Genomic DNA, 72,089 nt, shown 5'->3' on the forward strand with positions numbered 1-72,089 from the left:
GTGACCATTAATGTGCACCCATAATTCCAAGGTTTATATGCACAGGTAAACTCCTCCTGGGTAATTGCCTAACCAATTATGTGTAAGCAACAGTGCAAATATGGGAAAAATGCACATATAGGAAAAATTGGGTGCACATTAGGGGGATTGTGAGAAATAACACGCTCAGTATGCTACAGTCCCTAAAATAAAAATAGTCAAAAATGACTGCATGTATATATATATTACTTAATATCTATAATATGCTGAAAATATTTGGGATCTGTGCAGTATTAGCATGTATATAATTATTTGCAAAAAAACAACAATTAAAGACACATTTCATTAAATGCAGAATGTGATGAAAAATTTAAAGGTACAGCAATGAACAATTAAATTTGAAAAGTTGAAAACGGTTTTGAAAAAATAAAAATAATAAAAATAAAAAGATATACATAAATAAAGATTCAAATCAGGCTTAATATTGATCCACATACAGCTTAACATCCCACTCTGAGTTAAGACCAATTGGCATTCGAGTATCCAAATGAAAAATCCAAAAAACCTCTCTTTTACTGAGGGTTATCCCTCTATTACCCCCTCTGGGGTGTCTCGGGATACATTGGATACCCTGGAATGTCAAGAGGGAAATGTCAGAGTTATGACATTTTTTGAAATGCAAAGATATTGGGGTAGTGGACTCAGGGTCCTCTATAGAGCGTAAATGCTCAAGAAAGCGATCTTTCAAGGCTCGTGTAGTTTGACCTACGTATTGCCTTGAACAACCCTTGCATGTCAAAAGATAGATGACATAACAAGAATTACAAGTCATGTGTTCCCGAATTTGAAAACTCTTGTCATTAGCAGAAGATACAAAGCTTGTCCCAAAAGAGGCATGAGAACAAGATTTGCACCTCCCGCTCTTACATTTGAAAAACCCTGGCTTAATTGAAAGCCAATTTTGTGTATGTGGTACTCGTGGCAACATGGAGGGAGAGAGAAGATTCCCTAAAGTTGGTAATTTGCGTGACACAAAGCATGTGCCATCTCTTATAATGCTTTTAAGGCTCTCATCGGTATCTAAAATTGGTAAAGCTCTCCTTACTATATCACAGATTTGCCCAAATTCAACACTATACGTAGTGATGAACTTGAGTTTATTGAATCCACTCATTTTGGTAGATTTTTCTGATTGAAAAAAAGTTTTCCTGTCAAACTGATCCACTTCCTGTTTGGTCCGTTCAAGAAGGTCCTTAGAATAACCTCTCTCAATAAGTCTGGCTGTTAGTTCTGCAGAAAATTTTGAATAAGTCTGTGGATTGCTACAATTACGTTTGACCCTGATATATTGGGACTTGGGTATGGAATTTATGGTATGTCTGGGATGACATGACCGGGCATTCAAAATAGTATTTCCAGCACTGGATTTGCGAAACAATTGTGTTTCTATAGTGGAGGTATGTAGATTAGCACATAGTTCGATGTCAAGAAATGAAATCGAAGATGCATTTACCTCCATAGTGAATTTAAGATTCAACAAATTGTCCTGGAGATAGATTTGAAACTGTTCAAGAAGATCCATTGGGCCCTTCCAGATAAGAAGGATGTCGTCAATGTACCGACCATAATATTGAATAAAATGTCTGAAGGGGTTTCTATCTCCATAGACGTGGGACAGCTCCCACCAACCCATATAAAGGTTGGCATAGGAGGGGGCAAATTTGGCCCCCATAGCCGTCCCACGCCTCTGGAGATAGAACTCCCCCTCAAACAAGAAAAAATTTCGTGTCAACAAATATTCCACAGCAGTCTTGATGAACAGCTTCAAAGCCTCATCATAGTTTGAAAAAATATTCAGAAAAAATTCAATTGCTTGTATGCCCTGTTGATGTGGTATACAAGTATACAGTGAGGACACGTCAATGGTAACAAAGGTAAATTCTTTATGCCATTGAATGCTTTCAACCTGGCTAATAACATCTGACGTGTCCTTAATGTAACTTGTAAGATTCAATACAAATAGTGCCATTGAAGTTTTTCAAAAAACAGTTGAACAAGAGTTAAAGAAATTGTCTGGTAGGGCACTTAACCCCTATAAAGACAATTTGTCTAAGGCACAACATTCTGCCATTAAGCAACTACAGGCTAACTGTGAGTTAGTCATACGTAACTCTGATAAAGGGGGTAAGGTTGTTGTTTTGGATCGGCAGGCATACCTAACTGAGGCATATAGACAATTGTTGGACACTACAGTGTATGAAAAGCTCAAATTTAATCCCATTTTCTTTTATAAATCTGAGTTACGTAACATATTGGTTACAGCATTGAATGAGGGAATTATCAAACAATCTAACTTTGACTTTCTATACACTGAGCATCCGGTTATGGCCATTTTTCACTATTTGCCAAAGGTCCATAAGCAAGGTACCAACCCCCCAGGGAGACCCATAGTGGCAGGGATTGGATCCCTCAATGAACCACTTTCGGAACTCATTGATGGCTATCTTCAACCATTTGTATTGAATCTTACAAGTTACATTAAGGACACGTCAGATGTTATTAGCCAGGTTGAAAGCATTCAATGGCATAAAGAATTTACCTTTGTTACCATTGACGTGTCCTCACTGTATACTTGTATACCACATCAACAGGGCATACAAGCAATTGAATTTTTTCTGAATACTTTTTCAAACTATGATAAGGCTTTGAAGCTGTTCATCAAGACTGCTGTGGAATATTTGTTGACACACAATTTTTTCTTGTTTGAGGGGGAGTTCTATCTCCAGAGGCGTGGGACGGCTATGGGGGCCAAATTTGCCCCCTCCTATGCCAACCTTTATATGGGTTGGTGGGAGCTGTCCCACGTCTATGGAGATAGAAACCCCTTCAGACATTTTATTCAATATTATGGTCGGTACATTGACGACATCCTTCTTATCTGGAAGGGCCCAATGGATCTTCTTGAACAGTTTCAAATCTATCTCCAGGACAATTTGTTGAATCTTAAATTCACTATGGAGGTAAATGCATCTTCGATTTCATTTCTTGACATCGAACTATGTGCTAATCTACATACCTCCACTATAGAAACACAATTGTTTCGCAAATCCAGTGCTGGAAATACTATTTTGAATGCCCGGTCATGTCATCCCAGACATACCATAAATTCCATACCCAAGTCCCAATATATCAGGGTCAAACGTAATTGTAGCAATCCACAGACTTATTCAAAATTTTCTGCAGAACTAACAGCCAGACTTATTGAGAGAGGTTATTCTAAGGACCTTCTTGAACGGACCAAACAGGAAGTGGATCAGTTTGACAAGAAAACTTTTTTTCAATCAGAAAAATCTACCAAAATGAGTGGATTCAATAAACTCAAGTTCATCACTACGTATAGTGTTGAATTTGGGCAAATCTGTGATATAGTAAGGAGAGCTTTACCAATTTTAGATACCGATGAGAGCCTTAAAAGCATTATAAGAGATGGCACATGCTTTGTGTCACGCAAATTACCAACTTTAGGGAATCTTCTCTCTCCCTCCATGTTGCCACGAGTACCACATACACAAAATTGGCTTTCAATTAAGCCAGGGTTTTTCAAATGTGGGAGCGGGAGGTGCAAATCTTGTTCTCATGCCTCTTTTGGGACAAGCTTTGTATCTTCTGCTAATGACAAGAGTTTTCAAATTCGGGAACACATGACTTGTAATTCTTGTTATGTCATCTATCTTTTGACATGCAAGGGTTGTTCAAGGCAATACGTAGGTCAAACTACACGAGCCTTGAAAGATCGCTTTCTTGAGCATTTACGCTCTATAGAGGACCCTGAGTCCACTACCCCAATATCTTTGCATTTCAAAAAATGTCATAACTCTGACATTTCCCTCTTGACATTCCAGGGTATCCAATGTATCCCGAGACACCCCAGAGGGGGTAATAGAGAGATAACCCTCAGTAAAAGAGAGGTTTTTTGGATTTTTCATTTGGATACTCGAATGCCAATTGGTCTTAACTCAGAGTGGGATGTTAAGCTGTATGTGGATCAATATTAAGCCTGATTTGAATCTTTATTTATGTATATCTTTTTATTTTTATTATTTTTATTTTTTCAAAACTGTTTTCAACTTTTCAAATTTAATTGTTCATTGCTGTACCTTTAAATTTTTCATCACATTCTGCATCTAATGAAATGTGTCTTTAACCCCTTAATGACAGAGGACGTGCCAGGTACGTCATAGAAAAAACTTCCCTTAATGACAGCTGACGTACCTGGTACGTCCTCTGTTGTTTGTAGTGCTGGAAGCGATCTAGATCGCTTCCAGCTGCTTACAAGGTATTGTAGTGATGCCTCAATATTGAGGCATCACTACAATCCCCCATTTTACATACCGATGCAGAAAGGGCCACTCTGTGGCCCCATCTGCATCGGCTCTGTATGTTTTACAATTACTGCCTTAGTCGGTGCTGTTTTCAACTTGTATGCCATCACACTTTACAATACTAACCGATCTTGTATGTTTCCTGTTTGTTCCCGGTGTGGCGGTTGCGGCGGGGACGGGGTGTGTGCGCGTGTGCGCGCGTGTGCGCGCGCACACAAAATTTACAACAGCCCACACAAAAAAAAAAAAAGATCGATCTAGATGCAGTGGCATCTTTGTTCTGTAATAAGGGATCTGGGAGGGGGAGGGTTGAATATTATTTAGGGGGGCCAGCTACACTACAGCAAACATATATTTTTTATTAAAAAAGTTAAAAAAAAACTATTTTGGGGGGCAAATTGGGTACTGGCAGACAGCTGCCAGTACCCAAGATGGCGGCATATAGACAGAGGGGGAGGGTTAGAAAGATGTAAGGGGGGGATCAGGGAGGTTGTGGGGTAAGGGGGGATCTATCACTGCAGACTTTATGCCAAAAAATAAAAAAAATTAAAAAAAATATTTTTTATTTCAGTACTGGCAGACTTTCTGCCAGTACATAAGATGGCGGTGACAATTGTGAGGTGGGGAGGGAAGAGAGCTGTTTGAGGGGGGTCAGGGGGGGATCAGGGGGTGGGATGTGTCAGGTGGGAGGCTGATCTCTACACTAAAGCTAAAAATTAACCCCACAAGCTACCTAATTAACCCCTTAACTGCTGGGCATATTACAAGTGTGGTGCGCAGCAGTATTTAACGGCCTTATTATTACCAAAAAGCAACACCAAAGCCATATATGTCTGCTATTTCTGAACAAAGGGGATCCCAGAGAAGCATTTACAACCATTTGTGCCATAATGGCACAAGCTGTTTGTAAATAATTTCAGTGAGAAACCTAAAATTGTGAAAAATTTAAGTTTTTTTTTTTATTTGATCGTATTTGGCGGTGAAATGGTGGCATGAAATATACCAAAATGGGCCTATATCAATAATTTGGGTTGTCTACTACACTACACTAAAGCTAAAATTAAACCTAAAAGCTCCCTAATTAACCCCTTCACGGCTGGGCATAATACACGTGTGGTGTGCAGCGGCATTTAGCGGCCTTCTAATTACCAAAAAGCAACGCCAAATCCATATAGGTCTGCTAATTCTGAACAAAGGGGATCCCAGAGAAGTATTTACAACCATTTATGCCATAATTGCACAAGATGTTTGTAAATAAATTCAGCGAGAAACCTAATGTTAGTGAAAAAAATTGTGAAAAAGTCAACAATTTTTTTTATTTGATCGCATTTGGCGGTGAAATGGTGGCATGAAATATACCAAAATGGGTCTAGATCAATGCTTTGGGATGTCTTCTAAATATAAATATATACATGTCAAGGGATATTCAGGGATTCCTGAAAGATATCAGTGTTCCAATGTAACTAGCGCTAATTTTGAAAAAAAGTGGTTTGGAAATAGCAAAGTGCTACTTGTATTTATTGCCCTATAACTTGCAAAAAAAGCAAAGAACATGTAAACATTGGGTATTTCTAAACTCAGGACAAAATGTAGAAACTATTTAGAATGGGTGTATTTTGGTGGTTGTAGATATGTAACAGATTTTGGGGGTAAAAGTTAGAAAAAGTGTGTTTTTTTCAATTTTTTCCTCATATTTTATATTTTTTTTATAGTAAATTATAAGATATGATGAAAATAATGGTACCTTTAGAAAGTCCATTTAATGGCGAGAAAAACAGTATATAATATGTGTGGGTACAGTAAATGAGTAAGCTAAACACAAACACTGCAGAAATGTAAAAATAGCCATTGTCATTAAGGGTAAGAAAATTGAAAAATGGTCCGGTCATTAAGGGGTTAATTGTTGTTTTTTTTGCAAATAATTATATACATGCTAATACTGCACAGATCCCAAATATTTTCAGCATATTATAGATATTAAGTAATACATATATACATGCAGTCATTTTTGACTATTTTTATTTTAGGGACTGTAGCATACTGAGCGTGTTATTTCTCACAATCCCCCTAATGTGCACCCAATTTTTCCTATATTTGCACTGTTGCTTACACATAATTGGTTAGGAAATTACCCAGGAGGAGTTTACCTGTGCATATAAACCTTGGAATTATGGGTGCACATTAATGGTCACTGAGGAGCTAAGGAGCTAATGCTGATAACGTGCTTAATGCACTAGGAAACGCGTCTGACCTTTTTTGTTTTTCCTAACCTGACCTGAGCTGCCAGCCGTATTATTTTTGATGCCTATACACTTGTAATGTGACTCGTTACAAATAAAAGAGTTGAATCAAATACTATTTCTCTACGTATTTCTTTACCTACCTGGGTGCGCTGACTACTAATATTGCTGATTGAATTTGGAGCGCAGGTGGAACGTTCCTGTCCTCGCACCAGTCGGGTGAAGCTGTGACGTCATGATGACGCATTGGAGGGGGTGTGACTCTCTACGTGAAGGCCACTGCAGGGTTCCTGGTAACCTTTTGCCGCATCGAGTGCAGTGTCTGAGCGCTCCCTGGAACTTTTGACTTCTCTAAAACAGGAAGGAAAGGAACTTACATTTAAGGGGTGGTGTGCTGCCTGAAAGACAGGTGCGACAAACTTTTCTTCACACGCCTTACCAATTCTATATGCATCAGATATATTGCTATATTCTCTACTTCTGAAGTAGCATTTCAACGCTTCAAAATCTATATGACCACGTGCAGAAAGAAGGCAGAGATTATCATCCCTTATGAAAGTTGACAAATATTTCAAGGTCTCAGCTTCACAGGCTATACCAATCATGGCTGGTAGACAGAAAGCAGCAGACAAAACTAAGAAACATGTCGTGGAAATTCACCAGGACCCCCCCTCCCCTGTCCAAAGAGACATTGGCCCTGAACCACCTCCTGATCTGCTCCAAGATCTCAAAGCCTTTTTTCTGCCTAAAATGGAGACATTGCAGGCAGGAATGGATACCCTTACCACTGAGATCCGACAATATGCCAACAGACTACAGCATGCAGAGCAAAGGATATCTGATGTGGAAGACACCCAACAAACATCTACTTTGGCTATACAACGCCTAGAGCGTCACAATTCCTCACTACAGGACAAGTTGGACGATCTCGAAAATAGATCTCGTCGCAACAACCTGAGAATTGTGGGAGTCCCTGAGTCAATTAAAAACAAAGACTTACTGGAATTCACAGCCTATACCTTACCTAAATTATTGAAAATGGACCAGGAGACTATGACGCTTGACATCGAGAGGGCTCACAGAATAGGCCCTGACTCCCTACCATCTAAGCCTAGCCAGAGGCCACGTCAGGTCATCTTTAAACTGCTTAGATACCAAGAAAAATTGGCAGTCCTAAAGGCATACCGCTCCAAACCTGACCTCCTCTACGAAGGCCACAAGCTCCTCATCTTTCAAGACTTCTCTGCTAAAGTGGCGAGAAAGCGGAAAAGAGTTTGCACCCCTCTGCTCCAAGCTACACTCCATGGGGCGGCAAGCCTCACTACTCTATCCGGCCAAACTGAAGCTGATGACATCTGGAGGCCCCAAGCTCTTCTTGACCCCGCAACAACTACAGGAGTTCTTAGACGCTGAAATACGCAATGGCGAGGGTTAAAGAGACATTCTGCATACATCCACCCTCCAGCCCTCCCAACTTGCAGAATGGATGACCTATCCCAGAGTCTCCTATTACTACCTATCTCAAGGACTAAGTATTTGTACTTGTTTATTTATGTTCATGCCCACATACACCTCCTGTCCCTCATGGTGACCCTGGCAATGTATATGTCTACACCCCCTAGGGGTATACTGATCAGTCCCTCACCTCTTTCCCTCCCTTGTGTGTCTTTCCCTTCTTCCCCTGCCCTTGGCCCTTATATGTCTCTCTTGCCCCCTTCTATTCTCTCCATGTCTTGAAAACCAGGCTGTTAATCTTTTACTTATATGAATGTCTTTTTCCTCAGGCTGCGGGAGGAGCACCCGGATTCCATCCAGTTTGATACCCACGGACACTTCAGACCGTAAGTCGCTAAAGCTTCAGACACACCCCTCTGAACACAACCCTCTTATCTCTCAGTCCCCTAGCAGATCTATTACACAACCCACCACTCTATACAAAATCAAGCGAAGACAATATACACTTATAACTTATACATCTATTGTAAGGCACCCATCAAGTACATCTCCCCCTCCCCAACATTATGGCGCGTCCCCTTAAAATTGTATCCTGGAATGTGGGAGGGATTACCTCCCCAGCCAAGCGCAGCATCATTCTGCAGCACCTAGGGCGACTACAAACTGACATTGCTCTCCTACAGGAGACACGACTCAGGGGCGGAACATGAGAAACTAAAAAGCAGATGGGTTGACCGAGTTTACTACACCCCTACAGAAGGGCGTAAGAGAGGAGTTGCTATACTTGTTAGAAAAGGACTATCAGTACAAATCAACCCCACCACCATAGATCCTAGAGGCAGGTATATCATAGCTAGTCTGCAGATAGATAATCGTACATACACCATATATAACATCTATGGCCCTAACCAACTCAGACCATCGTTCTGGCGCTCCATTCAGACTCACTTGGCTGCTCTTGCTGACTCTCCAATCCTAATGGGGGGAGACTTTAACCTGGCCCAGGAACTGCCACTAGACCGCAGAACTGACACACACACTAAGAGACAGGAAAAGACTCTAGCTAAGAAACGGAAAAAAGAAACAGATACCATAGCAACCTTTAAAAACTCACTGGACCTCATTGACGTGTGGTGCTCTCGTAATCCGACCAGGAGAGACTTTACGTGTGCCTCTAAAACGCACAGCACTCTCTCGCGTATTGATTACTTCCTGTGTTCCGGTCAGCTACATTCACAAATCCCACAGACAGACATCTCAGATATTATAATCTCAGACCATGCGCCCATATGGCTACTACTTGGCCCCAAACCCAGCTCTCCTACTCAAAAGTCTTGGAGATTCCCTACTTACCTATACCACAACATTGAGTTCAGTAAACACCTAAAAACTCAGTGGAAGGAGTACTATACCTTTAACGCCCAACACCTGCATACCCCAGGGATTTTTTGGGGAGCATCTAAGGCAGTCATGAGGGGACAAATCACCAGTTTTACCACCCACTACAATGCAAAACGGAAAAAGATAGAAACTGTCACCACGGCAGAAGTCACAGCTGCATACAATCAATACTTAGCTCATCCCTCCCCCCAATGCAGAAATAGATTTTACGAGAAAAAGAGACTTAGGGAGGATGCCCTGGCTCAGCAGGACCATTTGTTCCAGACGTATAGAAAGGGCCGGTTCTATAGGTTTGGAGATAAGACTGGAAAGCTACTGGCTAATGTAGTAAAACTGGCCAACCCTAAATCCATAATTCCCTCAATTCAAGCACAAGGGGTGATACACTCAGACACTAAATCCATAATGTCAGAATTCCTAAACTTCTACTCTGCACTTTACACCGCGCAGCCATGCACACAGAATGATAAGGAGGAATTCTGGAAGCAGATTGCTCCTCCCTCTCTTAGCCCAGACAGCCTAGACCTCCTCAATGCCCCAATCCATGCGTCGGAGGTACTGAAAGCCATTAAAACAGCTAAGCTGGGCAAGACCCCGGGACCCGACAAAATACCCATTGAGTACTATAAGCTATTACAAGTGGAACTTAGCCCACTGCTGGCCCAAACATTTACAGCCTATCTGAAGGGCACAGCAACCCCCCCAATTGACTTCGCAGACGCACTTATGTGTTTAATCTTGAAACCAGGTCGAGACCCGACATCCCCTGCCTCCTACAGACCAATAGCGCTTTTGAACAGCGAATGCAAACTCTTTACGGCCATACTTGCAAATAGGTTAGCTGCTGTACTAGGGTCAGTCATCCATAAAGATCAGACAGGATTCATGAAGCACCGCTCCTCAGTCACCAACATACGTAAGACCTTGACGGTGATAGAGTATTACTGGCAAAGAAAAGACCGTAACAAAACTGAATCTGTCGCACTCCCAGAGGCCTGCCTTCTCTCTGTCGACGCGGAAAAGGCGTTCGACAGAGTAGAATGGGATCACCTCTTGACTACCCTGGGAAAATTCGGTATAGTTGGGGATTTTCAAAGGCTCATACAAACGTTATACCACAGCCCCCGCTCTTCTGTGATAGTGAATGGAGAGGTATCCCAGCCTTTTTTCCTCAGAAGAGGTACTAGGCAGGGATGTCCTCTATCGCCCTTGCTATTTAACCTGGCTATAGAACCCCTAGCTATATATATATCAGAAACAAGCTGCCGGCATTACAAGTGGGGTCTCATTCAATGCATCTATCACTGTATGCTGATGACCTACTCTTATATGTAACCAAGCCCTATGATAACATACCCAAACTCATCTCCATATTTCAACAATTTGGCACCATTTCGGGTTACAAGGTAAACCTGGACAAATCGGAAATGACATACCTGACTAGCAGGCACCCCCCCCACACCCATACAAACTGCGCTTAAAACCACGGATGACTCCTTCAAGTACCTGGGCATCCTCCTAGATGTTAACCCGCATTCAATATACAAACTGAACATCCCCCCAGTGGTCAAACAAATTTGCTCGCTATTGGCGAGCTGGTCTAAATTACCCATACCCTTGTCGGGGCGAGTGAGTTTAATTAAAATGTTGGCAATACCCAAGTTATTATACCCATTGCAGTTGCTTCCCTTCCTATTGACACAGAAGGACCTGAAGAGCATATCTAGTGCCTTCAGTGACTTTGCGTGGAATTCAAAGAAACATAGAATCAGCAGAACAAAACTAGCGTTACCTACTGACAAAGGTGTACTAAAGCTCCCAAACGTTGAATGGTACAATTGGGCGACGCTGACAAAATTAGTTTTTGAATGGTTAGCACGAACATCAGTCTTTAATGATGAAAACCTCGAAAAATCCCTTGTCCATCCACTTCACTTAGCCTTCCTCCCGCATGCTCCCATACACACTCTTCCTGCCCAAATCAAAAATAGCATTCTTTTCAGAGATCCACTACGTGCCTGGGCAAAATTATGCAAGTGGTGGAAGCTCTCCAGCGCAACTACTAAGCATCTCCCACTGAGGGGCAACCCTAACTTCCTCCCAGGCATGACTACGCGAATATTCGCCCAGTAGGAAGAGAAGGGGCTAAGTGTAATCTCACATCTAATAAACCCGCTTACCAACACAATATTCCCTTTGGCGCATCTACAAGATAAATTTGACCTCCCCAGACACAGTACATTTGCATACCTCCAAGTCACTCACTACGCACGTAAACTCCTCACTGAGGGTCTTGACGTCACGACGAGCTCCCCAATAGACACCATTTGCTCTCTGACTAAGCAGGGATCACACTCTATTTCCTACATCTATAGCTTAATTATTGAAGGCAAATCTACTGAGATCATGCAACAGCTGAGTGCCAAATGGTCCTGCTGCACAGGCCTCGACATTAGTGAAGACACTATATCAAACAGCTTTAAGCTGCTTACCACTAGCACATTAGCAATGAGATATAGAGAGATGCATCTTAAATTCATTCATTTCAGCTACATCACCCCCCACCTTAGAGCCAAGTGGGTTCCGGGCGCAGTGGATTCATGTCCTAAATGCTCCCTACCTGGTCCGGATATTACTCATCTGTTTTGGGGTTGCCCTAAAATAACTCAATACTGGAATAAGATACAATACTGGTTGAATAGGATACATAGCGAGACATTAGTCTTAACAATGCACGACGTCTTCTTTTTCAAAGGACACACACGGAGCACCCCACAGGACCGCTTCATAAACACCGCCATCCTAATAGCTAGGAAACTGATCCTACGACATTGGGTTTCTAGTAAACCGACACATATCACACATTTTACTAGCCTCTTGCATGCACAGCTTTTAATTGAACAGGCAGACTTCAAGGGAGACCTAGAGAGGAGAATTAAGACCTTTTACAGAAAATGGGAACCCTATCTATTGACCTTACCCGTCAGCATCTACACACAGATAATATCACCTTTTGCCAATAGTACATTTATGATGACAGAGAGACTGAGAAGTCAGGACATATAGGAAGGCTAAATGACTCCTAAAAACACTAACCTCCCTCTCCCCCCTCCTCTTCTTTCTTTCCTCTCCCCTGCTCCTTCCTTCCTTTCTTACTCCGTTCACTTTTCCAACTATCCTTACCTTTCCCATGAGACCCTGATGCATTGGGGCTAATCTGTGCAGGAAACCGCGATAAATCACGCGGGGCGGACCGGGTGCCTCCTCCCCAGCAAAGCCCAGCGAATTTGGGGCTTTCTCTGCCTCCTACGGATCACAAAATTAAACCCTGCCGCTCAGGTGGAGGACTCTGTTGTTGTTGCTGTTTTTGACTATTTATGTTAACTGGAAATGTTTTGTCCCCCCCTCCCCGGAGACCACCTGTGTTAGCACTAACCATCCCGGGAACACATCTAACTTGCACTGGCCATGGGATGTAAATGTAAATCTCCTCATATATATATCTAACTTTTTATTATGTAAATTGGATTGTCGCCCCGCCAGGGTTACCGCTTTTCCCCATGATGCCATTCGATCCAGGTCTTGTTACTTGCATAGGAAACTTTGTTGTTGTTATTGTTGGTTTCCCTATCCCCTTCCCCTCTTCTTTCCCTTCCCCCTTCCAATAGGTTTAACCCCTTTCCCCTCTCCCCTTTGATGCTACCCCTTTCCCACCCCCCCTTCCCCCCTTTTTCTTCCCGGTTTTAGTCAAAATTTTAAAATGCCCGTTTGGGTGACAGTTACTTCAAGACTGTATCAGACTAATACATATACCATGAAGTGAAGTGTCTGCTATGATGCCATTTTTGTGAATAATTGAGTTTCGCTTCTTCATGTATTTTATTACTTCTTGTTGTATTGTGCCCCCCTGGGGTTTTTTCACTAAATAAAGAAATAATAAAAAAAAAATAAAAAAAACAGAATTTATGCTTACCTGATAAATTACTTTCTCCAACGGTGTGTCCGGTCCACGGCGTCATCCTTACTTGTGGGATATTCTCCTCCCCAACAGGAAATGGCAAAGAGCCCAGCAAAGCTGGCCATATAGTCCCTCCCAGGCTCCGCCTACCCCAGTCATTCGACCGACGGACAGGAGGAAATATATATAGGAGAAACCATATGGAAACGTGGTGACTGTAGTTAAAGAAAATAATTCCTCAGACCTGATTAAAAAACCAGGGCGGGCCGTGGGCCGGACACACCGTTGGAGAAAGTAATTTATCAGGTAAGCATAAATTCTGTTTTCTCCAACATAGGTGTGTCCGGTCCACGGCGTCATCCTTACTTGTGGGAACCAATACCAAAGCTTTAGGACACGGATGAGGGGAGGGAGCAAATCAGGTCACCTAAACGGAAGGCACCACGGCTTGCAAAACCTTTCTCCCAAAAATAGCCTCCGAAGAAGCAAAAGTATCAAATTTGTAAAATTTGGCAAAAGAGTGCAGTGAAGACCAAGTCGCTGCCTTACATATCTGGTCAACAGGAGCCTCGTTCTTGAAGGCCCATGTGGAAGCCACAGCCCTAGTGGAGTGAGCTGTGATACTTTCAGGAGGCTGCCGTCCAGCAGTCTCAAAAGCCAATCTGATAATGCTTTTAAGCCAAAAGGAAAGAGAGGTAGAAGTTGCTTTTTTACCTCTCCTTTTACCAGAATAAACAACAAACAAGGAAGATGTTTGTCTGAAATCTTTTGTAGCCTCTAAATAGAATTTTAGAGCACGGACTACGCCCAAATTGTGTAACAAACGTTCCTTCTTTGAAACTGGATTCGGTCATACAGAAGGTACAACTATCTCCTGGTTAATATTTTTGTTGGAAACAACCTTCGGAAGAAAACCAGGCTCAGTACGCAAAACCACCTTATCTGCATGGACCAGATAGGGCGGAGAACACTGCAGAGCAGATAACTCAGAAACTCTTCTAGCAGAAGAAATTGCAACCAAAAACAAAACTTTCCACGATAATAACTTAATATCTACGGAATGTAAGGGTTCAAACGGAACCCCTTGAAGAACTGAAAGAACTAGAATAAGACTCCAGGGAGGAGTCAAAGGTCTGTAAACAGGCTTGATTCTAACCAGAGCCTGAACAAACGCTTAAACGTCTGGCACAGCTGCCAGCCTTTTGTGAAGTAAAACAGATAAAGCAGAGATCTGTCCCTTCAGAGAACTTGCAAAAAATCCTTTCTCCAAACCTTCTTGTAGAAAGGAAAGAATCTTAGGAATTTTTATCTTGTTCCATGGGAATCCTTTAGATTCACACCAACAGATATATATTTTCCATATTTTATGGTAAATTTTTCTAGTTACAGGCTTTCTAGCCTGAATAAGAGAATCTATTACAGAATCTGAAAACCCACGCTTTGAAAGAATCAAGCGTTCAATCTCCAAGCAGTCAGTTGGAGGGAAACCAGATTCGTATGTTCGAATGGACCCTGAACAAGAAGGTCCTGTCTCAAAGGTAGCTTCCATGGTGGAGCCGATGACATATTCACCAGGTCTGCATACCAAGTCCTGCGTGGCCACGCAGGAACTATCAAGATCACTGAAGCCCTCTCCTGATTGATCCTGGCTACCAGCCTGGGAATGAGAGGAAACGGTGGGAATACATAAGCTAGGTTGAAGATCCAAGGTGCTACTATTGTATCCACTAGAGTCGCCTTGGGATCCCTGGATTTGGACCCGTAACAAGGGACCTTGAAGTTCTGACGAGAGGCCATCAGATCCATGTCTGGAATGCCCCATAATTGAGTTATTTGGGCAAAGATTTCCGGATGGAGTTCCCACTCCCCCGGATGCTCCTCCATCACCAGGGAACTCCTTGTTCCCCCCTGATGGTTGATATATGCAACAGTCGTCATGTTGTCTGATTGACACCTTATGAATTTGGCCTTTGCTAGTCGAGGCCAAGCCTTGAGAGCATTGAATATCGCTCTCAGTTCCAGAATGTTTATCGGGAGAAGAGAGTCTTCCCGAGACCATAGACCCTGAGCTTTCAGGGGTTCCCAGACCGCGCCCCAGCCCACCAGACTGGCGTCGGTCGTGACAATGACCCACTCTGGTCTGCGGAAGCTCATTCCCTGTGACAGGTTGTCCAGGGTCAGCCACCAACGGAGTGAATCTCTGGTCCTTTGATCTACTTGGATCGTCGGAGACAAGTCTGTATAATCCCCATTCCACTGTCTGAGCAAGCACAGTTGTAATGGTCTTAGATGAATTCGTGCAAAAGGAACTATGTCCATTGCCGCAACCATCAAACCTATTACTTCCATGCACTGCACTATGGAAGGAAGAAGAACAGAATGAAGTACCTGACAAGAGCTTAGAAGTTTGATTTTCTGGCCTCTGTCAGAAAAATCTTCATTTCTAAGGAAACTATTATTGTTCCCAAGAAGGGAACTCTTGTTGACGGGGACAGAGAACTTTTTTTCTATGTTCACTTTCCACCTGTGAGATCTGAGAAAGGCTAGGACAATGTCCGTATGAGCCCTTGCTTTTGACAGAGACGACACTTGAATCAGGATGTCGTCCAAGTAAGGTACTACTGCAATGCCCCTTGGTCTTAGCACCGCTAGAAGGGACCCTAGTACCTTTGTGAAAATCCTTGGAGCAGTGGCTAATCCGAATGGAAGTGCCACAAACTGGTAATGCTTGTCCAGAAAGGCGAACCTTAGGAACCAAAGATGTTCCTTGTGGATAGGAATATGTAGGTACGCATCCTTTAAATCCACCGTGGTCATGAATTGACCTTCCTGGATGGTAGGAAGGATCGTTCGAATGGTTTCCATTTTGAACGATGAAACCCTTAGAAACTTGTTTAGAATCTTGAGATCTAAAATTGGTCTGAATGTTCCCTCTTTTTTGGGAACTATGAACAGGTTGGAGTAAAACCTCATCCCTTGTTCTCCTAATGGAACAGGATGAATCACTCCCATTCTTGACAGGTCTTCTACACAATGTAAGAATGCCTGTCTTTTTATTTGGGTCGAAGATAATTGAGACCTGTGGAACCTTCCCCTTGGGGGTAGTTCCCTGAATTCCAGGAGATAACCTTGAGAAACTATTTCTAGCGCCCAAGGATCCTGAATATCTCTTGCCCAAGCCTGAGCAAAGAGAGAAAGTCTGCCCCCCACCAGATCCGGTCCCGGATCGGGGGCCAACACTTCATGCTGTTTTGGTAGCAGTGGCAGGTTTCTTGGCCTGCTTACCCTTGTTCCAGCCTTGCATCGGTCTCCAGGCTGGCTTGGTTTAAGAAGTATTACCCTCTTACTTAGAGGGTGTAGAATTTGAGGCTGGTCCGTTTCTGCGAAAGGGACGAAAATTTGGCTTATTTTTAGCCTTAAAAGACCTATCCTGAGGAAGGGCGTGGCCCTTTCCCCCAGTGATGTCTGAAATAATCTCTTTCAAGTCAGGGCCAAACAGTGTTTTACCCTAGAAAGGGATGTTAAGCAATTTGGTCTTGGAGGACACATCCGCTGACCAAGACTTTAGCCAAAGCGCTCTGCGCGCCACGATAGCAAACCCTGAATTATTCGCCGCTAATCTAGCTAATTGCAAAGCGGCATCTAAAATAAAAGAGTTAGCCAATTTAAGTGCTTTAACTCTGTCCATAACCTCCTCATACGAAGATTCTTTATTGAGCGACTTTTCTAGTTCTTCGAACCAGAAACACGCAGCTGTAGTGACAGGAACAATGCATGAAATTGGTTGTAGAAGGTAACCTTGCTGAACAAACATCTTTTTAAGCAAACCCTCTAACTTTTTATCCATAGGATCTTGAAAACACAACTATCTTCTATAGGAATAGTAGTGCGTTTGTTTAGAGTAGAAACCGCCCCCTCGACCTTGGGGACTGTCTGCCATAAGTCCTTTCTGGGGTCGACTATAGGAAATAATTTCTTAAATATAGGGGGAGGAACAAAAGGTATGCCGGGCCTTTCCCACTCCTTATTTACTATGTCCGCCACCCGCTTGGGTATAGGAAAAGCATCAGGGGACACCGGAACCTCTAGGATGTCCATCTTACATAATTTCTTTGGAATGACCAAATTGTCACAATCATCCAGAGTAGATAATACCTCCTTAAGTAGTGCGTGGAGATGTTCTAATTTAAATTTAAATGTTACAACATCAGGTTCAGCTTGTTGAGAAATTTTCCCTGAATCTGAAATTTCTCCCTCAGACAAAACCTCCCTCCTGGCCCCTTCAGATTGGTGTGAGGGCATGCCAGAACAGTTATCATCAGCGTCCTCTTGCTCTTCAGTGTTTAAAACAGAGCAATCGCGCTTTCTCTGATAAGTAGGCATTTTGGATAAAATGTTTGCAATAGAATTATCCATTACAGCCGTTAATTGTTGCATGGTAATAAGTATTGGCGCACTAGATGTACTAGGGGCCTCTTGTGTGGGCAAAACTGGTGTAGACACAGAAGGGGATGATGCAGTACCATGCTTACTCCCCTCATTTGAGGAATCATCATGGGCAATATCATTATCTATGGCATTATTGTCCCTACTTTGTTTGGACACTATGACAAAATTATCACATATATTTAAATGGGGAGAAACCTTGGCTTTCATACATATAGAACATCGTTATCTGATGGTTCAGACATGTTAAACAGGCTTAAACTTGTCAACAAAGCACAAAAAACGTTTTACAATAAAACCGTTACTGTCACTTTAAATTTTAAACTGAACACACTTTATTACTGAATATGTGAAAAAGTATGAAGGAATTGTTCAAAATTCACCAAAATTTCACCACAGTATCTTAAAGCCTTAAAAGTATTGCACACCAAATTTGAAAGCTTTAACCCTTAAAATAACGGAACCGGAGCCGTTTTTACATTTAACCCCTATACAGTCCCAGGTATCTGCTTTGCTGAGACCCAAACAAGCCCAGAGGGGAATACGATACCAAATGATGCCTTCTATAAGCTTTTTCAGTGGTTCTTAGCTCCTCACACATGCATCTGCATGCCTTGCTTTCCAAAAACAACTGCGCATTAGTGGCGCGAAAATGAGGCTCTGTCTATGACTAGAAAAGGCCCCCAGTGAAAAAGGTGTCCAATACAGTGCCTGCCGTTTTTTTAAAACAATCCCCAAGATTATAATAACTATTAATAGTTATAATCTGCCAAATATGCTTAGTAAAGTAATCGTTTTAGCCCAGAAAAATGTCTACCAGTTTTTTAAGCCCTAATGAAGCCCTTTATTCTTATACTAAACTAAGAAAATGGCTTACCGGTTCCCATAGGGAAAATGACAGCTTCCAGCATTACCAAGTCTTGTTAGAAATGTGTCATACCTCAAGCAGCAAAAGTCTGCTCACTGTTTCCCCCAACTGAAGTTAATTAATCTCAACAGTCCTGTGTGGAAACAGCCATCGATTTTAGTAACGGTTGCTAAAATCATTTTCCTCTTACAAACAGAAATCTTCATCTCTTTTCTGTTTCAGAGTAAATAGTACATACCAGCACTATTTTAAAATAACAAACTCTTGATTGAAGAATAATACTACATTTAAACACCAAAAAAACTCTTAGCCATCTCCGTGGAGATGTTGCCTGTGCAACGGCAAAGAGAATGACTGGGGTAGGCGGAGCCTGGGAGGGACTATATGGCCAGCTTTGCTAGGCTCTTTGCCATTTCCTGTTGGGGAGGAGAATATCCCACAAGTAAGGATGACGCCGTGGACCGGACACACCTATGTTGGAGAAAAGTTATGCGTAAAGAAAAATAACGTAATATACTTTTGTCATTTATTTTGCACCCTTACATGTAATTTAGCTCTGAAAATTGAAGATTTTCTGATTTTCATAACTTTAAATGCCCCTGCTGAGTTACCAAGGCTAACCCTGCTACATATATTTTTGGGACTTCTGTTTACTGTAAAAACCTGTACAAAAGATCTTTGTTGCCAATAAACAAGACACAATGACAAACTTAAATCCTGATTTCAAAAAAAGTAATTACTTATAGAAATCCCATTTAAGAAGTCAAAATTACTGTTACTGACAATCACGAAAATACAAGTAAGAAATAAAAACAAACATTTTAAGAGCATAATTGTTCGATTTTCGTTTTCTTGCATTTCCTGCAGGTCTCGTTAGCTGTACACAATTTCAGGTATCTGTCCATTAAATACATATACATATATAAAAGCCTGTTCTGACTATTACAGAGGGACTATTCAATAGTACTGAATATAGGTTTAATAAATCTAGACCATTGTTTCTCAACCGCGGTCCTCAAGTACCCCAACAGGCCAGGTTTTCAATAGCTGAACCAGGGCACAGGTGAAATAATCAGCTGATGGATGAGAGCAGGTTATTAGTAACCATGGTTACTGATCAGCTGATTATTTCACCTGTGCACTGGTTCAGCTATAATGAAAACCTGGCCTGTTGGCAGTACTTGAGGACCGCGGTTGAGAAACACTAATCTAGACCATATATTCATATTATAAATCTAAAATATAATCTGGAATGTATTACACATGTGCAAAATAACAATTATTCCATATCATATTGGAACACTCACAAACATGTCAGAAAGTCCAGTTCTGCACTTTATCAAAACCTTTTGTATGTTTAATTCGATGTGTCCATTGTATTGTCAAAATATTGTAAATTCTGATGTCAATAGTGTCCATGTATCATATAGAACATTTTTTCTCTATATGCTAAAATCCGATATAGGAATGGTTTTATGATTTGCATTGTAATCACTCAAAACTTGAAAAACACGTATTAGGAGCCGATAAACAGCATAGGTAAAATTAGAATTGAGTGTTAAACCAAGTAAAGAACAGTAATGTACAATATGTGCAAAGTTATGCATTTAGAAACGAAAAGTCCAAAAGGTTATTTACAGACGCAATCACTTTTATATATAAAGAAAAGAAATGGAGTTGGGAATTATTATTTCAGATTATTTGAAACATGGTAAACAATGCAGTATTGTCGTAAGGCCAACAGAATTCTTGGCTGCATAGACTGAGGTATTTGCAGTATGGATATTAAAGTTCTTAGGCCATATTATATATCACTAGTTAGACCTCATCTTGACTATTGTGTGCAGTTCTGCAGACCTTATCTCCACAATATAAATAAACTGCAATCTGGAGGGCAACTAAAACAATATAAAGCTTGCAAAGAAAAGCTCAATGACATATGTATATCTTAGTCTAGGGAGAGAGGCAAATATAGAAACTTTGAAGCATTTTAAGGGGCTAAATAAAGCTGACACTGTATTTTTCACACAAAATGAGCAACAACAGAACAAGGGGTCATGATCTGAACTGTGTTATTGCTCCTGTATGTCCTTTTTACAAACTCACAATACCGGACAGATTTAATCCAAAATGTTAAATGTTTGTAGTGACTGACAGCATAAGGTAATGTGCAAAATGTAACATTTGTTCTACCAGTCAACCGTTATTAAATTATTTGACAAATACAATTTAAACACCACATAATGTTTTTTCGTTCAAGTAAAAACTACACACAAACACAATATTTTGAATGAAAAACGGCTCACTAAAAGTTAAAACTAGTTGGAAATGTAGGTTTGTGTACAAGTTATACCGTTGCTTTATTAGCGGTTATTGATTGATAGCAAAACAAACAACCAAAAGATGTGAAGAAAAACTCTAGAACAATCAACACAGCAACCTTTATGTAAATAATATTCTCTACTGTTTTTCCGACATTCTATAAAAAAAGAAAGTGTATGTTATTTGCTTTATGCAGTTTCATGGATTTTTGCAGAAGTGTTCTTGCGACCAGGGATTCTCGGCATCTACGGTTCATGAAATATTCTCTCTTAAGTCTCATAATATAAATATTTAACCATGGAATCAGGAATGTTCAGTTGCCCAATAACTTGTTTCTTTCCTGGGTGCATCAGCTGTTTCCTTATGGTCAAACGACACTGTGACATCAGAGGTCGAGGATGAGCTGTAGGAGAGCAAAAAGTAGCACTTATAATGAACTTACAGATTAAACTATTTTAAATACACAGAATGTAGCAGACATGTGCACGTGTCTATTTTGAGAAGATCCGAATGCCAAATAAGGCAGCCTCAAGCCACATTCGGCAATTTTCTGAGCCAGATTTATTTCTGTGAAAATGCAACACACTAATATCTGTGCAATCCAGAAACAGGCAATTGCAAGTCTAGAATGGAAGATATCTGTTTGTATAGAATCAAATTCAATTATGTGATTTAGAAATGCAATTCTAAACAACTTTCTTATTTACTTCTATTATCTAAACTGCTTTGTTCTCTTGGTATCTTCTGCTGAAAAGTATATCTAAGTAGGCTGAGGAGCAGCAATGTACTACTACAGGGCTCAACAAACCCAGGAGCCACTGGCTCCTAGAATTTTACCCCTGGCTCCAAAGTTTTTGGGTTATTTGCCATATATCTAAATACAAATCCATCTGGCTTGCTCCTAAATATTCTTACTGGCTACTAATGTTTAAACAGATTTGTCAAGCACTGTACTGGAAGCTAACTGCTGATTGGTGGCTGCACCTATACACCTCGTCATTGGCTCATCCAATGTATTCTGCTAGCTCTCAGTTGGGCATTGCTGCTTCTTCAACAAAAGATACCAAGAAAAAAAATTATATCTATCTGTCTCAAAATTAAACTGGAAAGTTGCTAAAAAAAAAAATACCATTGAATCTAAAAGCTTATACTTGAAACCCAATATTTTTCTTTCATGATTCAGATAAAGCATGCAATTTTAAACAATTTTCTAATTTACTTATATTATCAAATTGTCTTCATTCACTTGGTATCATTGGATAAAATGGAGGGAGGTATGCTCAGGAGTGTGCACATAGCTGGAGCACTATATGGCAGAAGTTTTGCAAGAATGTTACCCATTTGTAAGAGCACTAGATGGCAGCACTACTTCCTGCCATGGGAACAAAGCAAAGTTAATGAGCTTTGTTTTTTTTTAATTGTATGCTCTACCTGAATTGAATATAACTATCGGTTCAGGTTAGACTATTTGAAGCCGGTCTTCATGGCAGAATTGTTGTGAGAAAACTACTACTGAAGGTGGCAAATAAAGCAGTTGGCCAACTTTTTTAGCCCAAGCAAATCTCTATCTTGAGATGAAGAAACAGTGATTGGATGATGTCTGGATGTGTAGTTCCCATTGTGTAGTTGGTAATTTAGTTATAGTTGAAGGCACACTTAAAGGGACGTCGTACCCAAAAAAATATTTATTTCCTGATTCAGACAAAGCATACTTTTAAACAACTTTCAAATGTACTTGTTATATCTAATTTGCTTTGTTTTCTAGGTATCCTTTGTTAAAAGCATAAAATTGATTGGTGGCTGCACATATAAGCCTTTTGTCATTAGCTTACCATTGTGTTCAGCTAGCTCCCAGTAATTGTTGCTCCTTAACCTCTTAAGGACATATGACGGAATTTTTCCGTCATAAAACAATTGAGCAAACTGAAAGCTGTGTCCTTAAAGGGTTAAATAAAGAATACCAAGAGAATTAAACAAAATTGATAATAGAAGTAAATTGGAAAGTTTTGGTTTCATGTTACTTTAACAAGCACGGCTACCACAGTATTCAGCAGTAATTCATGTGGGTTGTGCTTATGGTGCCATCATTTGTTTTTGAAAAGCCAAAACTCATCTCCATGTTGTGCTATTTGACAAAAGAGGAGACTAAGGTACTGGATGACATTGTCTGGCCTTCACAGTCACATGACCTAAACTCAATAGATCACAGTGTGATGGGAAAGCAAGCAACTAATACATCCAGGGACAGAATTTATTTCCCCACTTTCTACAATAATTTTTAGTAAAAAATAAATAAATCTACAGATCATTTTGAAATTAAATTCATTTTTAAAATTAGTCGGTTACACTAAAAGTACTAGCTCAAATGTTAATGTGCTGATTAACTGAAGAATAAAGCAATTTTTATAATATATCACAGCAGCTGAAAATGTTACTGCAGAAAATCTGCAAAGAAAAAAATATATTTTTTGTTAAGGTTTTAAAATGTCTCTTGAATACATTTCTTTCCTTTGCTCTTGGTCTAACATCACATAATTATAAGGTAAAAATATAGTAAAAGAAATGGTACATTGCTCTCAAGAACATTTTACCTTCAGGAAACCAGGAAAGGCTAGAAAAAGTTACTAAGAGCCAGTCATCAATCAATGCACTGCTGCTTTCTAGTACTGCTCCGTATTTGACTGTTCTCTTCAAACAGCACACTGCTCTGGCTGCGCTATGTTATGGGAAACTTACACAGTGCAGCCAAAGCATAGCTCTGTTTGAAGAGAACAGCTGGATGTGGAACAGCACTACAAAGCAAAAGTGCTAACATTTCTTGCATGTGTCCTTTTCTTTCTGCAATAACATTTCAGATCACATCATGTTCTGCCTTGTTTTCATATACTGAAACTCATTCAGGCACCACAGGCTGTTAACTCATGAAGGGCTAGATTACAAATGGAGCACTATTTATTACTCCCGCTCAAAAGAAATAATACGCTAGAAGCGAGCTTTTTGTACAATATACAAGTGCTAACTCAACATGCGCAAAAAGCCGAAATGTTAATATCATTGTGTTAACATATTCCCCCATAGACTTCAATGGAGTGAAAAGTGTGTGTGAGGGGGTAAATGACACCCTTTCCCGATCGCATTTTCTCAAGTGCGCTAACCCAACATGAAATATTAATATTTGTTCTTCATATAGCAGAATATATTCTATTTAGCGACGTTAAAACCCTTTTGCATTCCTTTTTTTAAAACACCTGAGACCCTTATATCTTTGAGCCCTTATAACTTTTTATTTAATTTAAAAAAAAAATATTATTTATTAGATTGTGTTGAATGTAACTGCACGCTTTAAATGTATTTCTTTCCTAAGACATGGAAAGTCCACAACGTAATTCCAATTACTAGTGGGAATATCACTCCTGGCCAGCAGGAGGCGGCAAAGAGCACCACAGCAAAGCTGTTAAGTGTCACTCCCCTACCCATAATCCCCAGTCATTCTCTTTGCCTCTGTCAATGGAGGAGGTGAAGTTTTGGTGTCTGAAGAAATTAATTCCTTTTCTCTTGTAAGGTGTATCTAGTCCACGGTTCATCCATTACTTGTGGGATATTCTCCTTCCCAACAGGAAGCTGCAAGAGGACACCCACAGCAGAGCTGTCTATATAGCTCCTCCCCTAACTGCCACCCCCATTCTCTTGCAGCTCTCGACAAGATAGGAAGTATCAAGAGAGTGTAGTTTTACCTTCAATCAAAAGTTTGTTATTTTTAAACGGTACCGGCGTTGTACTATTTTACTCTCAGGCAGAAATTTGAAGAAGAATCTGCCTGGAGGTTGATGATCTTAGCGGTTTGTAACTAAGGTCCATTGCTGTTCTCACGCATAGCTGAAGAGTATGGGAAAGACTTCAGTTGGGGGAACGGTTTGCAGATTACCTGCTTTGAGGTATGTTCAGTATATTTATTTCTAGAGAGATGATAAGATCTAGAAAATGCTGACAGAGCCTTGTATAATTGAGGTAAGCCTGATGCAGTGATTTAACAACGACTGGGATCATGCTTACAAAAAAGGGTAATATTCATGTTAATACTCATATTTCTTAGTGACAAAACGTTTACATGTTATATAGAAAGAACGTTTTTTCTCTGAGGGTGATAAATCGTTTTTTGGGGCCTAGTTTCCACATGGCTAGTCAGATACTCCTAGGAGTATTTTCTTAAGGCCTTCTGACATCGAGTGCATGGTGGGAGGGGCCTATTTTCGCGCTCTAGATGCGCAGTTCATATTCAGACTGAGACATCCAGCTTCCCTAAAGGAGTCCTCTGGCATCTGAGGACCACGATAGAGGGCTTATTTCTTTCCTAAATCGTATTTGAGGGCAGTTATGAGCCACAGCAGAGCTGTGGCAAGGTGTTTAACTGTTTATTAACGTTTTCCAAATCCGGTTTGGGGCATAAAGGGTTAATCATCCATTTGCAAGTGGGTGCAATGCTGCTTTAGTCCCTTATACACACTGTAAAAATTTCGAAGAGTTTACTACTTTTTAACACTGTTTTGCCGTTTATGTGATAGTTTTTTTTGTCTTAAAGGCACAATACCGTTTTTATTTAATTACTGTTTCACATTTATTAGTGTTTTCCAAGCTTGCTGGTCTCATTACTAGTCTGTTAAACATGTCTGACATAGAGGAAACTCCTTGTTCAATATGTTTAGAAGCCATTGTGGAACCCCATCTTAGAATGTGTACCAAATGTACTGAAATTTCTATAACTTATCATCAGAGGTTTCTCCGACTGACAAAAGGGAGGTTATGCCATCTAGCTCTCCCCACGTGTCAGAACCTATAACTCCCGCTCAAGTGACCCCAAGTACATCTAGCGCGTCCAATGCGTTTACTTTACAAAACATGGCGGCAGTTACGACTAATACCCTCACAGAGGTATTGTCCAAACTGCCAGGGTTACAAGGAAAGCGAGACAGCTCTGGCGCTAGAACAAATACAGAGCTTTCTGATGCTTTAGTAGCTATGTCCGATATACCCTCACAATGCTCCGAAGCCGTGGCAAGGGATTTGCTATCTGAGGGTGAGATTTCAGAGAAGACGTTACTTCAGTCCGATTCTGAAATGACAGCCTTTAAATTTAAGCTTGAACACCTCTGCTTATTGCTCAGGGAGGTTTTAGCGACTCTGGATGACTGTGACCCCATTGTAGTTCCAGAGAAATTGTGTAAAATGGACAAATACTTTGCAGTGTCTGTTTACACTGATGTTTTTCCAGTCCCTAAGAGGTTTTCGGAAATTATTACTAAGGAATGGGATAGACCAGATGTGCCGTTCTCTCCCCCTCCTGCTTTTAAAAAGATGTTTCCCATAGATGCCACCATACGGGACTCGTGGCAGAAGGTCCCTAAGGTGGAGGGAGCAGTCTCTACCCTAGCTAAGCGTACAACTATCCCCGTCGAGGACAGTTGTGCTTTCTTAGATCCTATGGATAAAAAATTGGAGGGTCTCCTTAATAAATTTTTTATCCATCAAGGTTTTATTCTCCAGCCTCTTGCATGCATCGCCCCAGTTACTGCTGCAGCGGCTTTTTGGTTTGAGTCTCTCGAGGAGGCTCTACAGGTGGAGACCCCGTTAGATGATATTTTAGACAGGATTAAAGCTCTCAAGTTAGCTAATTCCTTTATTTCTGACGCCGTTTTTCATCTAACCAAACTAACGGCTAAGAATTCAGGTTTTCCCATTCTGGCGCCTAGGGCCAGAATGGTCAGCAGACGTTACTTCAAAGTCTAAGCTTCTTAACTTCCCCTTCAAAGGACAGACCCTATTCGGGCCGGGCCTGAAGGAGATCATTTCTGATATTACTGGAGGAAAAGGTCATGCCCTTCCTCAGGATAGGTCCAATAAATTAAGGACCAAACAGAATAATTTTCGTTCATTTCGAAACTTCAAGAGTGGCGCAGCTTCAGCTTCCTCTAATGCAAAACAAGAGGGAAATTTCGCAAAGTCCAAACCAGTCTGGAGACCGAACCAGGCTTGGAACAAGGGGAAGCAGGCCAAAAAACCTGCTGCCGCCTCTAAGACAGCAAGGAGTAGCCCCCGATCCGGGACCGGATCTAGTAGGGGGCAGACTTTCTCTCTTCGCCCAGGCTTGTAGGGGGTAGACTTTCTCTCTTCGCCCAGGTTTGGGCAAGAGACGTCCAGGATCCCTGCTCATTAGAGATTGTTTCCCAGGGATATCTTCTGGACTTCAAAGCTTCATCTCCAAAGGGGAGATTTCATCTCTCACAATTATCTGTAAACCAGATAAAGAGAGAGGCATTCTTACGTTGTGTTCAAGACCTACTGGTTATGGGAGTGATCCACCCAGTTCCAAGGGAGGAACAGGGGCAGGGCTTTTATTCAAATCTGTTTATAGTTCCCAAAAAAGAGGGAACTTTCAGACCAATCTTGGATCTCAAGATCCTAAACAAATTTCTCAGAGTCCCATCCTTCAAGATGGAGACTATCCGAACCATCCTCCCTATGATCCAGGAGGGTCAATTTATGACTACCGTGGACTTAAAGGATGCTTATCTCCACATTCCGATTCACAGAGATCATCATCAGTTCCTCAGGTTCGCCTTCCTAGACAGGCATTACCAGCTTGTGGCTCTTCCCTTCGGGCTAGCCACGGCACCAAAAAGCTTTACGAAGGTTCTAGGGTCCCTACTGGCGGTTCTAAGGCCACGAGGCATAGCGGTGGCTCCTTACCTAGACGACATTCTGACACAGGCATCGACTTTTCAAATCGCCAAGTCCCATACGGACATTGTTCTGGCCTTTCTGAGGTCTCACGGGTGGAAGGTGAACGAAGAAAAGAGTTCTCTCTCCCCTCTGACTGCTTGGAGATTGAACGCTTGATTTTATCAAAATGTGGTTTCTTCGAGTCGGTCATTGATACCTTGATTCAGGCTTGAAAGCCTGTCACCAGGAAAATCTATCATAAGATATGGTGTAAATATCTTCATTGGTGTGACTCCAAGGGTTACTCATGGAGTAAGTTCAGAATTCCTAGGATATTATCCTTTCTCCAAGAAGGATTGGAGAAGGGATTGTCAGCTAGTTCCTTAAAGGGACAGATTTCTGCTCTACCTATTCTTCTGCACAAGCGTCTGGCAGATGTTCCAGACGTTCAGGCGTTTTGTCAGGCTTTAGTTAGAATCAATAAATAAAAAGAGAGAAGCGCTCAACCTGGGAACGAACAATAGCATAATAGCTTGTTCTATGGCTAGTTACCACCCTAGAAGCAGCCTCTTTTTGCTCAATATGTGCCTTTCACAGAGAAGAACTTTCCTGTAGCATATCAGTCTGATCCCGACTTCACAGTACAGTCCAGCACCGAAATACCAGGCAATCCTTCTCTGAACGAGAGAAACAGCAAAACCCCAGACATACGTTTACTGTGAAGTCAGGATCAGACTGATATGCTTCAGGAAAGTTCTTCTCTGTGAAAGGCACATTTTGAGCAAAAAGAGGCTGCTTCTTGGGTGGTAACTAGCCATAGAGCAAGCTATTATGCCATTGTTCGTTCCCAGGTTGAAAACTTCTCTCTTTTTATTTATGCAAATTATGACATTTTGGGAAGTCTCCCTAAGTGTGATGCGGGAATCCAGACGTGGACCTGTTGCTCAGTGTGCCTAGAGGGATATGGCTGCACCTCACTGACGAGGCCCACAATAGGCCGAAATGTACGTCTGGGGTTTTGCTGTTTCTCTCGTTCAGAGAGGGATTGCCTGGTATTTCGGGGCTGGACTGTACTGTGAAGTCAGGATCAGGCTGATATGCTTCAGGAAAGTTCTTCTCTGTGAAAGGCACATTTTGAACAAAAAGAGGCTGCTTCTTGGGTGGTAACTAGCCATAGAGCAAGCTATTATGCTATTGCTCGTTCCCAGGTTGAGCGCTTCTCTCTTTTTATTTATGCAAATTATGACATTTTGGGAAGTCTCCCTAAGTGTGATGCGGGAATCTAGACGTGGACCCGTTGCTCAGTGTGCCTAGAGGGATATGGCTGCACCTCACTGACGAGGCCCACAATAGGCCGAAACGTACGTCTGGGGTTTTGCTGTTTCTCTCGTTCAGAGAGGGATTGCCTGGTATTTCGGGGCTGGACTGTACTGTGAAGTCAGGATCAGACTGATATGCTTCAGGAAAGTTCTTCTCTGTGAAAGGCACATTTTGAGCAAAAAGAGGCTGCTTCTTGGGTGGTAACTAGCCATAGAGCAAGCTATTATGCTATTGTTCGTTCCCAGGTTGAGCGCTTCTCTCTTTTTATTTATGCAAATTATGACATTTTGGGAAGTCTCCCTAAGTGTGATGCGGGAATCCAGACGTGGACCCGTTGCTCAGTGTGCCTAGAGGGATATGGCTGCACCTCACTGACGAGGCCCACAATAGGCCGAAACGTACGTCTGGGGTTTTGCTGTTTCTCTTGTTCAGAGAGGGATTGCCTGGTATTTCGGGGCTGGACTGTACTGTGAAGTCAGGATCAGACTGATATGCTTCAGGAAAGTTCTTCTCTGTGAAAGGCACATTTTGAGCAAAAAGAGGCTGCTTCTTGGGTGGTAACTAGCCATAGAGCAAGCTATTATGCTATTGTTCGTTCCCAGGTTGAGCGCTTCTCTCTTTTTATTTATTTAGAATCAAGCCTGTGTTTAAACCTGTTGTTCCGCCATGGAGTTTAAATTTAGTTCTTAAAGTTCTTCAAGGGATTCCGTTTGAACCTCTGCATTCCATATATATCAAGCTTTTATCTTGGAAAGTTCTGTTTTTGGTAGCTATCTCTTCGGCTCGAAGAGTTTCAGAGTTATCTGCCTTACAGTGCGATTCCCCTTATCTGATCTTCCATGCAGATAAGGTAGTTTTGCATACCAAACCTGGATTTCTTCCTATGGTGGTATCTAATAAGAATATCAATCAGGAGATTGTTGTTCTGTCACTGTGTCCTAATCCTTCTTCAAAGAAGGAACGTCTATTACACAATCTTGACGTGGTTCATGCTTTAAAGTTTTATTTACAAGCTACTAAGAATTTTCGTCAAACATCTGCATTGTTTGTTGTCTACTCTGGACAGAGGAGAGGCCAAAAGGCTTCGGCATCTTCTCGTTCTTTTTGGCTGAGAAGCATAATCCGTTTAGCTTATGAGACTGCTGGCCAGCAGCCTCCTGAAAGAATTACAGCTCATTCCACTAGAGCGGTAGCAAAATGAGGCCTCTGTTGAACTGATTTGTAAGGCGGCGACTTGGTCTTCGCTTCATACTTTTTCTAAATTCTACAAATTTGATACTTTTGCTTCCTCCAAGGCTATTTTTGGGAGAAAGCACCTGCCTTGTCCCTCCCTTCATCCGTGTCCTAAAGCCTTGGTATTGGTATCCCACAAGTAATGGATGAACCCGTGGACTGGATACACCTTACAAGAGAAAACAAAATTTATGCTTACCTGATAAATTTCTTTCTCTTGTGGTGTATCCAGTCCACGGCCCACCCTGTCACTTTAAGGCAGGTGTTTTTTATTTTTAAACTACAGTCACCACTGCACCCTATAGTTTCTCCTTTTTTCTTGCTTGTCTTCAGTCGAATGACTGGGGGTGGCAGTTAGGGGAGGAGCTATATAGACAGCTCTGCTGTGGGTGTCCTCTTGCAGCTTCCTGTTGGGAAGGAGAATATCCCACAAGTAATGGATGAACCCGTGGACTGGATACACCACAAGAGAAAGAAATTTATCAGGTAAGCATAAATTTTGTTTTTTGGGTACTTTTCCCTGCAAGCAAGGATTTGGGTTTAGCCGAGTCCACGACAATCTCTTCAGTAGAGTAGTGGTTGCTTTTAAGCAGTTAGGAAGTTGTGAGGTGGTCCTTACTTTGTTTCCTAACATACTGCTGCCCTAGTTATAGAAAGCCAGAGTAGGTTACTCTGTTCTTTCTTTTGTCTACAGGTCTCTGTAAGGAGTATGTCCTTTCACGTCTTTTGAGCCGTCTTCCTGCTGGACAGCTAGATTGCAGGTAAGTGTTTTTTTGTCTTCTAGGTACTGGAGACTTGCACTTCAGAAGATCATTAATTCTGCAATATTAATTGGGACATAATTATCCTGTATGCAGGATTTGTTTGGAAAGTGAGCAGGCACAATTGTATGTGGGAAGACTAGGGGTTAATTTCCCCTTATCTAATGGATTGTTCCTCTGTGGCTCTTTGTTTAATCTATTAATTTATTAATGATTTGTATGTTTGAAATATGTAGACTCTCTTGCTAGATGTCTGGCTTCAGGAGCGTTCTCTACACATAGAAATAATTGTTTGACCGGCAATTTTAATCGGTCTGTAAATGTGCTTTGATGGAGACTTTTTCTGTGGAGACCGGGAACTGCTTGTGTACAGGGGAGAAAAATAATAATAAAAAAAAATAAAATCGCTGTTACTAGGCAGTTTTTTGTATCCACAATTCCTGTGGTGCCGGTCATGTGACCCTCTGTTCTTCCGAATACGGAGCTGAGTCACTAATTCTTGCAGTTTTGTGTCAGCTGGTGAGAAATCGACTGATGGCAATTCTCTGTGCATATATTGCTTCTGGATTGCGAAGGGCACCTCACCTGGGGTGTAGAGGTCCAGAGGTTTTTTTTCTTTTTGGGTGGTTAATTATTATAACGCTTGGGACAAAAGGACTACTCTTAAAGTTACAGTAGTTTTTTTCAGACTTTATTCTGCTTTTAATTTTTTTTTTGGGGGGGGAAAGAATTTTAATTTCAAGCTATAGACATGGATAATCAAATTGTTTCTTTTGATAAATGTTTATTATATCTAGAGGCCCAAATTGTTTCACCTATGCAATTTTGTGCTAATTATTTAGCTAGAACACTAGAGTGTAAAAATAAATTGTTGCCCAATGTCTCTCAGGAGGATGCTGTTCAGGCATTGCCACAGCTTGTTCCTCAAACGTCCCAAGCCTCTATGGCGTCACATACAGTTCCTCTCAGCATCCTGGAGGAGTTTATTTGCCTGCAGATTTTGCTGCTCAGGTATCTTCTGCGGCATTATCTGTTTTCCTATGTTGGGAAAACGCAAGAGGAAAATTAGACATTCAGATAGTATATGAGGGTACCGTCCTTCAAAATGGAAAGCATTCGTTCCATTCTTCCTTTGGTCCAAGAGGGTCAGTTCATGACGACCATAGACCTGAAGGACACATATCTTCATGTTCCCATCCACAGAGATCATTACAAATTCCTGAGATTTGCTTTTCTAGACAAGCACTTTCAGTTTGTGGCTCTTCCGGTTGGCCTTGCCACAGCTCCCAGAATCTTCTCAAAGGTTCTGGGGGTTCTCTTGGAAGTGGTCAGGTCTCTGAGAATTGTTGTGGCACCCTACCTGGATGACATATTGGTTCAGGTGCAATCTTTTCAAAAAGCAAACTCTCATACAGAGATCTTGTTGTCTTTTCTACGTTCCCACAAATGGAAAGTTAATTTGGAAAAGAGTTCCCTTGTTCCAGCTATAAGGGTGGTTTTCTTAGGGAACATCATAGAGTCCCTATCTATGAAAAATTTTCTGATAGAGGTCAGAAAATCCAAAATTCTCTCCTATTGCCTCTTCAGTTTACTGTTTGGCCATCGGTGGCTCAATGCATGGAGGTAATTGGTCTGATGGTCGCTTCCATGGACATCATTCCCTTTGCTCGATTCCATGTGAGAGCTCTGCAATTATGCATGCTCAGACGATGAAACGGAGACAATTCGGATCTGTCTCAGAGGATAGATCTAGACCAGTCGACAAGAGACTCTCTTCCGTGGTCGCTTTCTCAGGAGCATCTGTCTCTCAGAGCACATGCTTCCGGAGACCTTCCTGGGTGATCGTGACCATGGACGCCAGCTCACAATTGTTGTCTGCCATCCACATTCCAGTGGTGGACAACTGGGAGGTGGATTTTCTGAGCAGACTTTTCATCCCGGTGAGTGAACTCTCCATCCGGAGGTGTTCTCCAGATTAACCCTCAAGTGTGGGGTGCCAGAGTTGTATCTGATGGTGTCTCGGCAGATCGCCAAGCTTCCAAGGTACGGTTCAAGGTCAAGAGATCCACAGGCCGCTCTGATAGATGCTCTGGCGGTTCCTTGGATTTTCGGTCGAGCATATCTGTTTCCTCCGTTTGCAATCCTTTCATGAGTCATTGCTCGTATCAAACAGGAAAGAGCGTCGGTAATTCTAATAGCTCCTGCATGGCCTCACAGGATCTGGTATGCAGACCTAGTGAAGATGCCATCTCTGCCACCTTGGAGGTTGCCTCTGAGGAAGGACCTTCTATTTCAGGGTCTATTCCTCCATCCAAATCTCGTTTCTCTGAAGCTGACTGCTTGGAGATTAAAACGCTTAGTTCTGGCTAAGCGTGGGTTTTCTCAGTCTGTCATCGAGACCATGCTGCAGGCTCGTAAGCATGTTACTCGTAAAATTTACCATACGATATGGCCTATATACCTTTTTTTTGGTGTGAATCAAGGAGCTACTCTTGGAGTAGGGTCAGGATTCCTAGAATTGTGTCTTTTCTCCAGGAAGGTCTGGAGAAAGGATTGTCTTCCAGTTCTCTGAAAGGTCAGATTTATGCATTACCTATTCTTTTACATAAGCGTTTGGCGGATGTGCCAGATGTTCAATCTTTTGTTAGGCCTGGGTCAGAATCATGCCTGTGTTTAAGCCTGTTGCTCCTCCTTGGAGCCTTAACCTTGTTCTTAAAGTTTTGCAGCGGGCTCCGTTTGAGCCAATGCATTCCATAGATATTAAGCTGTTATCTTGGAAGATTGTTTCTTATTGCTATTTCTTCTGCTCTGAAAGTTTTGGAAACCTTATCTTTCATGTGGATAAGGTGGTTTTTCGTACTAAATTGGGGTTTCTCTCTAAAGTGGTTTTGGATAGAAATATTAATCAGGAAATTGTTGTTCCTTCTCTCTGTCCCAATCCTCCTTCTCATAAGGAAAGTCTGTTGCACAACTTGGATGTGGTGCATGCTCTAAAATTCTACCTACAGGCGACTAAGGATTTTCACCAGTCTTCTACCCTGTTTATTTGTTTCTCAGGAAAGCGTAAGGTTCAGAAGGCTACTGCTACTTCTCTTTCCCTCTGGTTGAGAAGTATAATTCGTTTTGCTTACGAGACTGCTGGTCAGCTATTCATCCTGTGTCCTCTAGCTTGAGTATTGGTTCCAACTAGTAATTGGAATGACGTTGTGGACTCTCCATGTCTTAGCAAAGAAAACTAAATTTATGCTTACCTGATAAATTTCTATCTTTCCGGACATGGAGAGTCCACGACCCCAACCTTATTTAAGACAGTTAATCTTGACTAAACCTCAGGCACCTCTACACCTTTGCGTTATTCCTTTTTCCATTTCCCTTTGGTCGAATGACTGGGGATTATGGGTAGGGTAGTGACAATTAACAGCTTTGCTGTGGTGCTCTTTGCCTCCTTCTGCTGGCCAGGAGTGATATTCCCACTAGTAATTGGAATGACGTCGTGGACTCTCCATGTCCGGAAATAAATTTATCAGGTAAGCATAAATTTTGTTTAATGTTTTTTTGCGCAACCTTTTAGTCGAGAGTAACAGTTAACCAGAGCTCTGAAGTCACGTTATCCAAATGCAATATTTATATGTGCGCTTCTTCAGGAGGCACGCACAGAACCGCGAGAAACACTTTTTCGCTCATGTGCAACAGTTAGCGTGCCACTTGCTATCTAGCCCTAATTTGGTTGAGGGAGTGCCAAGAGTGTGCAACATTTTTATCAAGGCAAAGTAGCTACTTTGAAGAATTTAAAACATTGGTCAATGCATACATTTGATTTGTGTTCTATTTTCCACATTTTATACAAGTCATACATCCTACTGTGAGTAGGTGAGTTCACATTTTAGACTGGTACAGTATTTATATATTTATTTTTAAACACACTAAGTAAGTTTACTGTGCCTATTTGTTATCTAGACTTTAGTCATTAGAATTAGATATTGGGGGGAAAAAAAAAGATAGATGTCTTTGTAACAGAGACTGTAAATCAGATTACTTATATCTGTACCTATAATGTTAACAACAACTACAACAAAAAAACAAGTGGCGACAAAAGTTAATAAAAAAAATCTGTACTGTTTTTAATCAGGTAGTAAGGTTTATAACCAACAGTATCTGGGCCTTGATCAGTATTTAACATGCAGAAACAGTGCAACCCACTACATACATAAAAACTAAAATAATATTTCTTTGCTCTTATCAACAAGGACGATTGACCAGGACATTAATGCTTAGACCCAGAATAGGCTTTTAAATACTGTGCATATGTTCTTATTTTTATGTTGCTAGCAGCCTGAAGGTAATTTAAATTTACTGCAAATATGTTTAATTACAGTTCTTTTTGCTCACTTTAAAAAGATAAACTTATCAACTAAAACTTACAAAAGCGGTGCGAATTAAGCACAGCTGCAGAAACCACACACACTATCATTTTTAATTCAGTTCTCAGAACTTTAGGGCCAAAGTTGAGAATCAAGACCCTAATCTGTAGTGTGTTATGAAGGTATACATAGAAATCCACTCAGATGCATTGACCCCTTTGTGACCAGACCATTTTTCAATTTTCTGACCGTTTGGGACCAGGGCTATTTTTTACATTTCTGCTGTGTTTAGCTATAATTTTCCTCTTACTCATTTGCTGTACCCACACATATTATATACAGTTTTCCTCGCTATTAATAAATGGACTTTCTAAAGATACCATTATTTTCATCATATCATATCATATAATTTACTATATTTTTTTTTATATAAAATTTGATGAAAAAATTTAAGAAAAAAACAAAACAAAAACAAAATACACACACTTTCTTCTAACTTTGACCCCCAAAATCTGTTACGCATCTACAACCACCAAAAAACACACATGCTAAATAGTTTCTAAATTTTGTCCTGAGTTTAGAAATATCCAATATTTACATGTTTGCTTTTTTTCTGCAAGTTGTAGGGCAATAAATACAAGTAGCACTTAGCTATTTCCAAACCATTTTTTTTCAAAATTAGCGTTACATTGGAACACTGATATCTGTCAGGAATCCCTGAATAACCCTTCACATGTATTTTTTTTTTTTTTAGTAGACAACCCAAAGTATTGATTTAGGCCCATTTTGGTATATTTCATGCCACCAGTTAACCGCAAAATGCGATTAATAAAAAAAAAAAAAAGTTCACTTTTTCACAAACTTTAGGTTTCTCTTACTTTTTGGTAATTAGAAGGCCGCTAAATGCCGCTGCGCATCACACTTGTATTATGCCCAGCAGTGAAGGGGTTAATTATGTAGCTTGTAGAGAGCTTGTAGGGTTAATTTTAGCTTTAGTGTAGTAGACAACCCAAAGTAATGATCTAGGCCCATTTTAGTATATTTCATGCCACCATTTCACCGCCAAATGCGATCAAATAAAAATAATTGTGTTTTTTTTCACAAACTTTAGGTTTCTCACTGAAATTATTTACAAACAGCTTGTGCAATTATGGCACAAAGGGTTGTAAATGCTTCTCTGGGGTCCCCTTTGTTCAGAAATAGCAGACATATATGGCTTTGGCGTTGCTTTTTGGTAATTAGAAGGCCGCTAAATGCCGCTGTGCACCACACTTGTACAATGCCCGGCAGTTAAAGGGACAGTTTACTCAAAAATGTCCTCCCCTTTAATTTGTTCCCAATTATCCACTTTACCTGCTGGATTGTATTCAATTGTTTACAAGTTTTCCATTACCTTATATTGGCATTTGAAATAGTTTATTTAGCCTGTGGTATCCCCACCCATCCTAAACGTTTTTGGCCTCAAGGCCAAGCTGTGTTAACACAGCCAGTAGAAGAAATTACACTCCAAGTGGGTTATAGAAGCGATAAGGTAATAAAATGTTAATTTTCCATTGTGCTCTCCAAGTATTGGTGAATGGACAGATATAAGATAAAGAAGCATGTATATTTACACAATGTCATAAAGTAATGAGATCCGATTATACCTACAAGCTCAACCCATTTTATTAGGTTGTGGCTTCAAAACACAAAATCAGCTAATTCATATAAACAATTAAACCTTCAAAAAGCAAATCTCATGCATTTTATAATCTGCAGCTGGAAAAAAAAAAAAAGTAATTGGAAACACAAAGGGAAAAACTATTTTATAGTATACTGTCCCTTTAATTGGTTAATTAGGTAGCTTGTAGGGTTAATTTTAGCTTTAGTGTAGAGATCAGCCTCCCACCTGACATTTTTTTCTGCACAGGAGTACAATTCAGACATCACCAGTCACGCATTTTTGACCTCTGACTTGATTTTTATTATTCATTTTGAACTTTGCAATTTCATTTATTTTTGGTGCACCCAACACTTTTTTCATATAGGTTAACCTATTGGGATTGACACACTGGACTCCTTTTTGCTTAATTTTGCTTGCTGTTTCTGACATACAAGATATTTCAGCAAGCGTCACTACTAGAAGACCAATTTCACATTCACTGCTTGGCTGTTTATTTGAATGTTATCCGAATATTTTATTATCTTTCAATATAATTATGGATCCATGATTTTAAACTAACTTGATGCAATACAGTGTTAATTTCGTCGACTAAAACTAGACTAAAATGACTATAAAACTAAAGAAATTCTGATGACTAAAATACGACTAAAACGACATTTTAGTCCAAAGACTATGACTAAAACTAAATCAAAATTTGCTGACAAAAACATTTTATGCAAGGTGTTATAATCAATCCATATCCAATTACTGCTCTTTTACGAAACTTAATTTTATTAAATTTTAAGATATATAAAGACATGTTATATACCACAACAGTTAAATCTGTATTGCATGTTGAAACCTTAATACCATAAATAAAAACAGGTTAATAAACCTTTACTCCAGGAGTATATAATGAGTTTGGAAGTTCTAGAGCAGTGCTAATATCGTTGCCGAAAATTTTTCAAATCTGTGAACAATCAATTGATTCTTCCTATAGAAATTTTTCAAATCTGTGAACAATCAATTGATTCTTCCTATAGAAATAAGCATAATGGTTTAAGTTATGCTGTGCCTGTGCTAGCTGCAGAAACTTTTTGCTGTGTTGAGTTACTTGATTCTTGTTTTAATTATTAACAGAGAACTGTTTTTATATTAGGTAATATGTTCAATTTAGCCAATATAGTTTACAGTTTTGTTTTTTTATATTTTAAAATTGCACGTCTGTTTGTTTATGAAACTTGGTTTTATTTAATTGTAAGTTTAATAAAGATGTTACATATCACAATGGCTAAATCTGTGTCTGTATTGCATGTTTAAACCTTAATACAATAAATATTAACAGCTGTTATGTTTACTCCTGGAGTATGTAATCAGTTTGCAAATTATAGAGAAATGCTTAAATAATGCATTACACTTTAACTAAACCCCTTAGATTTTAGTCGACTAAAATCTACTGGAGATTTAGTTGACTAAAATCTACTGGAGATTCAGTCGACTAAAACTAAAACAATTCAGATGACTAAAAGACGACTAAAACTAAAATGGCATTTTAGTCAAAAGACTAAAACTAAGACTAAATTGAAATTTGCTGTCAAAATTAACACTGATGCAATACTGTATTAAAGTTTTATTTCTTTATAAGCTGATACTGCTGTTCTCTAGTACTAATAAATCCACAGAAGGAGGCAGCACCTTGCAATATAAAAATATCTTTATTTCCACAGACTGGAATAAAACAGTGACGTTTCGGGTGGGACACCCTTAATCATACAAAGCTAAAACACACTGAACAAACCTTATAAAGGCCTACCTATGCACAGGTGTTCAATTAACATTTCTCAACACTTCCACTTAGTGGTTACATCTATATTAGAACTTAATGTTCTCATTTCACCTTGGTGCAAGATAGAATTAAAATCAATACAAAAGATGTATACATATGCAAAACAATGACATATACAGATACCAATGTATTTTCAACCAAATAAATTATTGATAGACAAATTATTGAAAATTATTAAAAAAACATTTTGTTGAAAAACACTTGCAGCAAATTTGGTGAAAAACAGTTGCAGCAAATTAGATGAAAAACAATTGCAGCAAATTTGACATTTCATAACTCAAAATGATTACAAAAATAATTGCAAAATGATTATAGAAATAGAGTATAATCCAATTCTTTATTTAAACCCAAGGGTTGCATTGCATTGAGTTTGTAAATCCAAAATGCCTCCTTTTTTAGCATTAACTCTCTATTACCCCCCCCGTCTGGGACGTGGCATTGCATCAATGATTTGAAAACGGACCTGACTAATGTTGTGGCCACATTGGATAAAATGTCCTGAGACTGGTGCCTCTAGATTTCCACATCTGATATTGCTTTTTGTGTTGTACTATCCTAAGTGAGTAACCACTAGGTGGAAGTGTTGAGAAATGTTAATTGAACACCTGTGCATAGGTAGGCCTTTATAAGGTTTGTTCAGTGTGTTTTAGCTTTGTATGATTAAGGGTGTCCCACCCGAAACGTCACTGTTTTATTCCAGTCTGTGGAAATAAAGATATTTTTATATTGCAAGGTGCTGCCTCCTTCTGAGGATTTATTGTGACTCAAGGGATTACAGCACCACTTTTGGCGTGCACCTGACAGTGGAGCTGAGCTACAAACTGTTCTAGTTCTCTAGTACTAGATACTGTATGAGACGTATTAGACACCTTAGCCTTTTTACTTTAGACACTCTGAACACACGTCTATTCCATACGAGTTATGTACTAGCACTGGATGAAGAGGATCCGGCAGTAATCCAGCGATGGGCCGCCCACCTACCTCCCTGCTACGGCTCCCTCTCACCAACGATCGGCACCATCGCTGGCCGATGCAGAGAGGGCCACAGAGTGGCTCTCTCTGCATCGGTGGGTAAAAAAGGGTATTGCAGTGCTGCCTCAATATCGAGGCATCACTGCAATACGCTGGAAGTGATCACGATTGCTTCCAGCGCTTGAAACCCCATAGGATGTGCCAGGCACGTCCTTGGTCATTAACGGACACTTTTTGTAGGACATGCCTGGCAGGTTCTTGGTCGTTAAGGGGTTAAAGAGACATAAAAACCAAAAGATTTTCATTCATGATTCAGATAGAGCATGCAATTTTAAACAGCTTTCCAATTTACTTCTATTATCCAATTTTCTTTGGTTTCCTTGTTGAAATGCAGGGAGGTAAGTTCAGGAGTGTGCACGTGTCTGTAGTACTATATGGCAGCAGTTATACATTAGCAAAAGCACTAGATGGCAGCACCATTTCCTGTCATGTAATTCTCCAGACATGTGCACGCTACCTATCTAGATCTCTCTTCAACAAGGAATAGCAGGAGAATGAAGTAAATTGGAAACTTTCTAAAAAAAGTGTATTCTATATCTAAATAAAAAAAAAGTGGGTTTCGTGTCCCTTTAAGTCTGAAGTTGAGGCCTACGGATATGCTAACCTCTTTATAATAAAAAAAAAAATGTCCTTAAAGTGCCATGAAATTGACCAAAGTATTTTAAAAGGGATGATTACCAGTAAACACAAGCTAGACATAATGATGTATTCAGATTAGCCTTAGAATAATAATATGTAGATGTATTTTACACTATAAGTTGTGTAAAGGTTTTGCTTATGTACTTTAGTTTCTATAATGTAATGGGCGCCACCCTGTTTGATCTAGTTTTCTATTTATGTTAACTACACCTGTGCTCTCAGAATCTGATTGGATAGGATAGCATTTAAATAAGTGCAGCGTAACTTCAGAGAAACGCATTGCATATCTGGGGGTACAGACTTTGTATACCCACCAGTTTTTGACACTGTATTGTTTGTAGTTTAAATACCGATTTATTAAAACCATATAAAATACAGTGTTTACAAGCCCTAATTGCCAGGTGCACGTTTGTGTGGGGCCTACTGTTTGGTTCATCACTGTGAGTGTGTTTGAGCTGTCGGGAGGAGGTGAGCTGACACACCTTTATACTGCCAGCCTGTGTCTACTAGCACATAAAGGTGCTCTATGGAAATGGGAGTACCCTGTGTTTGATATTATCTATCCTATTTGTCTATATGGTGACTGATACAAACATGAGGTGCCTCTCTTATATTTGCCAGATGCTTGTTCTATTTATCTGTTTGTACAAACAAGGATGATTCTAAACCCTATTACATAATCCTATGTTTAACACAGCCTTGTTTTGGTGGTTGGTTTTATTTCCTGTTTTATATCTGTCCTTAAAGGGACACTGAACCCAATTTTTTTCTTTTGCGATTCAGATAGAGCATGCAATTTTAGGCAACTATCTAATTTACTTCTATTATCAAATTTTCTTCATTCTCTTGGTATCTTTATTTGAAATGCAAGAATGTAAGTTTAGATGCTGGCCCATTTTGATGAACAACCTGGGTTGTTCTTGCTGATTGGTGGATACATCCATCCACCAATGAATAAGTGCTTTCCAGGGTCCTGAACTAAACAAAAAGCTTAAATGCCTTCTTTTTCAAATAAACATAGCAAAAGAACAAAGAAAAATTGATAATAGGAGTAAATTAGAAAGTTGCATGCTCTATCTGAATCATGAAAGAAAAAAAATTTGGGTTCAGTGTCCCTTTAACCCTCTCATGACAGGGTCATAATGTCTACATCGGAACAACGTTCCGATGTAGACAAACTGAAATCCCACGATCGAGATATCAATTATGGGATCGGGTCTGGGGGGCGTCCCTATGACTCTAGGAACGCCCTCCAGACCGCGATCAAATCCAGTAAGCGCAGCTGGCTTCAGGACATCCAACGGCTCTGCCGCTGTATTTCGTCCTAACGGCGCTAAAGCCCAGCGCCGTTTGGACGGAATATAACGGCGGTAAAAGGTTAAAAGGGACAGTAAAGTCCAAATTAAACTTTCATGATTCAGAGAGTGCATGCAATTTTAAACAAATTTCCATTTTTTTTATAATCATTAAATTTGCTTTGTTCTTTTGGTATTATTAATTGAAAGCTAAGCCTAGGTAGTCTAATTTGCTAATTCCTAATATGAATGCATTTGACAGTTTTCACAGCTAGAGGGAGTTAGTTCATGTGTGTCATTTAGATAAATAACTTCACGGGCCTGAACACAATGTTAAGAGTCAGCACTAACTGCCTAAAATGCAAGTCTGTCAAAAGAACTGAGATAAAGGGGCAGGCTGCAGAAGCTTAGATAAAAAGGTAATTACAGGAGGTAAAAAAGTATATAATTATAACTGTGTTGGTTATGCAAAACTGAGGAATGGGTAATAAAGGGATTATCTATCCTTTTTAAACAATAAAACTTTTGGTGTTTACTATCCCTTTAATCGTCCTTAGCAGAACAGATAAGCAAGAAAAAGTTGACGTCTTACTTTAAAGAAACTGTGGCATTCACAAAAATTTGTAGTTAGAGTACAGGAAAAGGAATAGTGTAATCAAAATGAAACATTCCTGATTCAGAAAGAGCATACAATTTTAAGCAACTTTTTAATTTACACCTATTAATTTTTATTCGTTCTCTTGGTATCTTTATTTGAAAAAGCCAGAATGTAAGTTTAGGAGCTCGACCATTTTTGGTTCAGAACCTGGGTAGCGCTTGCCAATTGGTGTCTAAATGTAGCCACCAATCAGCAAGCGCTACACAGGTGCTGAACCAAAAATAGGCCTGCTCCTAAGCTTAAATTCTTGCTTTTTCAAATAAAGATACCAAGAGAATGAAGAAAATTTGATAATAGGAGTAAATTAGAAATTTGCTTAAAATTGTATGCTCTATCTGAATCATGAAAGTTTAATTTTGATTAGACTATTCCTTTAAGTAATGAAGTATATGAAAGTTTTTTTGTTTGTTTTTTAACTACATATAATTAAACAATTTATATCACAATCTCAGGCTTAAAGGGACACTGAACCCAATTTTTTTTATTTTGTGATTCAGATAGAGCATGCAATTTTAAGCAACTTTCTAATTTACTCCTATTATCAATTTTTCTTCATTCTCTTGGTATCTTTATTTGAAATGCAAGAATGTACGTTTAGATGCCGGCCCATTTTTGATGAATAACCTGGGTTATTCTTGCTGATTGGTGGATTAATTCATCCACAAATAAAAAAAAGTGCTGTCCAGAGTCCTGAACCAGAAAAGAAGCTTAGATGCCTTATTTTTCAAATAAAGATAGCAAGTGAAAGAAGAAAAATTGATAATAGGAGTAAATTAGAAAGTTGCTTAAAATTGCATGCTCTATCTGAATCGCAAAAGAAAAAAAAATGGGTTCAGTGTCCCTTTAAGCCTGAGATTGTGATATAAATTGTTTAATTATATGTAGTAAAAAAAACAAAAAAACTTTCATATACTTCATTACTTAAAGGGATAGTCTAGTCAAAATTAAACTTTCATGATAAAAATGCATGCTCTATCTGGATTACGACAGAAAAAATGTGGGTTCCGTGTCACTTTAATGTCTCTTTAACCCCTTAAAGGGACAGTCTAGTCAAAATTAAACTTTCATGATTCAGATAGGGCATAAAATCTTAAACAACTTTCCAATAGACTTTTATCATTAAATTTGCTTGGTGGTATTTTTGAAGAGCTAAACCTAGGTAGGCTCAAACTGATTTCTAAACCGTTGAAAACCTCCTCTTAGCTCAGAGCATTTTGAAAGTTTTTCACAGTTAGACAGTACTAGTTCATGTGTATCATATATATATATATATAATATTGTGCTCACTCCCATGGAGTTATTTAGGAGTCTGCACTGATTGGCTAAAGTGCATGTCTGTCAAAAGCACTGAGATAAGGGGGCAGTCTGCAGAGGCTTAAATACAAGCTAATCACAGAGGTAAAACATAATAATATAACTGTGTTGGTTATGCAAAACTGGGGAATGAGTAATAAAGGTATTATCTATCTTTTTAAACAATAAAAATTCTGGTTTAGACTGTCCCTTTAAGGACTGGGAAAATTAGAGAAAAACTTGCCCAGAGCACCAGAGGATTTTTAGCATTTTTACTATCACTTCATTTAACCCCTTAACGACACACGTTGTACAGGGTATGGCATACAAAAACTAGTCTTTAAAGACCAACGACATACCCTGTACGTCGTCAGGGGTTTCAAGCGGCTGGAAGTGATCCTGATCGCTTCCAGCCGCTTTCAAGGTATTGCCGTGATGCCTCGATATTGAGGCATCACTGCAATAGCTTTTATTTTGCAGACTGATGCAGAGAGAGCCACTCTGTGACCCTCTCTGCATCAGCCAGCAATGGTGCAGATCGTTGGTGGGTGGGAGCCATTGCAGGGAGGGGCCCTATCACTGGTAAACTTCTGGCCAGCAGTGGGGAAATGGGTGTCGGGTGCGTGCCGGTGGGCATGCCTGTGATCTATTCAAAACATGTGGTGGGAGAGAGAGTGGTGGGTGGCAGAGGAGTGGGTGAAAAAAATTCAAAAGGGATCTGAGAGGGGGTAGGGTATGGAGTGGGGCAGCTACACTACAGAAAAAGTAGGTTTTATTAAAAAAAAGAAAAGAAAAAAAAGCCACATTTGTTTGCTAAGTGGGTACTGGCAGTACCCAAAATGGTGGCAAATAGTGGGGGAGGGGGGTCCTTCACAGCAGAATATATTATATATATATATATATATATATATATTAACTTAAGTACTGGCAGACTTCCTGCCAGTACCTAAGATGGCGGGGACAATTGTGGGGTAGGGGAGGGAAGAGAGCTGTTTGGGAGGGATTAGGGGGTGGGATGTGTCGGGTGGGAGGCTAATCTCTACACTAAAGCTAAAATTAACCTTTCAAGCTCCCAAATTAACCCCATCACTGCTGGGCATAATACAAGTGTGGTGCGCAGCAGCATTTAGCGGCCTTCTAATTACCAAAAAGCAATGCCAAAGCCATATACAGGTGAAACTCGAAAAATTTGAATATCGTGCAAAAGTTAATTTATTTCACTAATGTAACTTAGACTCATTACATGCAAAGCAAGATAGTTCGAGCTGTGATTTTTCAAAATTGTGATTATGGCTTACAGCTCATGAAAACCCCAAATCCACAATCTCAGAAAATTACATGCAATCAATAAAACAAGGATTGTACATACCTGTAGAACAATATCGGACCTCTGAAAAGTATAAGCATGCACAATGTATGTACTCAGTGCTTGGTTTGGACCCCTTTTGCAGAAATTACTGCCTCAATGTGGCGTGGCATGGAAGCTATCAGCCTGTGGCACTGCTGAGGTGTTATGGAAGACCAGGATGCTTCAATAGCGGCCTTCAGCTCTTCTGCATTGTTCGGTCTCATGTCTCATCTTTCTCTTGGCAATGGGCCATAGATTCTCTATGAGGTTCAGGTCAGGAGAGTTTGCTGGCCAATCAAGCACAGTAATCCCACGGTCATTGAACCAGGTTTTGGTGCTTTTGGCAGTGTGGGCAGGTGCCAAGTCCTGCTGGAAAATGAAGTCAACATCCCCATAGAGCTCGTCTGCGGAAGGAAGCATGAAGTGCTCCAAAATCTCCTGGTAGACGGCTGCGTTGACCCTGGACTTAATGAAGCACAGTGGACCAACACCAGCAGATGACATGGCTCCCCAAATCAACACAGACTGTGGAAACTTCACACTGGACTTCGAATGGCCTTTTCCTGACAATCCTCTCTAGGCTGCGGTCATCACTGCTGCTCGTGCACCTTTTTCTTCCACACTTTTCCCTTCCACATAACTTTCTATTAATGTGCTTTGATACAGCACTTTGGGAACATCCAACTTCTTTTGCAATTACCTTTTGAGGCTTTCAATCCTTATGGAGGGTGTCAATGATGGTTTTCTGCACAATTGTCAGGTCAGCAGTCTTTCCTATGATTGTGATTCTTACTGAACCAGACAGAGACCTTTTGTAGGCTCAGGAACCCTTTGCAGGTGTTATGTCTTAATTAGCTGATTAGAGTGGGACACTTTGAGCCTAGAATATTGCACCTTTTCACAATATTCTAATATTCTGAGATTGTGGATTTGGGGTTTTCATGAGCTGTAAGCCATAATCATCACAATTATGACAAATCACAGCTTGAACTATCTTGCTTTGCATGTAATGAGTCTCTCTCATATATTAGTTTCACCTTTTAAGTTGCATTAGTGAAATAAATTAACTTTTGCACGATATTCAAATTTTTCGAGTTTCACCTGTATGTCTGCTATTTCTGTACAAAGGGGATCCCAGATAAGCATTTACAACCATTTGTGCCATAATTGCACAAGCTGTTTGTAAATAATTTCAGTGAGAAACCCAAAGTTAGTGAAAAAGTTAAAGGGACAGTCAACACCAGAATTTTTGTTGTTTTAAAAGATAGATAATCCCTTAATTACCCATTCCCCAGTTTTGCATAACCAACAGTTATAATTATACACGTTTTACTACCCTAAAGCTAAAATTACCCTACAAGCTACCTAATTAACCCCTTCACTGCTGGGCCTAAAACAAGTGTGGTGCACAGCGGCATTTAGCGGCCTTCTTATTACCAAAAAGTAATGCCACAGCCATAAATGTCTGCTATTTCCGAACAAAGGGTATCTCAGAGAAGCAATTACAACCCATTTGTGCCATAATTGCACAAGTTGTTTGTAAATAATTTCAGTGAGAAACTTAAAGTTTGTGAAAAAGTTTGGGAATGATTTTTTTTTTTTTATTTGATCCCATTTGGCTGTGAAATAGTGGCATGAAATATACCAAAATGAGCCTAGATCAATACTTCAATACTTTGGGTTAGCTACTAAAAAATATATATATTATATATATGATGAAGCGCATGTGAATATGCGCGAAACACGTCAGATTTAGCACCCCTTGCACACCTGTGTAAGTGCTACCCACCCTGTGTTTGAATAAGCCACTTGGCATTTGAAATTCCTGGTTCCTCGTTTTTCTTTCTTTCTTTATTTATATATATATATATATATATATATATATATATATATATATATATATATATATATATATATATATATATATATATATATATATATATATATATATATATATATATATATACACACACACACACGTGTCAAGGGATATTCAGGGATTCCTGACAGATATCAGTGTTCCAATGTAACTAGCGCTAATTTTGAAAACAAATGGTTTGAAAATAGCAAAGTGCTACTTCTATTTATTGCCCTATAACTTGCAAAAACAGCAAAGAACATGTAAACATTGGGTATTTCTAAACTCAGGGCAAAATTTAGAAACTATTTAGCATGGGTGTTTTTTGGTGGTTGTAGATATGTAACAGATTTAGGGGGTCCAAGTTAGAAAAAGTGTGTATTTTTTCCATCATATTTTATAATATTTTTTATGGTAAATTATAAGATATGATAAAAATAATGGTTTCTTTAGAAAGTCCATTTAATGGCCAGAAAACCAGTATATAATATGTGGGTACAGTAAATGTGTAAGAGGAAAATTAAAGCTAAACACAAACACGGCAGAAATGTAAAAACAGCCCTTGTCCTTAAAGGGACAGTCTACCATAGAATTGTTATTGTTTTAAAAGATAGATAATCCCTTTATTGCCCATTCCCCAGTTTTGCATAACCAACACAGTTATATTAATATACTTTTTACCTCTGTGATTACCTTGTATCTAGTAACCTTCTTCCAGCCCCCTGATCACATGACTGTGACTGTTTATTATCTATTGTCTTAAATTTAGCATTGTTTTGTGCTAGATCTTAAATAATCCCCTGTGTTATCTATATGGCCCACCTGTACTTTCTGTCTATTTGTGTTGAAAAGAGATTTAAAAAGCATGTGATAAGAGGCAGCCCTCAAAGGCTAATAAATTAGCATATGAGCCTACCTATGTTTAGTTTAAACTAAGAATACCAAGAGAAAAAAGCAAATTTGATGATAAAAGTAAATTGGAAAGTTGATTAAAATTAAAAGTCCTATCTGAATAATGAAAGTTTAATTAATACTAGACTGTCATTTTAAGGGAAGGAAATTTAAAAATTGCCTTTTTCTTAATGGGCTAAACAGCAATAGACTTTTCTTTTTGTTATCTACCCATTAACTTTTAACAATTTCTTACTGAAATTATTTACATACTGCTTGTGCAGTCAACGCACAAATGGCTGTGAAAGCTTGTCTGGGATCCACTTGTTCAGAAATAGGAGATATATTTGGCTTTGCCAATGCTTTTTGGTAATTAGAAGGTGGCTAATTGCAGCTGCGCACCACACTTCTAATATTCCCAGCAGCGAATGGGTTGATCAGGTAGCTTGGAAGGTTAAGTAGTAAGAAGTGAATACAGCGCCAACAAGAGGTCAAGGGATAAATATACTCGCTGTATTCACTTCTTACTACTTGTGCATATTTTTTGGAGGTTGGTTAGGATCTCTGTTTGGATACAGCTTGGGGATTACCTTAGCGCTTGTACACACACCCTTTTTCACTATCAGCTTGGAAGGTTAAATTTACCTGCAGTGTAGAGATTACCCTCTCGCCTAACCCCCCCCCCCCCACACTGGTCCCCACCATCTTAGGAACTGACAGTCTGCAATTTACGTACAGTATCCCCCCATTTATGTAGTGTAGGAAACCCTCCTCACCCACCTGATCCAACCCCAAACATCTCTCCTACCCTCTCCCTATGTGCCACTATCTTAGGTACTGGCAGCTGTCAGTACCCACTTTATAGATTGTATTTATCAAAAATAAAAATAGAAAATTTGTAGTGTAGCGATCGCCCCTCACCCCCTCAACTGATAGGGCCCCTCTTCCTCACCCGTTTCTGTAGCATAGGAAACCCATCCCTCACAAAATCTTTTTTCTGTAGGTAGGGAACCCTCCCCTTCCTTCCTCTTCCAATGGTATCACAGCAAGCCGATGTAGACAGTGACACAGAGTGGATAAGTATATGCCATATAAATTATTCTTGTGACAGTGCAACACACCAAATCCAGATATTAATGTGTTGCACTTTCACAACAATAATTTGGTCTCCGAAATTAGCCGAAAGCTGCAAGGGTCCGCCTTCTTCCACATATCAGCAGAGAACAAAACTGCTGAATGCACATATCAAATACCTATTTTCCTGTCCTTCTCAAACATTTGTTTTACTTCACACTTCACTCCAACTCTGTCACTGTTTATCAACATTATGCTTTAAAGGGACAGTCTACACCAGAATTTTTATTGTTTTAAAAGATAGATAATCCCTTTATTACCCATTTCCCAGTTTTGCATAACTAACAGTTATATTAATATACTTTTTACCTCTGTGATTATCTTGTATCTAAGCCTCTGCAAACTGCCCCTTTTTTCAGTTCTTTTGACAGACTTGCAGTCTAGCCAATCAGTGCCTGCTCCCAGATAACTTCACGTGCACAGTGTTATCTATATGAAATACGTGAACTAACACCCTCTAGTGGTGAACAACTTAAAATGCAATCTGAAAAGAGGTGGGCTTCAAGGTCTAAGAAATTAGCATATGAACCTCCTAGGTTAAGCTTTCAACTAAGAATACCAAGATGACAGGGCAAAATTGGTGATAAAAGTAAATTGGAAAATTGTTTAAAATTACATGCTCTATCTGAATCATGAAAGTTTATTTTGGCCTAGACTGTCCCTTTAAAGCATTCATGTCTACCATGACATCTGACTATATTTCTTTATGACGACTACCTCTGGTACAGTGTTCGCAGCAAACTCTTGGAAAGCTATGTTACATTTTTTTTCTCTATATATTCTTCATTCTTATCGCTTAACAGAAAAAAAAACCTCATTGTAAAACTGCATCAAACACAAAATAAATACAAATGTTAGGGTATAAAGTCTGAAATACACAGCATTACTGATGAAGCTAAATCAGGTTTTGCTCTACAGCCTGACATACTTTCTATTTCTTCCATAGCTTGATCTACTTATGCACTTAACTAGTTTGGCTAAGATTTATCAAGTTGTCTCAGCCCCATCGGCTGCAGGTTCGCATGAGCAAGCCTGTTATCTAGATTTAAGAAGCAGCGGTCATTAGACTGGTGCTTCTCTACCCTATCCTCCACCTCTTATGTGGCGGATATCAATCTCCCCGGACTTTTCCAACTGGGGAGATTGACAGTCTCTGCCCATAGGCAGGGTTGTACACGAGCACACGTGTGCAATGATAAATGCAGGCATCGGATTGCTGCCCACAAGAGGCGATGCAGGGCAGACAGGAGCAAGGATGTACACTCCTGTCCACCAGTAGTATGATAAACCTAGCCCTATTTTATGTTCTACATTACTTTCTCTAGTTTGACCTAGCTCACACTCTTAAAGGGATAGAAAAGTAAAAATTGAACTTTCATGATTCAGAGCATGCAAGTTCAAACAATTTTCTAATTGACTCATCTACATTTCTTAGTTCTGTTATCCTTTGTTGGGAAGGATACCCAAGTAGGCTCAGCATAAGCAATGCACTACAGGGAGCTAGCTGCTCATAGGTGGTTGCACATATGCCTCTTGTCATTGGCTCACCAGTGTGTTCAGCTAGCTCAAAGTAGTGCATTACTGCTCCTTCAAAAAGCAAATTTGAAGCTGGCATATGGAAAGAAACATAGGGGCACGTCAGCTTTATGCCACAATGAGCTACTGATCCTTCGATACACTGTCAAAAAAAAAAAAAAAAAAGTGTACATGCTCTCCACAATGCACAATAAAAACTACAGTGCCAGTGTTTGTAAAGAGAAAAGATACATAGATCCGAAAGCCATTGTGCAATGTAGAGTATAGCAAAAATATGGGGGGGGGGGGGGGAATGTCTTCCTGATTTATTTTATTATTCTGTATTCCTAACTTCATGGATCCCTTGACCTGTCTCTTTTTACAGTAAAGTGAAGGTAAACTTTGATGAATGAAAGCCCGGTTTTTAAAAATACTATTAAAAAACAGGGGCACTTTCATTCATCAAAGTTTAGAAAGCCGCTGTTTTGTTTAAAAAATTACTTTTCTTCTTCTTCTAATCACGGCTTTCCCCCCAGGGGAAGTCATTGCCTGAGGCCATGCCGTAATTGGAGGAAGCCGGATTAGTCATTGCCGACGTGTGAAGAGAGGATCTCCGTGTGGGAGAAGCTGCTCTGGCTGTGAAAAGAAGAAAGGTACGTTTTTAAACAAAATGGCTGCTTTCTAAACTTTGATGAATGAAAGTGCCCCTGTTTTTAATAGTATTTTTTAAAAACCGGGCTTTCGTTCATCAAGGTTTATCTTCATTTTAAGCACAGCCACTCTGAGGTCATGAGAAGTTGACTACACAGAACTAAATACACCTTTTAGAATATCCTGGGTTGTCTACTTTTGCAAATGGTATGCCATAATGAGTGTATTTTTCCTGGGCTGCCATACTGTCTCTCAAAGGCAACATAGGCCCAAAAAAATCAATGTGCGAGATTTCCATGTAAATGGGCAGGCCCCATGTAACTTCCTGAAACCCCATAAAACCTGTGCATTGGGAGTGGCATAATTGTACATGTGTGACATTGCTGAACACAAATATTAGTGTATTATAGCAGTAAAACATAAGGATGATATAAACAGTGAAAGGGCAGGGTTTGTGTGTATATATATATATATATATATATATATATATATATATATATATATATATTTTACACATAGACTAAAATTTGGACAGGTGACTAAGTGGCTACATAAAAAAGACCAGATATAGCCCATTTGGAATACCCTGGGTTGTCTACTTTTGCAAGTGGTATGTCACAATAGGGTAATTTACATTCCTGGGCTGCCATAATGTCTCAAAGATGACAAAGGCCCAAAATATCAAGATGCCAAATTTCCATGTATGAAGAATGAAATAAGCAGGCCCCATATTTGGCCATGAACTTCCAGAAACCCTATAAAACCGGTATATGGGTGGTACTGCTGAACTCGAAGGACTTCGCTGAACACAAGTCTGGGTGTTTTACAGCAGAAAAACAATGATGATGATAGAAACAGCCAAAGTGCAGTGTTTGTGTGAAAAACGCATACAAAAAATTACAACTTAATTTGGACAGGTGTTGTGACTGAGTGGCTACAAAAAAAAGAAAAAGAAAAAACAAACATTTTGGAATACCCTGGGTTGTCTACTTTTGCATATGGTATGCCATGATGCGGTAGTTTTCATTCCTGGGCTGCCATAGTGTCTAAGGTGAGATAGGTCCAGAAAAGTAATGTGCCAAATTTCCATGTAAATGGCCAGGCCCCATGTAACTTCCTGAAATCCCATAAAACCCTTACATGTAGGGAGGGGGGGGGTATCATTGTACATCACTGAACACAAATATGGGCGTTATATTGCATGAATGTCTATCAGGATTATGGTATTCACAATAAAATTGCTTGGAGAACCTAAAAGCTCTTACACAGATTTTTTTCATATAAAATTAGTCTAGAAATAAATATTTGATGTTAAAAAAAAATTCCTATTTGTCCCCTAAAAAACAATATATAATAAGTGTGGGTGCACTTAATGTGAAAGAGATAAATTATGGTTGAACATGCATATAGATGAAAATTCTAGTTTTTTTTACGTTCAGAACTTGGGCATTTGGCTCGATCATGAAGGGGTTAAAAACAGGGTGGCTTATACACTTCCTAAAGTTTTGTTTTCTTTTAAGTAATCACAAACAGGAAAAGCATTTAGAGGCTGTGTAATCAGTCTATGATGGGTGGACTAGGTTTGGGGAAGACTTGGGGGTAGATTTATCAAATGTCGGCAGACATGATCTGATTGGGATGATTGCTGTCCGCCACTTCACAGGTGTCGGATGAGTTAAGGAGCTACGGTCTTATGACTGCTGCTTCAGGCGGACCTGAAACTTTGGGGGTGAATTGCAGCATCCACTGCTTGATAAATCTACCCCCAAGGCTCTATTATGCCTCCTCTTCCAGAACTCCTTGAAAAAGACAGAATTATATATTTCAAATGAGGGGTCACCATGAGAAACTACCTCTGGTTTTGGGTGCATCCTCACTGTGACTTATAAAATCCTATGTCGTCACATGACCTTAGGTCACATAAATGGCATGTCAGTTTACTACTAAACATTTAATGGAAACTATGACAAAGGCCTTATCTTAAAAGTCGCAGTATAGCAGTAGATGCCTACTAATCACCCTCCAGACAGAAAAGGTTAAACCTTATGCATATGTGTATACACACACACAATGTTCCTGACCATCAATAAGGTGTTTACCACGTTATCTAAACTATCTTATACAGTAAGCAAGAAAAAAAGAAAAGAAAATAATAATAACAACTAGTGTGTATGGCAGAAGTTACGTTTGCTAAATAGTGTAGTAGAGAATTAAGTGATTTAATGAATTGTATGTCATAGGTGTATCCTAAGCAATTGTTACCTCTTTCTCTTAACAAGAGCTTCATTGCGTCATGTTTAAGATATTCTTCATCATTATTCAGGTCAGGCAAGTAAACATTGGCACCAAACTCAATAAGCAGCTCCACAAACTGGGTACTACATTTACGTTGCAGACAGTGCTCCACAACAGATTTGGGATTCTTTATCTTCTTAAGGAGTTCCATGTCTGTGCAGTTGTAATTAGGATCAGCCCCATAGAGAAGTAAAGTCCTAAAACACTCCAAATGATCATATACTGCCGAAAAATACAAGGGACCAGTGGAGATGCTACTACTAAAAGCCCAGTCAGGCACCTTTGGCCTGACATTTGCATTAGCACCATATTCTAATAGCTCTCTTAGGATGCTGGCATTTCCTTCACGCGCAGCAATCAGAATAGGGGAGGCGTTGTTGTAGATGCTTCCACCAGGATTGGCTCCGGCTTTTAGTAATTCGCTGACACAATCAAGATGCCCATAGTTTACTGCTATGTATAGAGGTGTCTGAGCCTTAACATCCAAGCTGTCCACCTCTGCCCCATTGTCCAAAAGAACCTTTAAACACTGAACAAATCCCTTGGCCGCAGCCAGACGGAGAGGGGTCACTGGAATTCCCCAACCACTGCTTGCATTGATAAGGTTTCTGTATTTGTCATGAGAGAGAAGTTCACTCAGGTGTTGAGGTTGGTCCAGAGACACAGCAAGGTGGAGCTCTTTGCTCTCTATAAGGTCATCTTCATGCCCTTTAAGCTGCAGCATTCTAAAGCCTTATGGATAATGGATGCTCTGAGGAGGTATCCCACAGAGATCAACCTTTCTGGAGTTAAAGTTGATCGATTGTCAGGTTGCCCTTTGCCTAATACAAAGTTTGTTTTACATCTATTTAGTAATCTTAGTGATTGGCAAATCTTAAAGTACCAGAAGATATATTTTAAATAAAGCAAATATTATTTTAAACCCATGTAACACATACTTATAGTATCTCAAAGTTTTCTTGCTGCATCATTATTTATGCACAACAATAATTATCCAGTTATCTAAATTTTCAATTCGTACTATTGTTCGCAGTTTTTTTTCCTATATGTCTAGTTTATAAAGATCAGCTCCAATTATTATTGTATCTCATCTACGTTTTAAAATGGATACATGACTCCTTGCCCTATACTAACTCTTCAATAGTAACTATAAGCTTCCTAGCCGCCAGCCTCGGTGAAGAAATCAGCATCTGCTGTGAATGCCAGTAGGGCGTCTGGATTTAGACGCTGTAGCACAAATAGCATACAAATAAGGATAAATAAATAAATAAATAAATACTTTCTCCTACAAACTTAAGTTACAGGACAGAACACCGACTGAAATCCCGGGTACGCCCACTGCCTGCGCCATCAAACAGGATAACAAGCTTGTCTCATACATTCAATACAAATAGCTGCATTTCAAGCACACCTCGGTAAAGCTTCCGTATCGGAATTTTAGTGATTGATATTTCCCTAAACCGACTAACAACATTGAGGGACAACAAAATGTATTATTCACGCTTATGACTGTGAATTTCCGGTTAACCCCATGGCTCCCAAAATCTCTATCTGCAGACGCTTTAGAATACGTCACTAGCGGCGGCAAGAGGTTTGGAGCTTTATTGTGATTGACAATGCTAGGAACCAATAAGAAATGTAACTCTTCTTTGTAATATTTTTGCATTGGAACGCAAGACTATTTAAACCAGTCAGTGCCACTGTTTCTGGTCTACTCCAAATCACACTAATAAGTTTCAGCTTTTGATTAGTAAAAAGTGACAAATTTGTGTAAGATAGTATATTTATTTTATTGTGCTGTACTTCCTGTGATATGATCATATATATAAATTAATGAACAAATCACGATTAAATATTTTTCAGTTGTCAGGTCTGGAGTTGTGATGTCAAAGTTTTTTACGAGAAATATATCTAACATTGCATATATTTAGAAGAATTTACGACACTTTTAGTTAATTAACCCCTTAGATTTAAGGTAGTATGTACCTTAACCCCTGCACTGCTGGGCTATTTCTCACTGCTGTGCTGAACTATTGTACACACTGCATTTAGCAAGAGTACTTTTTTGTAATATTCAAATAAAACATTTTTTTACAGTAGACCATATGAATTTTTTTTAAAAAAAGCCTATAATTCAGATCTGCCAACTTTTGGCATTAAATATACCGCTCCGCTTGTAATCTAGACAGTGAAGAACATTAAATTTATTAAAAATTATATTTCAACTTTTAAGGTATTTGATTGTAAAGGGCTCCAAAGTGTGTGTGTGTGACTATATATATATATATATATAGGCTTACCAGAAGTCCCACTTTTACTGGGATTGTCCCAGTTTGGAGGCGCTGTCCCAGTGTCCCACCCAGTTGTTCATTCTGTCCCAGTAGGGTTGCCACCTCTGGATTTCAAATCATGTGTCCGGGTTTCAGACCGCCTGAAACCCGGACACATTATTCAAAATGACTAGACTGTGACTCTCCAGAATAGTTGGATGCTGGTACTTTGTTACATACAGCTGCTTAGCTTAACATTCGTGTCCATCAAAGTTTACATTTAGTAATACAGGCAGTGAGCAGCATAGAGTTTTTTTTAATTTTGTAGTACTACTTGGTTTATTTTTCTAAGAATTTAACACCCCCCTGACCCCTGATGACATCACCGGTGATACACGTTTAGGGGAATCATATGTGTATGACCAGGAAGTGCAGACAGGTAGGATTTTTGGAGTGGATCTTGCTTTACTTTAGGCAGAATAGCATTTTGGCTGTAAACTTCTTGCGTTATGGTATAGCGTAGCCTCTTAAACAGCTTTAACAGGTATGTGTTTCTTTTTGACTTATTACATTCAATGTTGTATTTATGCAAAATCAGTATTCAGTTCTGTTCCTTAATTAGACAGATAAAACACATATTACCCTGCAGAAATTAAATTGAGTGATGTATATGCTTGTCACTATTTTATGAAATTGGTAATTATGCCTGATGTTTGGCATTATTTAGAATCTGAGATTTAGATGAATGATTTATTTGGTAATGTTGTGTATGGGTTGCCATGACAATGTAATGGTGCCTTTTTCACTACGGGGTGGTGTTATGTGTCTATTTAAACTGTGTGATTTCACTTGTTGTTTGACCGAGGAAGGGTAGAGTATCCACAAAACATTACGCACATAAAAGCTACTACTTTAAAAGGACCGGTAATCGCTGCGTCCCTTGACCACACCCCTGACCACACCCCCACTGGCACCACACCAGGTGATCCCAGTTTCACCCTTAAATATTATGGTAAGCCTATATATATATATATATATATATATATATATATATATATATATGGCATGGTGCAAATAAGAAAGAATAAACAAGAACGAAATCTTGTTGTTAAAAGACAGGGAAATCAGCACTCTTTTATAAAGTAAAGAAAAGCTCAAAAAATATATACTTCAATAGCGAGTTTTAATTGTGAATCAGTGCCATCTCGCCCCGTGAGAACACCATCAGTCATTCAAAATGTACAGTTCTAAAATACATATACGATGTGTAGGCACACAAGGACATACATTTAAAATACATATATTAATACATTTTTATGTGCAAAGTGCATAATAAACCTGACCGGTCAGGGATGAACACAGGCACAAAGTATTTCAAGCTGTTAGTATGAAGCTGTTGATGGCAAGAACTTGCTTAGCCTACTACACCCTACTGCTCACAGTAAAAGTGGGCATGGAGGTATAACCTGGGCAGATATAAAATGGGATCTAAGAGGTTAAGTATAGAATTCTTGCATAAGTGCAGTTTGTCATTATCAACATATGTTCAGCTTAACGGAGCAAAGTATTGCAAAGTACATAAGCAAGCATGGAAATATATTGTAGGGGGAGTATTATCTAGACTGACTACACCCTGCTGCTCACAGCACCCCTGGTTAAAGAGGTATTAGCTGGGCAGGAGAAGATTGGGATCTAAGTAGTCTAGTAATCAACCCACCTAAATATGTACATTTGACATAGGATAGAAAACATGCAAAGTTAAAGCATATGAGGATTAGTAAGCAAGTTAGCAGCAGAAATGCTGAGATATCACTTGTATGTCTTTATAGTTGTACACTTGCAGGTATGCGATTCAGCTGGAAGTGCTATATAAGGCAGTATGCAGTTTTTTGAGTAACAGTTCCAAGTTTAAGAACAGTAACCCTCGACAGGGATAATCATGCCTCTCTTTTGTGAGCAAAATCGGAGTACACTCCTACTTAAAAGGCCCATCTGTTGCCTTCTATTGAAAAGTACATACGACCTTGTTATCAGCTGGAAAGGCGATGGAAGCCTTATGTATCCTTCTTGGAAGTGCTTTCCTTGTATAATCCGTGCTTTGTGAGCAAACTGCTCTGAAAGGTGCCAAGATTTTCAAAGCGAGACTCTGCAGTCCTGTGCGTACATCACGTGTACCGGTCTCGAAAAAAAAAAAAAAAAAAAAAAAAAAAATATATATATATATATATATATGTGTGTGTGTATATATATATATATATATATATATATATATATATATATATATATGTATATACGTATATACATGCTTATATATGTGTTGTGTTTTTATGTGTGTGTATATATATATATATATATATATATATAAATAAAGCAATGTAGAAGTGCACTCTATCTTAAAACAAACACATCCACCAGGGTGCTAGCAACAGGGCCGCTACTAGAAATTTTGGGGCCCCTTACTTAACCATTGATCACCCCCCCCCCTTTGACATGTGCAATTTTTGACCAAGTGACTAAAACGTATATGCACTTTATTCTTAAGTGTAGTCAAACTTGGAAATGTTGTAAAGGTAGTAACACACAGACACACTCACACACTGAAACACACACTCACACATAAGGATTCACACATAGACACTCTAGCAGACATGCAAAGAAACTCACAAGCACACTCAGGCACAGACACTCAGCACTTGTTTACATCGACCTGACAAGTAATGAGGTAGACTACAGTTTTGTCAAAAAAGATTTATAAGACAAAATATGGAATTCTGAGTATCTTTTTTGTCAAGAAAGATGCCGACTATATGATGACAACAGCTAGGTTTGCCAGGTGTCCAGTATGTGACTGGACAGTCCGTTTTTTCCGCCAGCTGTCCGGTAAAATTTGCAGAAAGATACAGGACAGCTGGCTGAAAAAAATCCAGTTTTTATTAAGCAGATCACTGCATTTAATCCATGCAGATCCAGGTTTATTTTACCCACTGCACATGGAAGAGTAGAAACCCTATGCTTTCTAGTCTTCCACAGCATGGGGTTAACAAACTGAAAGTAATCATCTTACTACAGAGTCACCGAACATCTGTGGAAATTAATCACAAAGAAAAGAGGGCGCCTCCTAGTGCAATATTGCAAGATAATAAACAAAAAATAGAATTTGTGCAAGAAAAATACTCACAAAATAAGCAGCACCTATGTGCTGATTGGGGCAGGCTGGGGAATCACAGTGACCTCACCCAGCTACACTGATCCAGCGATTGGATGATGGAGCTTGAATGGAAACAAATGTAGAATTGGAACAAGAATTTAAAAAAGAGATGGGGGAGCACCTCCTAGTACAATAATGTAATATAAATGGCACAAATGGACAAACTTGAAGACTGTATACTCACAAAGGGAGCAGCACCTATGTGCTGATTGAGGCAGGCTGGGGAATCACAGTGACCCAGCTACACTGATTCTGCAGCAGGATGATGGTTACCAATATCTCCAAACAAACAATCAGGCTTAGACTTCCATAAAAATAACAATTTATTTAAAAATTCAAGGGATGTGAATTGACAACACCCCAATATAAAAACAATTGTTTAAAAACAGTTGCAACTAGTTTCTCAGCTACAAAGGCTGTTTCCTCAGGCTAGTTTCTCAGCTACAAAGGCTGTTTCCTCAGGCTAGCCTGAGGAAACAGCCTTTGTAGCTGAGAAACTAGTTGCAACTGTTTTTAAACAATTGTTTTTATATTGGGGTGTTGTCAATTCACATCCCTTGAATTTTTAAATAAATTGTTATTTTTATGGAAGTCTAAGCCTGATTGTTTGTTTGGACATATTGGTAACCATCATCCTGCTGCAGAATCAGTGTAGCTGGGTCACTGTGATTCCCCACTGTGATTCCCCAGCCTGCCTCAATCAGCACATAGGTGCTGCTCCCTTTGTGAGTATACAATCTTCTAGTTTGTCCATTTGTGCCATTTATATTATATTATTGCACTAGGAGGTGCTCCCCCATCTCTTTTTTAAATTCTTGTTCCGATTCTACATTTGTTTCCATTCAAGCTCTATCATCCAATCGCTGGATCAGTGTAGCTGGGTGAGGTCACTGTGATTCCCCAGCCTGCCCCAATCAGCACATAGGTGCCGCTTATTTTGTGAGTATTTTTCTTGCACAAATTCTATTTTTTGTTTATTATCTTGCAATATTGCACTAGGAGGCGCCCTCTTTTCTTTGTGATTAATTTCCACAGATGTTCGGTTGCTTTGTTTGTTATAAGAGGAGCTGCCCATCAAGCCTTCTATCAAGTGTGAATATCATACTACCAACCATACCTGGACTTTACCAAAAGAATTTCTTAAAGATTTCAGGACTATATTGAGTATCAGTACATGTTACATAGCTGAGGCAAAGAATCCAGCTAAGTTATTTCCACTAAGTGTATGGTTTGAGATTTATTATTGTTTTGTTGCACATCAAATGTTGTTAACTAACTAATATATGCGAATAGCGCCCCCTACAGTGGGATACCTAGGTATAATCAACAGGTTTGGGTAGTTTACTACAGAATCAGACTGTGCCCCCTCCCCTTTCAGAGACTTGCTTCACTTACCGGGTTGCTGTGGGGGCAGGGCGTCTGCTACTGCTGCTGAGAAGGGAGTTTGTGAAGTGTCTGCACAATTTCTTCATAACCTGCACACACTGCCATAACTGATGTAAGTCTCACCTATGTCCCACAACTCTATTGTGCATGCTTGTGTGTCCCCTAGTGTTCCTCATTTTACTTATTTACAGAAGGTTTTGTTAGCACTTTCACTGACTCAGACATCCCAACCTGCAAAAACTCATTTCAGGGAGGTGGCTTCACCCGCTACTGCGCCGCCCCCCCCCCCTCCCAGTCATATAGTGGATACCTTGAAACCCTAAATAAGATAGAGACTAATTAAAGTAGCTTCCCACTAAAGTCACATTTTAAAAAAAGTAGCTTTATTGCACAACCACATACAACAAACCTATTTTCCAGTGATCGTACGCTTGTTGAATGCTTAAATATTCTAGAATACAAAGTTTAATTACGTGCAGTAAATAAGGTAGTATTTGTGTTTTATTTTATTAAAATCAGTGTGGGCTTTTTGATTACTGATGCATGCTTTGAGGGTTCTATAACGTCTCAGCAACTAAAGGCATTCCTTGAAGAAACACTTTTCCGGATTTGGGCCACATGGATCATGGTACTTGAAGTTTCAGGGAGATTGCATTCCATTTGCTGGCTATTACAATCAGGGAGACTCCCTGAACTTCAGGTAGAGTTAGGATGTCTGCGGACTGAATGTGCTATCTGAACTGTAGTACACGTTACCTGCATGGTCTTTTCTTGCATTCTCTGTATTTCTACTCATAATCCCTGTGCCCACTCATAATAAATGTATATTTTTTTTCTACACAAACACCAGTTCCCTTTTTATTCATAACAATAATCATAGACATGTAAAGTAAGACTGCTGCCATGTCCAAGTAGACTTATCTGTAAATATATGTTTTTTAGGCAAATAGAAGGCTAACACTGGGAGTAAATATAGCATTAGCAATAAGGTAGTTTCTAATTTTACTTTTCTGTCTGATAAAAAACTGTTTAACCCCTTGACTGCTTTGAAAGGGCTGCCTGCTGTGCAGTATGTAGCAGATGTGCACACATTTCTGGCAGTTACGGGGCTTAAACAGTGTATTTTAGAACCTTTAATGATCTTTTTGTGCATTCAAATAGTAAATAACCTGTATATATATATATATATATATATATATATATATATATATATATATATATATATATATGTGTGTGTGTGTGTATATACAGTATATTTATATATATATGTATATATGTGTGTGTGTGTGGACTGTGTGTGTATGTGTGTCTATATATGTATGTGTGTACACTAATTTACATTTTTATTTTATTTTACTCCCCCCCCCATATGTCCAGTATTTTTGTGGTTGACACCTGGCAACCCTAACAACACAATGCAGTGGCTGAAAGGAAGGGCCCTGAACTGCCTAAACAATAATTTAAAGGTTAAGTGGTGGATTTATTGACTTCCAGAAAGGTCTCATTAGTCTCAAAGTTTGTAGAAAAATGTGAATAATCAGTAGTAGGGTCAAAATGTCCTAAAAAAGGAACAGTCAATGGACACACACACACAAACTCAAACACAAATTTGCACATACACCCAAGGAAACACCCACAGAGACAGCCTCAGAAAACACACATAGACATACACACTCACAGACACCCACAGAAAACATTAAAATACATACACAGACACCCGCAGAAAACACACAAAGACATGCATACCCCCCCCCCTCATAGAGACATCCACATCAAATGTACAGACAGACACACAAACCCTCACAGAGAGGTACACAGAAAAAAATACATACACACTCATAGAGACACCAACTAAAGCACAAAGACATAGGGGCATATTTATCAAAGCGTCAATCTCAGTGCATTTGCCTGCGTCAATACGCTCGCCAGACATCGCTGCCGCGGAACCACATATGATCCCCTTATTTACCAAAATAACCGTCAAAAACATGCGCATCAAGTACGGTGCAATGAGCATCGGACTGTTGTTAACTAACAGTCATGGATGTCGCGGTTATTCAGGTTTTTCCCAACTCTATTTATACCATTTCATTACTGTCCATGAACGATCACATTTCTGTAAAGCTAAAAAAAAAAATTCCATCTGTTATTGTCCAAGAAATTGGTACATTTATACCTCAACAAATAATATCTCATAGGAAGTTATGTTTATATTTATTTGTTATATAATACTTTCACATAACTTAATGTGTATTTATATTTCTTGAAGTCATGATATGCTTTTATCTCTTTTATACATATATCTTTGCACATACTTGTGTATATATATATATATATGTGTGTGTGTTATGTTAGAAATCTTTTGCAAACATATTTGCATGTCCCTAAGTTCCTTTTTTTGTTCTAAACAAAGTTGTCGGTCATATCTCTGTGTTAATTTATACCACTATATGTATATATTGTAAATGTATTATTATTCTGAGCAGGAATAATTGAGAAAATAACATGTAATCAGGGTATCATATGTATCTATTTGCACACAATGGATATTTTAAGAGCTGGGCCAGTTTTCACTCTGCACCTGTCTAACCCCTCCTGATTGCAATCTAGTTTTAAAAACCACCGCTACACATGTGTTATAAAATGGACTGACATATAAGATGACATTTCTTACTGAAAAAGAAATTCAAGAGAAGGAAGAAATACACTGAAAATAGCATGACAGTAAAGAGGGGATTTTAATTTATGCTGTATCTAAATCATGACAGTTTAATGTTAAGTGGGCTATCCCTTTGAGCTATCAGCCTAAGATTATATTGAATCAAACATTAATTTGAATTTTAAAATCCTTGTCTAAAATATTACACTGTGTGTCCTAATGTCAGCATCAATGTTTATCTTTAATACTAATTTCACATATACATACTTTCAAAGTATAATACCCAATGTAACAATACACAATGTAACAAATGGCACTTACAAGTTCTGACGAGTGATCAATGACACAAGTATCGAGCGATTTGATTCGTTAGTGATAGTTTATATTTGAATCAGATTGGCTGATGTCATAAATCATGTGATTATGCATATTCCAATCAAAAGTGGTTGAAAAATTCACTAGTGTGTGGGTTGTTTAGGAGTTTGCGTCATAATTACTATGAAAAGTGTTGAGTCAAATTTGGTGCAAAGTAGAGAGTGTGACTTGTATTACATGGCTTAAACATGGTGCACATAGATTTTTCAAAAAAATAAAAAGGAAGTTAGCTATATTATGTTGTTTATTTATTTCATTTGTATCTCTATATCTATTAGTGCAACAAGTTTGGGGGAAAACTTTGCACCAAATTTGGAGAAATAATATTGTCCCCTTGCATTGTAATGAGAGACAAAGTTGTAACATAATCCATAAGTAGTAATATATTTTTCATTTTCATCCCTATATCTTCTAGTGCACCAAATGTGGAGCAATAATATTGTTTAATTTAGAAAGGGTATATAATTTTAATAAAGTTTCTAATTTACTTTTATTATGTAATATACTTCATTCTCTTGCATCATGGAACATAAGCTTTCTGTGTTTTCAAACTCTCATTGAGTTCTATGGCATCCTCGACCTCAAGGGTGGTGGATTGAAAACTAGGTACGCTGCGTTGAAATACATGTGAGCGTACCTGTTAAATGTTTGATAAATTGGGAAAAGGGTCAAATAGAGTCGAATCTGAATTTGAAACATCTGTAATGACGCAAGCATCGATCTGCGTTGGATTGAGATTGCGGGATCATATATTACATCACAAAGTTCAACATTTGCAGATCTTGACGCTTTGATAACTACGGCAGATAATTCTCGCGACAAATACGACGCGGGATTCAAGCGTATTTTCAGTTGACGTTTTGATAAATATTCCCCATAAACACAGACACTCACAGAAACACTCACAGGAGGTAAAATTTCTGCACATTGCCATCCCCTAAATTAACAGTGTATGACATGCATGATAAAAAAAAAATAGCAGAAATTAAGAGATCACTTTTTAAAGAATCATATTTGTAAATGTGCAAACAAAAATACTTCTGTGAATTCAAAATTGTACATTATTGATCTGTTAGAAAAGGTAGATGAAGAAAAGTACTTTTGAAAGGTTGGCATATGTCTGGCCCCCCGCCCCATTTTCCCCAACCACTTCAAATCTGGTTACAAATATTCCCATCTGTCAGCTGTAGTTATGGATTTTGAAAATGCTGTACTCTATATGGTCTTGGTGGAACCATAAGCTGTGGCACTAAGTCTCATACCATTAAATCTGGTTAAATCCTGGATTTAGACTTGTTTGTATGTATTTCAAAATTAAGTCAGCTGTAGTGTAAACTGAACAGTGTTAAGTTAACCTGTCTCATTTCAAACACTGAGCAATCTTAGCCTGAGAGTATAACATTTTATGCAGATGTAAAAATCTTAGATAAAATGCCTTCTGGCATATGGAAAGTCCTTGCATAAAGGGGCAGTAAACTGGAATGTTATGAATATATCTATCTATCTATCTATCTATCTATATATAAATATATATATATATATATATATATATATATATATATACAGTATCCCACAAAAGTACACCTCTCACATTTTTGTAAATATTTTATATCTTTTCATGTGACAACACTGAAGAAATTACACTTTGCTACAATGTAAAGTAGTGAATGTACAGCCTGTATAATGGTGTAAATTTGCTGTCCCCTCAAAATAACTCAACACACAGCCATTAATGTTGGCAACAAAAGTGAGTACACCCCTAAGTGGAAATGTCCAAATTGGGTCCAAAGTTTCAATATTTTGTGTGGCCACCCTTATTTTCCAGCACTGCCTTAACCCTCTTGGGCATGGAGTTCACCAGAGCTTCAGAGGTTGCCACTGGAGTCCTCTTCCACTCCTCCATGACGACATCACGGAGCTGGTGGATGTTAGAGACCTTGCGCTCCACCACATTTCGTTTGAGAATGCCCCACAGATGCTCAATAGGGTTTAGGTCTGGAGACATGCTTGGCCAGTCCATCACCTTTACCCTCAGCTTCTTTTGCTAGGCAGTGGTCGTCTTGGAGGTGTGTGTGGGGTCATTATCATGTTGGAATACTGCCCTGTGGCCCAGTCCCTGAAGGGAGGGGATTATGCTCTGCTTCAGTATGTCACAGTACATGTTGGCATTCATGGTTTCCTCAATGAACTGTAGCTCCCCAGTGCTGACAGAACTCATGCAGGCCCAGGCCATGACACTCCCACCACCATGCTTGACTGTAGGAAAGACACACTTGTCTTTGTACTCCTCACCTGGTTGCTGCCACACGCTTGAAACCATCTGAACCAAATAAGTTTATCTTGGTCTCATCGGACCAAAGAACATGGTTCCAGTAATCCATGTTCTTAGTCTGCTTGTCTTCAGCAAACTGTTTGCAGGCTTTCTTGTGCATCATCTTTAGAAGAGACTTCCTTCTGGGACGACAGCCATGTAGACCAATTTGATGCAGTGTGCGGCGTATGTTCTGAGCACTGACAGGCTGACCCCCCCACCCCTTCAACTTCTGCAGCAATGCTGGCAGCACTCATACGTATATTTCCCAAAGACAACCTCTGGATATGACGTGGAGCATGTGCACTCAACTTCTTTGGTCGACCATGGCGAGGCCTGTTCTGAGTGGAACCTGTCCTGTGAAACCGCTGTATGGTCTTGCCCACTGTGCTGCAGCTCAGTTTCAGGGTCTTGGCAATCTTCCTATAGCCTAGGCCATTGTTATGTAGAGCAACAATTCTTTTTTCAGATCCTCAGAGAGTTCTTTGCCATGAGGTGCCATGTTGAACTTCCAGTGACCAGTATTAGAGACTGTGAGAGAAATAACACCAAATTTAACACACCTGCTCCCCATTCACACATGAGACCTTGCAACACTAACGAGTCACATGACACCGGGGAGGGAAAATGGCTAATTGGGCCCAATTTGGACATTTCCACTTAGGGGTGTACTCACTTTTATTGCCAACGGTTTAGACATTAATGGCGGTGTGTTGAGTTATTTTGAGGGGACAGCAAATTTACACTCTTATACAGGCTGTACACTCAGTACTTTACATTGTAGCAAAGTGTCATTTCTTCAGTGTTCTTTTGTGGGATACTGTAAATAAAAAAAATCATATCTGCCAAAAGGGCACCTACCATTTGTGTATTGAGGAGGAAACATTTCTGCATGGTTTTAAATATATAGGGCGCGATCCGATATAGATCGTAGTTTACAGCGCAAGCGAGGGAACCCCCACCGCCTGTAGTTTCAGCTCGCAACTCAAGCTATCCCATATATGGCGCGGTCAGATGCTAAAGTGCCGTAAGTCTGACAAACCAGCGATGTCCAGAAATCTGCGTAAGTACAAATTTCTGGAGTCGCCAGTGACTTACGGCACTTTCGAAACTGCCGGCGCATAAAAAACCTGACTAAGTTATTAAATCACCCGTACTGTCTAACACGCCTCCCAAACATAGCCCGACACGTCTAACCCTCTATCCGCTATCCCCCCTCACTCTCCTAATAATAAAAAATGTATTAACCCCTAAACCGCCGCTCCAGGACCCCGTCGCCACCTAATAAAGTTATTAACCCCTAAACCGCCAATCCCGGACCCCACCACCACCTACATTAACTACCCCCTAATGTGAGCTCCTACCCCGCCACCACCTACATTAACTACCCCCTAATGTGAGCTCCTACCCCGCCGCAAGCTACATTAACTACCCCCTAATGTGAGCTCCTACCCCGCCGCCAGCTACATTAACTACCCTCTAATGTGAGCTCCTACCCCGCCGCCAGCTATATATAAAATTATTAACCCCTAATCTAATCCCCCTACACCGCCACCACCTATATTAAATTAATTAACCCCTAAAATACTAAACTATCCCTACCACTAAACCTATGTCTAACCCTACAAATAGCCCTGAAAAGGGCTTTTTGCGTGGCATTACCCCAAAGTAAACAGCTCTATTGCCAGCCCTTAAAGGGTTTTTTTTGCAGGCTTTGCCCCAAAGTAACCAGCTCTTTTACCAGCCCTTAAAAGAGCTTTTGGCAGGGCATTGTCACAAAGAAATCAGCTCTTTTGCCTCTAATCTAAATCCCCCTACACCGCCGCCACCTATAATAAATGTATTACCCCCTAATCTAATCCCCCTACACCGCCGCCACCTATATTAAATAGATTAACCCCTAATCTGACCCCCCTACACCGCCGCAACCTATATTAACTATATTAACCCTAATTATATTAAGGTTAATATAGTTAATATAGTTATTATATTATATATATTAACTATATTAACCCTAATTATATTAGGGTTGATATAGTTAATATCGTTATTATATTATATATATATATTAAGTATAATAACCCTATCTAACTCTAACACCCCTAACTAAATTCTTATTAAAATAAATCTAATTAATATTAATATTATTAATTAAAATATTCCTATTTAAATCTAAATACTTACCTATAAAATAAACCCTAAGATAGCTACAATGTAAATTAATAATTACATTGTAGCTATTTTAGGGTTTATATTTATTTTACAGGTAACTTGGTATTTATTTTAACTAGGTACAATAGCTATTAAATAGTTAATAACTATTTAATAGCTACCTTGTTAAAATAATTACCAATTTACCTGTAAAATAAATCCTAACCTAAGTTACAAATACACCTACACTATCAATAAATTAAATAAACTACAAATATCTAAACTAAAATACAATTAAATAAACTAAACTACAAAAACAATCAAACACTAAATTACAAAAAAATAAAAAAAGATTACAAGAATTTTAAGCTAATTACACCTATTCTAAGCCCCCTAATAAAATAACAAAGCCCCCCAAAATAAAAAAATTCCCTACCCTAATCTAAATTAAAAAAGTTAACAGCTCTATTACCTTACCAGCCCTTAAAAGGGCTTTTTGTGGGGCATGCCCCAAAGAAATCAGCTCTTTTGCCTGTAAAACCCCCCCACAATACCACCCCCCAACATTACAACCCACATACCCCTACTCTAAACCCACCCAAACCCCCCTTAAAAAAACCTAACACTAAGCCCCAGAAGATCTCCCTACCTTGAGTCGTCTTCACCCAGCCGGGCCGAACTCTTCATCCAATCTGGGCGATGTCTTCATCCAAGCGGCAAAGAAGAAGTCTTCCATCCGGCGATGTCTTCATCCAAGCGGCAAAGAAGAAGTCTTCCATCTGGCGATGTCTTCATCCAAGCGGCAAAGAAGAGGTCCTCCATCGGGGCGAAGTTTTCTTCCAAGCGGCATCTTCAATCTTCTTTCTTCAGCCCTCCGACGCGGAACATCCATCTGGCCTGACGACTAAACGACGAATGAAGTTTCCTTTAAATGACGTCATCCAAGATGGCGTCCCTCGAATTCCGATTGGCTGATAGGATTCTATTGGCTGTTCCGATCAGCCAATAGAATGCGAGCTCAATCTGATTGAGCTATAATATAATAACGATATTAGCTATATTAACCCTAATATAATTAGGGTTAATATAGTTAATATATATATAATATAACAACGATATTAACTATATTAACCCTAATATAATTAGGGTTAATATAGTTAATGTAGCTTTCGGCGGTGTAGGGGAATTAGATTAGGGGTTAATCTATTTAATATAGGTGGTGGCGGTGTAGGGGGATTAGATTAGGGGTTAATCTATTTAATATAGGTGGCGGCGGTGTAGGGGGATTAGATTAGGGGGTAATACATTTATTATAGGTGGCGGCGGTGTAGGGGGATTTAGATTAGATGCAAAAGAGCTGATCACTTTGGGGAAATGCCCCGCAAAAAGCCCTTTTAAGGGCTGGCAATAGAGCTGTTACTTTGGGGCAATGTCACGCAAAAGGCCCTTTTAAGGGCTGGTAATAGAGGTGAATACTTTAGGGGGATTAGATTAGGGGTTAATGTATTTAATATAGCTGGCGGCGGTATAGGGGGATTAAATTAGGGGTTAATAATTTTAATATAGCTGGCGGCGGTGTAGGGGGATTAGATTAGGGGTTAATAATTTAATATAGCTGGCGGCGGGGTAGGGGGATTAGATTAGGGGTTAATAATTTTAATATAGCTGGCGGCGATGTAGGGGGATTAGATTAGGGGTTAATAATTTAATATAGCTGGCAGCGGGGTAGGGGGATTAGATTAGGGGTTAATAATTTTAATATAGCTGGCGGCGGGGTAGGAGCTCACATTAGGGGGTATGTAATGTAGATGGCGGCGATGTAAAGGGCTCACATTAGGGCGTAGTTAATGTAGATGGCGGTGGTGTAAGGGGCTCACATTAGGGGGTAGTTAATGTAGATGGCGGCGGTGTAAGGGGCTCACATTAGGGGGTATGTAATGAAGGTGGCGACGGTGTAGGGGGATCACATTAGGAGCTTATACATTTAATGTAGGTGGCGGCGGGGTCCGGGAGTGGCGGTTTAGGGGTTAAATACTTTATTAGGGATTGCGGCGGGGGATCGTGGTTGACAGGTAGACATTGCGCATGCGTTAGGTGTTAGGTTTTATTTAGCAGTTCGCGGTTGACAGGTAGATAGACATTGCGCATGCGTTAGGTGTTAGGTTTTATTTTGTAGCTAGCTTAGGGAGTTACGGGGCTCCAATAGACAGCGTAAGGCTTACTACGGCTGCATTTTGTGGCGAGGTGAAAATGGAGTAAGATTTCTCCATTTTCGCCACGTAAGTCCTTACTCTGTATATTGGATACAAAACTGCGCGGGTTTGGTATACCTGTCTATGGCCCAAAAAACTACGGGCGAAGGCAGAAATATACGAGCGTAACTTCTAGGTTACGCCGTATATAGGATACCAAACCCCCGCAAAATTCGGCGTCGCCGGCTTTTGCGGGCGACGCTGCATATCGGATCGGGCCCATAATTTCTACAACATTGTCAAATAATCATAAATACACTGCTGCAAATTGCAAACAAAATAAAATGTTTTTATGGACCCCTTGCCCCACCACACAACTACCACACTAAAGTTACAATCTGAAATTGCACAAATAAATAAAAAACATTTAGTAAGTAAGTCCTACCTACTCTGCAAATGAAAGTGATCTGCCGCATGACTCTGGCACACACTGTACAAACTGAAGTGCCAAGTCTGTCTCACACTGTGCATAGTGATTTAGTGCACACTCAGAAATCCTCTCAAATGCTACTGTTTTACTCCTTGTAATAACATTTCCCACGCTCAATAGCACTCTGCTGTAGCGCCCTCTGGTGGCTGCCAAAATGTAAAAAATATTTTTTTTAAATAATAGTTGTGCTTGCTTCATGGGGCTCCCTGACCAACTGGGCCCCTGACAGGAGTCACCCTATTCACCCCCTGATGGCAGCCCTGGCTAGCAAGAGCTGTAAATATAAAAAGAACGGCTTGCACTCTGGATTTCTTCAAAAATGTTTTAATCAAACAGATCTATGTTTTAATCAAACACATACAAATTACACACACACATTATTTCCCTGTTCAGTCAAATACCTTGTCATATACCATATATATTTAATCCTTATAAAATGCTTTTATTAATATTTAATTAAATACTTTTTTTTTTATCAGAAACTGTATATTTGAATGTAACACTTTATTAAAATGTATTTATGTTGTGTTTGGTGCGCTTTCTTTTTTACACACTTTTTCTAGGTCTTCAGTTGCGCTAACCCGAAGAGCGCTAATTCTGTTTGCACTCGAGTGCACTTGTTTACTTTCAACTTGTAATACACATGCGAGTTAACGTGGTCGCGATATTGCTTATTACGACCCACGCTAACTTTAGCACTCCGCTTATAATCTAGGCCTATGTTCTTGCTGAGATTAAAAGAACAAACATTTGGAACATGAGTCTTTAATGCTCATTTACAAACCAAATACTTTAATTAATTCTGCAAGGCTGAAGTGCAAAATATTGTTTAAGTAAATGATTGCAGAATGTTTTTATTTAGCTTAAACTCATTTTTATGCAATTACTACAGCAAAACCCCCAATAAGACCTATTTCTACTTTCTCTTGTACCAGTAGTGCTTTACTTACTATGATCATGATGCGTAGAATTTTACCGTCAAGCACTGCTACAATGCTGTAAAAGCCAAGTTGATTGTTCTATAAATTCACATTTACTGGTAAAGCAAAAATTCTAACTCATTCCTGAAAGTGATTGCAACTTTAGTCAATAGGTTGTCAGTTTACTATTAAACGGTGCCAAATTATTAACGGTGCCATTTGTTGTAAATCCTAAAATAAATCCCACAGTGGTGAGACAAATGTCAAATACAAAGAAGAATTGGGTTTCCATCAATGTAATTGATATACGGTGTATTTAACTAGGGCTAGATTACGAGTGGAGCGCTAATAGTTATGTGCGAGCGAAAAGGGGTTTATCACGGGCATTACAAGTTGAAAGTAAATGCGATTGCTTGAGCGCAATTGAAGTTAACGCACGTCAGGTTAGCGTGACCTCATTCCTCAAAAATACATTAAAAAAAACATAATTTATTTAAGAACTTACCTGATAAATTCCTTTCTTTCATATTAGCAAGAGTCCATGAGCTAGTGACGTATGGGACATACATTCCTACCAGGAGGGGCAA

General features: G+C 39.5%; 1 protein-coding gene across 1 annotated transcript; it reads right to left on the reverse strand.

The window, feature by feature from the left end:
• Nucleotides 1-21,013: 21,013 nt before the first annotated feature.
• On the reverse strand, nt 21,014-55,083 carry LOC128645904 (ankyrin repeat and SOCS box protein 12). Its single transcript, XM_053699221.1, has 2 exons — nt 53,508-55,083; nt 21,014-21,454 (listed from the first exon to the last, which is right to left on the reverse strand). The coding sequence occupies exons 1-2, from the start codon at nt 54,262-54,264 to the stop codon at nt 21,321-21,323; spliced, it is 891 nt and encodes a 296-aa protein (XP_053555196.1). The 5' UTR covers nt 54,265-55,083; the 3' UTR covers nt 21,014-21,320.
• Between the last annotated feature and the right edge of the window lie 17,006 nt (nt 55,084-72,089).

This window comes from Bombina bombina, chromosome 1 (assembly GCF_027579735.1).
Source record: "Bombina bombina isolate aBomBom1 chromosome 1, aBomBom1.pri, whole genome shotgun sequence".
Taxonomy (NCBI): domain Eukaryota; kingdom Metazoa; phylum Chordata; class Amphibia; order Anura; family Bombinatoridae; genus Bombina; species Bombina bombina.

What these genes read in the sequence shown, in the direction of transcription:
- LOC128645904 (XM_053699221.1), bottom strand. Translation starts at nt 54,264, where the DNA reads ATGCTGCAGCTTAAAGGGCATGAAGATGACCTTATAGAGAGCAAAGAG. An exon ending in GCTCTTGTTAAGAGAAAGAG is followed by an intron (nt 21,455 to 53,507) that starts GTAACAATTGCT and finishes GCTCTCCTACAG; the next exon opens with CTCATCCTCGACCTCTGATG.